The following is a 58,091-nucleotide window of genomic DNA, read 5'->3' on the forward strand; positions in this document are numbered from 1 at the left end:
CTTTATCACTCCAAGGCATGGCTACATGGTCCTCCTACCTTGCTGGAAGCACAGGTTTGCTGGTAAAAGAGTGGTTTACTTTTTGTGACTTTCTCTTTCTTTCCAGATTCTTTGAAATTTGTACCTAGGCATTGCCTTTAGGATAGACATCATCAGTGACTTCACTGCCAGCATCTAAATAGTGATTCCCATACAGAGATACACATGGCAGACCCAAAACACTTAAGATTGAAATGAGAATAGATGTTGAAAGAAAGAATGGGGAAAGGGGAGGATGAACTGGGAAGAGCACAGCACACAGGCTTAGCTCAACAGCAGCAAGCTGGGTGACTGCAGGAGATCAAAGAATGACCAAAACAGAAACAAATTAATAGTGGGTGTGTAGAGTGGAGAGAAAGGCCTTGGATCACTTTGTTGAAATTAGAGAAGTCTGAAATTGCAAAGGGACCTGTGTTTGTCAACAGGAAAATTTGGGAACTCTCTTTTACTTTTCTCCAGAGAGAGCTCCTAGAGTCTGATTTCAGTAGACTTCTCTAAGTAGATCTTGATAGCACTGCTGGTTAGCACAATAGATTGAAAATTTAAGCTGAAACCTCTACAAAAGAGAGGTCAAAAGTAAATAAATTGGGAGACATGAACTTTAACCTTTCCCTAGGAGGGGCCTGGTCTTGCAACCAATGTTTGTCCAGCTGCAATGTGCCTCATGCCACAAGAATCCACTGAAATTAAAGAGGATTTACTATGATACCTTAAATAAACTGACAGGTGGAATATGTCTGGGATTTTCAATGATTGTTGGAGTAAATCTTACCAGTTTCTAAATATTCTTTAAAACATCACTGGTAGGAATGACAAGACCAAAAAGGTAAAAATGCAACTCTTTTGTGAAAGGAGTGGGAACAAATTAAAATGAGAAGAGGGTAATTCCCTATGTCAGATCTAAGCAAGCTATCCAGGATAAAACATAGCACTTGGGGGGAAAAAAAAAGAAAAGAGAGAGAGAGAGAAAAAGCACCTATTTTAGAATTGCTATCTCCTTGGCTTGTCACTATTGAGAATATGTAATCTGTTTGCCAAACCCCAAACTGTATTCTTAGTCTATCCATCTGCTTTATTTTTGAGGTACCTGTCACTTATTTACCATATTTGAATCTGATGCTGCAGAATAGTTCCTGCCAGCCCAGCTCTGCCACTGCCTGGCTTTCCATTGACCTTTGTTGGACAAGGCATACAGTTCAAGTTAAAAATGTGCTTAAAAAGCTTGCTTAACCAGGGTTTCTGTTTACTTTGCTATTTTTAACAAATTCTCCTGTATTCTAAGGTAGCATTGCAGCATGCATTATATGGGCTTGTAACTCATAAAACATATTCATAGTTAAGGACTGCAGTTCCTCCTATGATGTCCAGCCAGACAAATTCTCTACCAGATGCTCTCAATAGAGCCAGAATTGGCTTTATAACTAACATGTACTCATTGGAAATCTGGGTTAAGTATTTTACAATTTGTTACCTGTGTATTAACCCTAGTACCTTTCACCAAGTATCAATTTTTATTAAAAGTAAAATAATTGATGATCCTATTTCCCCTAACAAAGGCAAAGATTATGTGAGATTATGCTGATTTACACCCATGCAGTTCTGATTCTTATCCATTATTGGTAGGAAAAAAAGCATTTTACCAGCACTTATTTTTGGTCAAATGTTATAAAAATAATGACTTGATCCCCTTGTCTCCTAACCTGTACTGCACAAATGGCTTCATTCATAACCTCATGAAGAACCTTTATCCTTTGTATTCTCCTGTGCTTTCCACATCAAAATACATTGAGGAATGGAGTGAAAACCTGAATCCTGGAATTTGAACACTTTTTTTTTAAGAGTATATAAAAAATAATCTTTAAAAATTAGCACTCCGTGAAACTTTAAGAGGAAAGTTTCAAAGTTTCTTTTTCAAGTGCGTTGCTTTTTCGATTTAGCTGGAGTATCATTCCTTCTGGGGCTTCCAGTTAAAAAGGACTGAGCATTTGTTTGCTTCTCTGAACTTCACATATGAATTATTGTTTAATTGCTACCATTGCTGATTATTTAAAAGTATGTATAATGCCATTATCAAAGATGTATGTTACATCTTTGTGATTAACCCCCGCTGATTTGGCAAACACAAAGTTTGCTTTGGTTGTAACCCTAAGTGTGTTTTCATTTCAAATGCAGTCTGGAGCAATGTATTGATTTCACCTTATTTTTAGAAGTTTGTTAGTTTTGTTGTTTCCGTAGCTATGGAGCCTAAGTAAGGAAGCCATGGCCTTCCATTACCCAGCTGTTGGATTAAACCTCTCCTGGAATCCCCATTATGTCCAGCTGTTAGGGTCAGATAATTTCAGAAGCAAGTGTCTTGCTGCCATGCCAGGGGGTATCCATGAAGACACATATCACTTCTGAAGGAGCAATGTGGGTCTCAGAGGCTCTGTTTGATTTAAGTTTCAAGGGATGTTGTCAAAGCTGTGGACGCCCCACCATTGCCCTTACAGGTTGGTTGTCCCACTCTGAAAAACCAGATTTCAGTAGTGAGGATGGGCACATGATTTTCCTCAATAAGCTGTGCCAGCGCTTGAATAAATAAAGCAAAAGACACGAATCAGCGTCTCTGTGAGACATGATGGATTTATGTTAAACATTTTACTTGAAAGAGAAGCACACCTGGTGGTGTTGGCCAGATATTTGGCAGTAGCCAGATTATCTTTTTCAATTGGAAACTATTTTGTGTTACGCTTTTTTAAAAGTGATCACTATTTTCATATGCCAAAGGGCCCTGTTTTGCAGGCACCCATTCAGAAGATTCTTGGATTTGATGAAATTGAGAGGCGGTAAGCCTTGCAGGGGGATTGCTGACATCAGACACAGATCTTACAGGTACAAATTGCATTATCTAGAACCTTTTTATTCTGATTTTGGGTTGTAAAGTCATGGGCAGGTGTGGCAGACTGTTGAAGCAAATTAGGCTGCAAAGTTGAGGTTGTCACCTTGTTGATATCTCAATTCTCTACAAGCGAAATAGTGATGAATAGAAATATTTCTTTGTGCCACTCTTTGTCCTCCTATATTTAGAGTGTCAGATCACTGCAGGAGAAGACTGCCTCTTTCAAGGTGTGTGAATACTTAGCTCTGGTCTTATTTTTGTTTTATATGACACAAATAGCAACTAGTAATTACAAATATAAAAGCTTGTCTCCCTTTTGTTCCTAAAACAGTAGTGGAGGTATCAAAGACTGTCTGCAACATGCAGTGTGCAGACTTTGAGAGTGGATACTGAGGTAAGTATTGACACTGTAGGGGGTTCCTAGGTCTTACCTCTCCTCTGGGCAGAGGACTTGGACAGGCACCTCCAGCATGTGATGCATCCTGCTTGGGCTCTATACCACTCTCGGGAGATACTTCTGTCTCCTGATTAGAGAGGGAGCCCAGGACAAGTAGGTGTCCTACTTATGTTATTGCTTCATATGTGAAAGTGAGTAAAATGGTTCCTCTTGCCCCTGTCAACACCGTTCCTTCCCCAATGAGAGGCTTTCCCAACCCAGAAAGTAACAGACAAGAAACAAGACCGAAAACAGCTTTGTCACACTGTATTTTTACCTGTTTTATTTATGCTTTGACTAGAAATGTATCAGCATTTTCAGGAAAGACAACATGCAGACTGTTTCATCCCATTGACAGTTTGATTTTTGCAGATTTCTGCACTCTTTTTTTTTTTACAACACAAAAAAATTTGGATTTTTTTCTTAATCTTGTAATAAATTTTTTTTTTGTGACAATCTGTGAATTTTTCCTGTCTGCTTTTCGTTTGGTTTTGGGGTTTTTTTTAAAACAATTGTTCCTGGCTTTTTAGTTTACTTTTTTGTGACCAGCACTCGCCCGCCTTGTCCTATAAAAATTAAATCAGATAGATCATGTCAGAGATCAGCTGAGCCGGGATGAGGTATATTCTTTCTTAATCTGCAAGGCTGATGTAAATATAAAACTTTTTTTTCACAGTTCCTGTGAAGACACAACTTGAAGCGTCTAAGTAATTTTAATCAGAGGACTTGTATGAGTAGTGATTACTTTTTTGCATTGAAATACAACATACCTAGAAGAAAATGTTTTGGCTCGGCACAGGCTTTGCTAGACTGTGCATTCAAAATGTACTTCTTTCAAGACATTTCCTTCATCATAGTTCAGAATTGCCTTAGTGGGTGCTCATTTTTTTGGAAAAACATCTGCCTTGATTACACAGAGGGACACAACTTTTTAGGAGGTAACCTTGAAGAGCAACCAATGTTGGCTTAACTCTGCTCCTGGTGATAACTACAGAAACGATACCATTGATTTCAGTGGGAACAGAATTAAGGCAACTGTAAGTACTTCTGAAAACATTACCCCACATCATTAATCAATTGTATTTAACTACAGCAGTTAATAAAAAAACTCCAAAAGATAAATAATAATAATCAAACTCTGACTGCTTAAAAAAATGCAAAATCCTTTAAAATCATGTAAAATAAAACCTGCTTTTTTTGAAAACAGGCAATACTGAGTAAGCAGGAGTTCGTGGTCCCATTTAGATGTTAATTGTACTTGAATATTTGAATGGGCATTGGTCATAGGCCTAAAACACCTAAATACTTTAAAATATATTCATAAATAATCATTCTTTATACATCATAATTGTTCTTACTGAATGTCAAAAACATGGACTTCTGTATTCCCCAAGAAAGAAAAATGAAGGATTATTTTTGCTTTTGGCACCAAAAAAAGTAAAAATAAAGAAAAAGCACCCCCCTTAAGGAAGTGCATGGAATGCTACCAAATTGGGCTTTATTTGTCTTATGGTTTTTTTTTTACAAAATTTTAAATATAGGTTAACATGTAAACACTGTGCACGCACTGAGAGCTTGATCCTGGCCCATTGAAATCAATGGCAGATTTCCCATTAACTGCAGTAGTGCAAGATCAAGCTCCACGTTAGTATGGTACGTACAAGCCTAAGTCATTGAGGGGGCCATGGATTCAGGAAAGCAAAAGCTCAGGTTCTTCTTTTCAAAACCAGCCACCGGAGGAATCAGACTTTGCGCCGAAAACCTTCCTGCACATGTTGGAGTTTTCTTGATGGAGCGGGTGCTCGTTACCTGCCAGCATTACTGCTTTCCCTCTCCTTGCAGTGTACCGCCTGCCAGATGGCAGACTTTCATACTTAGTCACATGACTCCTGTAAAGACACAACACAGCGGTCTGGCATTAGCAAATTCATGCCAAATTTGCACCCTGTTCCAAACACTTTACATACAGATGAGATTACACTTCCACAATGTGTAGATATAATCAGAAGGGGTTTTAGTATCTGCAAAATAACAGATACTGTGTTCTCAAGATTTCCTGAAGATCCTCAAGTTTCTTAATTTTTTTCTGGTTTTTAACATGTTTTGGATGAGAAAAGCCTGAATTGATATCTGGTACAGGCTCTGCGAAAAATGTTACCCTCCTGAGGTCTCAGTAAATAGGAATCAGGAGGGAGTAGTAAACCCCCTAAACCCAATTCCATTACTATTCTTTGGCTACTGGAAAGTATCTTTTGAAACTTATTGCACAGTTGTTTAGTTTTCAGGAAAACTGGTGCCTTAATAAAATATGATAGAACACAATGGATGCAAGAGCTTAACACGCCAAGTACTTTTGTTGACACTAGTAAACAGCAGATGATGAAGAAAACTTTCCACTTCAGCTAGTTTATAGCTATGCACTTTCTATCTCAACAGTGGAATAGAGAAATACTGCTGGCAAAGTTTCAGGTCACCATCAGAACTGATTGTACATGAGAGAACCAGTGTCCTTCCACTTCAGTTACTTCACTCGCAAAGCCAGATTAAAAAATTTACTAAAGTGCACATTCAGAGCAAATTGTGATCTTCAAAAAGGTTCTCTCTGAATCTCAGGGGTGAGGGACAGGGAAGAATGGGTTAGCAGAAAGGTTGGTGTGTGTAACAGCCTACACTGCACCTGGTCATGTTAGGCTGAAATTTGGCCACAGTTGTTAATCTCTTATTGCTGTGAAAACCAAAATGTCCTGGTTCAGCAGCTGACTGGAAGGACACCTCAGAAATTATGTGCTCTTAGTTCTTACCTGAATGGAGACTCGATTCTGTCCATCTGCATGCAGACTAAAAATGGGTACTGTGAAAACTGCACCGTGGAGATGAAGTCTAATGCTGTTTCTACTTCCAAAGTGGTTTCCATGCCAGTTTTTACAAAGAAGGAATCCACCTCGGTGTTACCAGCTAGAAACACGGCTACCCTACAAATAAATTCAGGCATTACAATTATTTCAAAACACAAAAAGAAAGAGGAAATTAAATTACAAACAGTGCTACAATACTTATATAAAAAGTGCCCTCAAAGGAGCCTGTTCTTCAGGTAAAGATATATAAATTCACATCAGATCAGTGGGAACTGGTATTATCCAGGTTGAAAGAAAAAAAGAAGATCAAATGTTCTCCCATGCACATAGCTATTTAATTCTATTTATTTAATTATTTAATTCTAATTCATCTGCAAGGTCTTTTATATTTAAATCTTTTTCACTGGGACTACCAAGTCTCAGGAGCCTGAGCTGTCTACAACTATAGCACATGCTGGGAGTGTCTCACCGGTTCTTGACGTTGGTTTTGGATTCCCTGTACCACAGGCTGAACTCCATCCCTCCTGAGATGTCAATGGCCAGTCCACCCAGGAACTCTGCACTGGCTGTCGGCCCAGCCTGCAGCTGAATCTCCTGGAGCCATCAGAAAGCACAGGTTACTGACTGCAGACCTCAGAGGTCTGCAATCACACCACTTGTCATTTTTCAGGAACAGAAAGGAATAGAGGGCTTTTCTATAAGGGTGGACAAAACATCCTGATGTACCTCACTCCCTCAAAATGGGATGAAGTTACGGCAAGGTGTTTTGCATCCTTTCCTGCTCCCCTGTGTGCCAACTGGCATAATTTCTGCAAGGAGTATCACTGAAAGGAGTATCATGTCTCCAAGAGCTACCACACAAGCCTCACAGAGGCTCTGATGGCAGCCCAGCTTAATCAGATTGAACTCCTCACTAGAACCCCAGTAACAATGCGGTGCAGTGTGATTTCTTGAGCTCACCTGAAGGCAGCCCTGTATTGGCAGTAGAATGCAAAGTGCTGTCACCAATTGTGCCATGTGCAGTGGCTCCAAATCCACCACACGACAGTAATTATGCCTTCAGTGGCTGGGTGGCCAAATCCATAAGCTAATGCACCTTAATCACCATTGTGAATTTGCATTTAATGCATTTTCCATCAACCATCAAGTGTGCTCATGGCTTCACGAAACCTCTGCAGATGGACTAGAAACACATCACATGGAAGTCCATTTCGGAAGTGATAATATAGCTCAGGGTTATGTCAGTTCATTACTTTTAAGTTTTGACATACAGCCAAGATTTTAAGGTTCACTCAGCTTGGCAATCTAACTCACTTTATACAGTTGTTCTGCTTCCCTAAGAACTAGTGTATTAACTCACCATTTTAAAAGAAACATTAACTTGGGAAAGTTTATTTTGATCATGTGCCTCATTTACAGGGCACCTCCTCCTGTCTCACAGCTAGTTTTCTCCCTCCTCCCAGGTTTCTGTGCCTGTGGTATTCTCAGCACCTGTAATGCTGCAGGCATTTGTAGGACATGTGAATACTCAATAGCAAGGAGCAACACTGGGGAAGGTTTTTATTCAGAGCATTAGAGTTTTCCTGCTGTAATCAAGGACTTGGATAATTACAGTGGCTCTGCATGTTTACCTAACCTTTTAGGGTAAATTAAATATCTTTAAAATTATTTCCTTGAAAGAATCAACTTGGCAGAACCAATTTGTCCGTCAGTTGCTGCTAAAGTGGGCTTGAGATTTAAAGAATGCAGTGGGCTGGCTATGGCTTATAAATCCAGCACGCCCTCAGCAAGCGTGGTCATATGATGGTCTGATTTCTTACATTCACCCAAATAACAATCATTTGATTGCTGAAATCAAAGGGAATTTTTCTACTGACTGCAATGGAGCATAAAATACTTCCCTTTTCGGTCAGTTTAGGTGTGGAAATAAAGTTTGTTTTACTTTATTTTACTTTGCTTTTAATTGGGACTGAATTGGTGGATAGCTGCTAGTGAGTGAGGAGGTAACACTATACATGCTGGCAGAGACATATACACACAACCAGAGGAGCAGATATTTTTAGATGTATTGTCAAATTGCACCCAATAACATTAAAGTAGGCTGCACAGTTTAAGGCTTAAATGCTACCTCGAATTAAGTCGTATTTGTCACTGAAACCAGCAGAGAAGCCAAGGAGTGCTTGTCTTATGTTTTACTAGCTCACCTATTTCCTTATTTAGAGTTCAGGCCTGTCCTTCGTCTCATGTGCAAATCCAATCCAGACTGATGGGAGGTGTAAATCACAGAGACCCAGCCTCCTCAGGAGAAGTATTTTCCTTTCCCTTCCTATTTTAAGCTTTGTGTCTCATTTGCAGCGGAAAATGTGATCCAAAAGATCAGAATTGGTCGTCTGTTACTGTTTAAAATGATCAAACATGCTATGTTTCAACTAAAAAAAATGCTTTATGTACTGCACTGTAATGCAACACAGAGACAGCTGAAACAGGCACTTCTTTGGGAACTGGCTATCTTCCACTGGGGTCTAGCTTTCAAACGGTTTCTCTGACCTATTAATATAGTATTTAATTTCTCTGTGCTTCTGGCAGATCTGTTGCCTAGGAGAACTATTAACACTACTGAACTTTAATGCAGGTGACTTAGGAGTCTCAAAAACAGTTTTATGAGAGCTGTTTATTTCATAGAGAGAGTATAACTTCTGGACAGTTATTCTTAGACCTCAAACAACACAGCAATGGCTGGAAAATACACTCTGATTTCAGTTTGTGCAGTCATGTGAGTAAATATGTCACAGATGATGGGCAGGAGTGTAAGCTTTAGAAGCAATATTATTAACTTGGAAATTACCTTTCCTAAATGAGCCTATTGTGATTACTGCTTGTTATAAGGTCAATGAAAGGAAGCTATTTTTGGGGGGTAGGTGGTCTTATTTGGTAGATTTTACAGCACTTTGAATACAACACAGTTTTGATCTTTCTATGCAAAATGATCCTTATAAGCAGCAATAGGGGAGCAGAACTTTTCTAGTATTTAAAAATAATTTCTCTCAAAATCAGGCTGTACCAATGCACAAACTGGAACCCAAATATTACATTATTTCTTTTATGACAATTCAATTGCCCCATTTTTAAGCTCCAGTCTTGACTTCCAAGCTGTCCTTTTGATATTTGATTTCATCTGTGCTGTCTGTGTCTAACATTTTGGTTTAGTTTTCACCTGTTCTGAAATCAGTGTGGCCAGCTGTGGCACACTGAGTTTTGGTATCATAGAATGAGCACTGTTTCCCATGCCTAGTTTTCTTCGCTGAAAGAAGATAAACCCACGTTTGACTTGGTTGTCTACAGTATGAATTTGTAAAGGGGCTTATGTTCTGGGCAAGGCCTGTTCGTGCTGGCCAGGGAAAGTGGAGGTAGTACTTAACTATCAAGAAGCTATATTAATTATGGCTCTCTTGCACTGTCTTTTCCCCAGTTTCAGTGTTAGGCCATTCGCACTTCCATTCTGACAGTGTTTTCTGGTACAGATGTAACACTGTTAGAGAATTTGCAGGTGAAAGTGTTTCTAATGAGGCTTAACTTGGCCATGTGGAAGTCCTGAAACCATGCTGATGTGCTGTTGACCTGTGCCCCAGACTTTTGTGAGGTTCTCCAAAGGCAAGGAGTGGAGAATTTGCTGGCTGCCCCAGCTCTAGGGGTGCCCGGCCAACTGATTCAGCCAGAGTATGTATGGAGCTTGGTGCATGCACAGCAGTTGGAAATATTTAGTTCTCTAAATGCTCCTGTGCTCAGGACTGGACATGATTATCTTTCTCACCTCTGTGGTCTGTTTGCTAAATAGGTCACAGCAAAGTTTTTGCCCATAATCTGTGTGTGAACTGTAAAGCATTGTTGGAATGAGCTTAGTTAGTCAATCTGTGCCCTACCTGGGAAGCCCTCTGGACTTATAATATCATTATAAAGGGCCTGAGCTGGGTTCCAGATGGGGAAAGCTGTCATGTGCAGAGGGTGTTTCTGTGTAATTTTGATCAGAGTGGATTGTCTCATCATCTGCTTTTGGCATTTTCTTTTGACAAAAATTAAAGGGGAAAAGTAAAAAGTAAAGTTCGAGACTGCAGATGTTTCATAAGCTGAGTACAGTTGTTAAATCCAGGGTTCTAAAGAGATCCCTGGTTGGGAAGAGCAAAAATATCAAACCAAGTGCTGCACTTTGATAGAGATGTCTAAATTCTTGTCCTCCAATAATACATTATGTAGCCAGTTATATTTTTGTGTCAATCTATTTAAGCATAAAATTAGCAGACCTTTTGGGGTGACGATTGCATAAAAACTGTGTAACCCTCATTTTGTTTCCTTATTTTTCTTAGTAATAAATATTTGAAATTTGGACCTCTTAGCACTGTTCTTTGAATGTTAGTTATTTGGGAAAGTTTGAGTACCAGTGATTCATTGACCTGACAGTTATTGACTAAGTGGACATAAGGTCCCTGGACAACTTGTGAAAAGGAAAACTTAGGTGGTCACATGGGACAATACTGTATTACAAGAAACTGTGGGAGGGGAGGTCATAGCTAATAGCATATGAGTTTTCAACAGGAAACTCAGTTGGATCTGCTTTTATTCAGTGTTACTTTGTTTTCTAGAATATGTGTTCTCACCTTTGTTCTAAATTGCTTTTAATGTAATTTAATTCTGTTCTTTAATACCCATGACTTTCCTATAGCTCCCACAGTAAGAGCAGCCTGTGTAACATTGGTCAGGTTTATCAGCATTGAAAGGAAGAAAATAAGATGTCCTACAATAATAATGTGAGAGAGGGAGCATCTGCACTTAAAAGACAGAAAAAGAAGCAAATAGTGTACTTTTAGTACCTGTGAGTAATCTGTCAGCAGGATAAGTCCTTTCACCACGTTCATGGGATCTCCAGTTGCTGAGAGCATTTTAGACATTAAATCACCATACCCTTGGAAAAACGTAACTGGCCTGAGCTGGACATCAAACAGAATGGCTGACATGCCAGCAAAGGAGTCCAGGTTTTCCTCGCCTTCATCAGGAGTTGCAGCTATTATGGACTCCAGACCCTGAGCTTCGAGCACCACCTACAATGCAACAATGATACAGAATAAGTGAAAAAAATTCTACCTGACTCAAACTATTAACAACCCTACATATTTTCTTAATGTCTAAGAGCCTAACTCTAATTTGTGTAGCTGCAGATGAAAAAGTATGAGGTGAAGACTTAATGGAATGAGGTTGAGCAGCAAGAAAAACAGAAAATAAAATAATTTCATGGCATGCTTTTAGGTGCAGGCAGGATTTTCCCATATGCAGATCACAATCCTGAGACTACTTCTCTTTCAAACAAATTTCCCTTCAATCATATGACTATTTTCTTTGGACAGTCTGGAGGAAAACCCAGAGATGTCCCACTGCACAATTTTTGTCCTGCATAGATTTAATAGCATTATAATATTGAAAGTTCTTGCCAACTTTAAGAGAAATCTAAAACACAGGCATATCATTAAAATCTGTTTGATTTGTACATTTGATCTGCTCCTTGTTTTTCCATTCTATGACATACTAGAAATAGGACTTAGTTTTACAAACTCACAAAGCTTTTACTGATTACATCAAATAAACAGCATAGGCTTTAAACAGACACAGAATTTGATCCAGAACGAAACACCTGTCTTTTTGTTCAGGGCAAACACTTTGGGGTTTTTCCCATTGTTGGCTTGCTCTCTGCCCAGTGCAGCAAACCTTATGGTCTTAGGCATTAGCTGAACTGATTTAGAAGCTGTAAGAAAAGGACCACATACTGGCTTAGTTTTTGTATACAGTGTGGCAGTTACCTGGCTGGCATGAAGTTCAGCGTTTCTATCAAAAATATGGATGTTCATGTTACTTCTCCTTAAAATGCCAGAGCCTGAATAGAGGATGTCAAGGCTGTATGTGGATGATATATCAGGACCACCTTAATTAAAAAAGAAAGAAGGTACCTGTGACTAAACTAGTGGATGAATCAAATGTTTGGGAATACAAACAGGGTCAAAAGGCAATTTCATGGTTACATACGTGTAATATAGCCAGAGTAGGCAGAGGAAGAGCCCATCTTGGAGAAGCGGTCATAGTTATGAGTACGCATGTCCTTCAGAACTTTTCGAACTGTTTTGCTGTAGGACAAACAATCAAAACAATCAGAACAAACAGAACAATCAGAACAAACAATCAAAACCACTGAGATACAAAAATTTTACAGTACCAAATATATTATTTTTCTGTAGAAACATCAAATTTCAGAGAGGGTGAATTTCCCAGTATGAAAGAGGGTCTTCAAAACCATTACCTTTTCCTATTAAAAATCTGCCCTAACCCAGAGTCTCTTTTCCAATTTCAGGTACTCCCTGCAGTCATAGGAAGAAAGGCAAGCAAAGTTCTTGCTTGAAAATTAATGATTTTGAAAAAAAAGAGAGATTTTTATTATTTTCCTTCTCATGCTGAGATGTTTAAAATTTTTTTTAAAGTTCATTGGTTCTTAAAATATAAAAACAAGTGACCCACTGAGAGAGTTAAGACCAACAGATGACATTTTTCACAGTAATGCAAGCTAGATGCCTAATTCTTATTTGTACCTGTGAAAATGTGAGTATTAAAAGAATGCCAATTAAATTTATTCTGAATTAACAATACCTAAAACTGATATGAAAATCAGGCATCCTTTTATACTTTCCTCAAATTTTAGTAATTCATTAGAATCTGTGTGTTCTTAGGGTCTCTGCAAAGAAATAAGGAAGGGCTGTGTTTACTTATACTGAACTTAATGTACCTTGAAGGCATTTCAAAGTGAATTATGTCTTGGATCATGGAGAGCATGTACTTGTTCATTTCCATAGGCAGTTCACCAATGGAGAGCAGGATGTTTTTCACTTCCATGTAGGATGGGTTACTGTTTAAGATGATAGCAGCTGCAGTGGTTCGCACCGTCTTTTCATGGACTTTGCGATTCTGGTGGTATATCCTGTTCATTGTTTCCTTCACCTGGTCAGGAAACACATTATTCACTCAATGCTCATGCAGATGACTGGGCAAAGCACAGGTTGGAATCTCGTTTATAATATCAGCTTAAGTTAGCTTAAGTTAGCTCCATAGCTAAGGCTAATACATAAGGATATATTTTCAGCACCCTGTTTTTCATGGTCCTTTTGGAATGTACGAGACATGTATAGCTCAGTGACCACAAGGACAAGTGGGACATCTGTTATGTTCTCTCAAGCCACAGACCAAATACAGCCTTCCACACTGGTTTTCACAGTGGGGCTGTAAATAAGCAGCAGGACTAAGATCAAATTAATGTGGCAGTGGTAAGATCAAGAGAGATTTCCTTGACAGTTAAGGAAATACTTTTAAAAAATAAAGAATCTTGTGGTTTAATTTTATAGATAGCGCCTGTGATGGCTTCATGTCCCTGAGAAGATTGTGACACATCTTTTTTACAGGTAAATCCACGGAAAGCCATGTAGCCTCATTGACAGAATGCCCTCCAGCATGTTAATTGCAGAACAGCACCCTGACAACCTTGGTTCTGGTGGCCAGCAGTAGGTATGAAATGAGATGCAGGGTAAAGCAGCAGAGGCAGGACCTTATATTCTGCTATTTTGTATGTCTTCTCTTACTCTTGGAGGCTGCAGGGTAAGATGCAGCTATTTTATCCTTGTCTTACTTTGTGTATTCTTCCTGGCTTTGTGAAAGCACAAGAAAGAACAGGGGTTGCACAGGTGTCCAAGTGTTCCATCTTGGGAAGGGAGCCCAGTTTTCCCTGCAAACTGCATGCCATCTTTGACAGCCCCCACCTTTGTGGGACTCTGGAGCCAAAGGCTGAGTAGCACATGTCCACAAGACCATCCCTGCCCTTCAGCATGTTGACTGCACCACACAGCTTGGTGTCATCAGCAAACTTACTGAGATTGCACTCAATCCCACTGTTTAATACAGTCTCTTGCACTTCTTTCCTTGGGCAGGATATTTTCTTACCTCTTTGGTGAGAAAAGAAGGATCATATCTCTGCAAGGCAGTGGCAGCAAGACTGCTAATGTGCCCTTCTTCTGACTCAGCGTACTTCAGGAGCAGTGGAATTGCTTCGGGAAGGAGTGCATTCTTCAGTGCCAGCAGGTACATCCTCACATTGTCATCTTTCTTAGCCTTCTCCAATCTATTTAGAATCAGCCTTTTGGCCTCCACAACAAACTAAAGAAAATCAACAGCACATTTAAATGGTGATCATAAACCTATTTCTTTCCCTCTGCAGAAGTATGAGGGGCAGGGCTGGGTTCTAGCATGTTTTTGTTTGAAAGTATCATTGCACAGGGTTACCAGAGGTATCATTTGTAAACTCTATGTTGATGGCTTCCTTCAAGCATAACCAAAGTGACTGTACATACAGTGATACCTGGTCCTGTAGTCCAGGTAAACCTGGTAGTTTTATCACTTGCTAGCTGCTCCTGCCCCGATTCAGGGGCTTCACAGGTCTTCCTTGTGGGGCCAGCATCTCCCCACAAAAAAAGACAAGGGAAGCGTTCTTTAGTGCCTCAAAATATGTTATAAGAGTGCTTGGCAGTTAACAAGGGAAATTAAGAGGTATTCCTAGGGCCTGTTCAGGTGCTCTGTGTCATTTTGGCAGTGTGCTGCAGTCCTCAATAGCACAGATCCAGCAGGCAGCAATGCCTTATCTGATCATCTTCATCCTCTAACATCAACATCTATTCAGTCCATGCTCAAGGGTCTTCCTCCTGGGTTGTTCTATGCATGTTTGGTATACAGTTGAGTATTTGAATCAATGAATTTTCTTCACAGAGGTGAAATTAGTTAAGGTGATTGCAAACATTAAATAGACCTTGAGTTTGCCAGTGTTTCTCTGATGACATGCAAAGCTTTTGGACAAGGGAGCACAAGGACTGCTTCTACTGACAGACTAGGCAGTGAGAAAAAAGTTCTGTCAGACAAAGGACAACTAGAGAAATCAAAAGAAATGGGAAGAGACCAGATTAAAGCCTAAATCTGACAAAGTAGATGTCATTATTTAAAAAAGTATTCCTCTCTCTATCAAACATAGGACTTTATGAGCTTATTTTAAAGTGGGAGAATATGATTCCCATGTCTCTCATGCTCTCCCAGTAATGTCAGCAGGGATCATTCATGTGTGTTGCAGACCAGAATTTAGCCAGCAGTGCACAGCAGATACTCACTGGGAGCTTGCAGCCTCCTCTGTCACACAGCTTCCTGATGAGTGCTCCCATGACAATGACCAGAGTTTCTCTTATTTCTTCATTTGCGATATCACCCTTGAACTTATCCTGTTATGCAAAAGCAATGCTGTTAGTCTCTTGGTCTAAATATGATGAACCACAGTCTGTAGTGTGTTGAATACACTCCCTCATTTCCTGCAAGCATTAGTGCAGTGCAAAGGCAGTGGTTACCACAATGGCCTGGGCTCAGGCTTAGCAGAGCACAGCTCTATCACTACATAGAATAACTGACTGCCATTTTCCCCTTGTGTTACATTCAGTGTCTCAAATAGTATATTCATTTTGGAGCTATGTTAAAAAAAAAAAAGAAGAGAGTATTTAAATGGTCACAGGACTGTGATAAGGCAACAATCAAACAATGCTCAAATTGTTTTCCAAACATTCAGTATTATGTTTCTTTTCCAAGTAGTAGATATTGATAACATTTTACAAAATTTCATCCTGGACCTACAAATGTTTGTTGTTTGCAGGCTCTTATGTTACTGGCACGCTTAAAGGAAACCCTGGAAGGCATAAGGAAAGGAAAAGTGGAAAAAGCAACAGTCATTTCTACTTCCCTTTCCCTTTGACTGGGATGAAGCTTAAGAATATTAACTCTGTTGTATTTATTTTGTCCCTTGACTTACAGTTAAAGATTTCAGGAGCGTTTCACTGGGGTGAGAAGCGAATCCACAGGCATACAGGAATCGTTCCTGCAGGACAGAAGTGCTTGCGTCCTTAAAGTCAAGAAATTCCAGCATGGCCTCCAGTGATTCTGGTGTCTGAGCAGAGGTTACGGCATCCACGACCTGTGGACTATAAAAAAGTGGAAATTAAATGAACTTATCATTGTAACCAGCTAGACAATACCAAAAAGGCTTTTCTGCATACTGAAAGAAAGAACATAATGTACTGAAAGATCTCTTCATTGCAAGTAAAAGAATCTTTTACTCTTGTTGGAAAAAAATGTGTCCCTCAATTGCTTCATGAACTCCAGAAATTAATCATATCCATGGGTAATATTTGAATTTATGCAAATAGGGGACCAAAGTAAGTATTAAAAAACTAAACTATCCCGAAGGTATTAAAGTTTACAGGACAAAGTTGTAAATGTAGAAAAGTGGTTTAGTACTGCACGCCCAATGGCATGTAAAGAAAAGGCTTCTATGCTACCTGAGTTACTCTCAAGTTATCTCTACTGCTAACAACTGCTACGATTTGTTTGAAAGAGCCTGACCATATGACTCAGAAATCCTTTTCAACTCTCAAGTCTTGGTGCACATACTGTATACAATCAAACTCTAATATTAGGACAATATCCAGGCATGAACCTTTCCCTTTTTGCTCTATTTCTGATTGAAGGAAACAAATGGGCAAGTCAAGAACAAGTTATAGAATGTTTCAGGACAAGCAGGTGGGATAAGAACCTTTGGCTAAACTACAAACCATGTTAGCCTTGCACTGTAGATATGATCCTGTTGGCTGAACGGTGTGCTGAAAATATATTATACTACAAGAATAAACACAGCTGCTTTAAAAAAAATCCTCTTCCTGTAGTCAGTACTGACCACTGGGTTTGCATTGCTAGGACATCACCAGTAGAACTCAATCCCTTTGCATGTAATTTGCCCTTCTGCAGTTTCAAGTAACTTAAACCTTTTGAAAGCTCGTTCATGATAACTTACAGAAGTTCTTTATTTTCACTTCTAACAACTTGCAGTATCTCCTCTTTCGTGGCTTTTCTGATGCTCTTAATGAAGGACAAAAAGCTTTTTGCAGCTTCAGCTTTGGAAAGTTTTTCAGGATGCATATGTTCTCTGATGCTCTTCCAGTGTTCAGAAAGCTGCAAACCAATTCACATTATGTCAAATCTCTCAGATTATAGCTTCAATTCTCAAAATCAGACTTAGAAAATGCAAGTATGTGGGCCACCTATTGCTCCAATTAGCTGAAATCCAATAGACTGATGATCTTTTAGCTAAGTATTACTTAATTTATGATATCCCAGAACAAATATCTTTGAAACATTCCTATAGTTGTCTCTTTTCTAACACTTCAGTATTTCCCTGCAATCTATTTTGGAACAAAACAAGTTTATTTATATGGTAAATGGAATAAAGTGAATTCTCTTCTCTTGGAAATTTACTGTGCTTTCTGGTGAATCTGCTGTTTTCTCTCTGTTCCCATTTTCTCCTAAGTAATTATTTTTTAAGTGGGAGGTGCAAAATCCCCAATTCACAAATTAATCATATTTTCTAAGGAGATGGTAATTTTTAAGTGGTTAGTGTAGGGCAGGAGTAAATGTTCAATAAGTAATTCCCATTTTTCATTCATAAACCTGCATACAGATGGATTTATAGATATAGTACAAAATGACAGGTAATATGGTATTAGAACAGGTATTGGCTTCTTGATACATTGCTGCTGTATTTATTCCCACATCACGTTTTACCCGAATGAGCCAACATGGTACCAAAGCACCCATATCTGTCCTTCCAGAGATACACTCCCACAAGAAACTGGTGCTGGTATTTTGACCTTTCCTCTCACACTTGCCTTCGCCTCTGTTATCTCAAATTATTGAGAACATTCCTTGGTGAAAACTCAGCTGTTCTTTGCAGCAGTGTTTACTGCCGTTTTCCCGAGTGGGAAATAATGCTAGCACCCATTTGAACTTTACTAAAATACTTCCCTTCTTTGTGGATTTTGTATTGGGCAATAGCACTTGAACCTGCTGGCAATTAGAAGTATCATTCATCAGTACAGAGTGCAACTTCTATCGACTGTAACAAACAATAATTAGGCAACAATGATTGAGACATCGGATATTTCCTGAGAATTAATGACCAGCTGGGAGGAACTCATGTTCTGAGGCACAGATGGGTCTTTTAGCCTCAAGTGGTGATTAGTGCTTAGCACCAAGGTCAGTGTTGCTATTATAAGCTGAAATTGAGTAATCATATGGGGCACTTTCTATTCCCCCTGTTGAAATTGCACCATAGTCCAGCAAAAATCTCTAACCTCATTAATCTCATATTTTCTCCTGTGCAGAGCCCAGTGGTGTGGACTGCTCTTAGCCAGTTTAGCCCACACCCTGGAGAAGAGCAAGGTGGGAGATGAAAGCTGGAGCAATCTCAAGCAAAAGAGAGTGGAGACCAAGTCTTCCTCTTTGTAGGGTGCTCTAACCATTCAACTGCTGCAGTCACCATGGCATTAAAAACATCGTTCAATATTGGCTTTTGCAGGGGCTCTCATTCTCCTGATGTGAATGTCAGGCAGTTTGGATTGAATAACCCAAAGAGTCAGGCACAAGATGCACGCACTTCCACACGGCAACTTAGCAAGCTTAGTCAAGCTTCCCTAACAGGAAGATCAGACCAGAAGTCTTGTGGGCACCCTAGGAAAACTCCAGCCAAACCAAGAGGTTCTAAACTGAAGAGCTGGTTTTGAATGTCAGTGCCTGACAGCTGTTTACCAACCCACAAAGGCTGGCTGCACGAGACAGAACAAATCCACCTCAGTTTCAAAAGGGGCAAGAATCTATTCTTGTAGGAACCATGAGCATAAAAAAGTGTAAGATGCATGAGCTCTTCTGCAAAGAACATGCTTTCTGGTGTCTAAACACAGAAATCTAGGCCTGAATTTAAATGTAAACAACTGCCATAACCTCAGAGAAGCTAGTGCTGACATCTATGAAATGAGGATAGTAGTGGTTATTATACCAAATTCATAAAGGTAGAGAGACCTGTTATGATTTATAAAGGGCTTTGAAAATGAAAACTCCAAGGCACAGCATGTCAGCAGGGCATTAATGTATACTATGATATATAAGTACCATATGTTATGTTGCTGCTTTGGATACAGTGTTCTGTTTATAGACCACATCTTTTCATAGCAGTTACTGAAAAATACAGTGAGAAAGCAGGAGTTCATTCTCATCGTGCCACTAAGTTTATAATGACTTGGCTCAGTCCCCAGGCAGTGCACTGGAATTATACCCCGTGTTTGTTATCTTGGTCTGGAAATTTTAACTGTTATGACAAACTCAGTTGCAAGTGACAAATTGGTCAACACAAACCCCGATGGGCAGAATCAGGGAAAAAACACCTGTCCCTGCTCTGTTTAAGATCCCTTGATGTTCCCTGTTCAGAACTGCTCCAGCACACAAGCAGCATCATTTCTATATCACTTCCCCAAACATATTTTTTTCGTCTCCTTTGTGGTTCAACAAGTACTAAACAAGATAAGTTATTATAGTGTAATGCTGCTTCCAAATAATAAGCACAAATTCCAATATAGGAAAGTATTTGTGCTCATAAGGAGTATCTTTAGAGAATTAAAATTATGTGTGCTGCGTAGAAGCTGTATTTTGTTTTTAAAAAACAAGAGATAAATGATCTTTACATTAATGTTCACATTCACTGCTAAATTTATTCCACAATGGCAATAGCTGGAATACTGTTTGCTAACAGTCACTGTAGTAACTTACATTAGTTTATGATGCACTTACAGTACCCAGTAGTCTTCAAATATCTTAAATACAAAAAAACAAGGACATTTTTTTCCCAGAGAAAAATGAGAACAGTATTGGACTTCCCAAGAATACCAGAGCCCCATTTTATACTGATAAAATACCTATAGAGTCTTTTAAGTAAAAGAATTCCTCAGGGTCAGGCAATAAGAAGAAGCTTAATATACTGTCAACAAATGTTTAGCCTGCCTAAGGAATGGCTAATGAACTTTAATTTTTAGGAACAGTTCAGTTCCTCCATGGTAGAATTATTTATAAACACCAGCCAACCATCTTAAAAGTCATTTCCCACTCCATTACCCAGAGGAAGTAAGCCTCTGCCAACTTATGGTCGGCAAAAGTGAGTTAAAACCAAAAGGTTGTTGTATTTTCTAGTGGTCTTGAGAAGTATTGCACTCAATCTTTGAAGGAGAGCAAAAACATTGGTACTTTCAGTGGTAAATCTTAAAACACTCTTGTGGAGTGGAGCACTCAATTGCATCACTTCTGTACTCCCCACTCCAGGGAGTGTTTTATATCGCTGCGTTACACCTCTCCTAGTGGGCTGCTTGGAAAGAAACTTCTTCTCGCACTTGTTCTGCTCAGCCAACCGACCTGACGTCCAATGAACCCGTGTTTACTTACTGAAGGACACTTCTTGCATTCGGATTTCACTGGCTCCGCTTCTAGTGGGACGGCAACATAGCTGGAGTCCAAGGTCTTGATCACACCAGCGACTTGCTTCCCAGCGATCAGCCCAGGGCCAGCCTGCACTGACTTCAGTTCCAGTCTCTGCCTGTGTATCCATACAGTGAACCATTAGAGCTCAACAGGTAGTGCAGAAATGCAGAAATCACAGCAAGAAAAAACAAAAAAAACCCCTCCACAGGCAAAAAATATAGAACACAGGCTTATTGAAGTCTTCTTTTAAAATGTTCAGAACATGGCTAGCCTATGGGTTTTTTAAGGTAACAGAAATATCTTATACCAGCAGAATTACCACTAGAGTTATGTGGAATAAAATACTGAAATAAGGGACTCTCTAAAGCATGGATTTATTGCTCCTGATAAACAACATTCAGTAACCATATGCATTCTGAAATGTTTCATATATTTATTCTTACGAGGATCTGGAAAGTGAGATTTTGAATGTTCTTTTTTTTTTTTCTTTTAATATCTAATACTACTGAGATGCCCAAATCGTTTATCTTGCATGAGTATCTCCAGACTTGCAGTGCTTTGGAGTCTGGAGTCTAACACTGATCTAGTTTCACTGGTATTTCCTTTCTATGCAGTAGATTTTGTTTTCTATACTTTCACATACTAGAAATGGAGATCCATCAGAAGTATTTCTTAAGAAATGAGAAGGCACAGGAACAGAATACCTATAGCACTAATGGGGAGCTTAAAATGTTTTGGATAATTCCATTGTTTTCAGATAATTTTTTATGAATGCCATTATTTATTATTTGTAGCATGATTAATCAAAGTTGGACTAGGCACCATATGGATACAAAAGACACCTAACTCCTTACCTGGAGAGTTTACAGCCTTAGATCTCGATTCTATAAGACATACACCTATAACCTGACTTGAACCACTAGTCCTGTCAATGACAGTCAAATTGCCCAACTTACTTTGAAACTATTTTGGCACCTGTTTTTCGTCGGAAATTCAGAAGGAAAACATAATTTTCTTCTGCCTTAATGGATTTTATGAAACTGTCTTCCAGCACATAGATTGTGGCAGATGTGACTTTTTTACTGACATCTAAAATCTGAAAATAACAAAAAAATAGAACAGAAAGAGGGCTATTCAATAAACAACAAAATAGGAAAAAAGCTCAGAGTTCCAAATCAGGGCAAGACTTGTAATGAAATAGGGTCATATGAGGAAGGTGCATGTGGGCTGACATCTCAAGCTAAGCCTATAAACCAGGTTCTCAAGAAGACTCTCTGCAATAAGAAGCCATGCACTTCTGCACCATGTGTTTCAAATTCAGTACATACTACGGGGAAAAAACAGAGGGAGCATGGGAGGAAGTTATGGAGCAGGTGGCAATTGAGAAAATGCCCAGTACTACATTTAATTTAAAATACTCTTTAAATAAGATGAGAAGCGTTTCCAGAGAAATGTCTTGTAAACGAGATTGTCATGTTCACACTCAGGAAGCAAAGTCAGATACCTGGCTTGACCTGTTTCGTAAACAAGATGAAGTCTTTGCGGTAAGTGTGAAAATCGGGAATTCAGTCATAGGGTTAAGGCCAATTATTAAGAGAGTGTGTGGTGCTTTTGTACTTCTCTGAGCTGCAAAAAGTCAGTTTCTGATGTGGAGAATCCCATTGTCTTCAGCGTGTGCCCTTAGTAGTAACTACTTAGAAAGACCTTTACTAGTAGTGGAGGACCATTAGGGCCGTAGTAGGGCTTCAGTTATCTCTGAGGCACATCTCCTGTATTACACCTATGCATTAGGGAAGCTTGACCAGGCTCCATTCAGGAATCACCATCTTGCCTGGAATCTACAGCAGGTGTGGAAAAGGTTACTGTTATCACTATGACTGTGTCTGTATCTAGGATTTTCCTTCAAAAAAAAAAAAGAAGTCTCACATCATTTAAAACTTCAGTACAGCCAGGACAAAAGTGCTGTAAATCTGTATAGAAATTAAAATATGTTATAATGAGATTAAAAAACTATGCAAATTAGTATGCTGTATTCAATGCCAGCTGAGTCAAGGTGGTTTATACAAGAGGAGAATCCATTCCCTGTTCTCCCCAGAGAAACTACATATGAAGCTCAGGTTAGTAAAACTACATGTAGAAAATTTACATGTAGACTTTGCTTTCTCTAACGCAAGAAGGATTTTTGAGAAGTTGACTAATAGCTGCTGGAAATATATTTTAAATAGGAAGAATAGATTTTATTTTGTTAAAGAAATCATACCGGGTTGTGGCTGGTAAATCCTTGCTTTGTTATTTCACAGGAGTCCAGGTCTTTTATTTTAGTCACTTGATCTTGCCGCACATGATAAGTAGTATTACATTTCCCAGAAACATCCACCTTGAAAAAAAGAGTTATATTGGCACAGTTTCTTGAATTTTAATTTGGGACCCCAGAGCACCTTCCAAAGATGAAGCATTTTCTCCACTGCTGGAATTCTGTACCTGAGATGCTGCACTCTTTGGGTTAATATACCAGTTTTAAGGATATCCGTGTTTCTAACTATCTCCTTTGGATTGGCAGGGGTACTATTCAATAGATGGCTGAGAAGAAAAGTAACAATGTTTGTTTAAAAAAAAAATGTAGGAAGCACTTGGCAGCTTACACTATACTCAGAAATTTGAGTTAAATTCCAGTTTTGCTTAAGTGGACAGTTGTAGAAATTTAACAATGGAACACAACTGAAATGGATGCAGGTAAACCACTGCAAATTTTGTGTGGATACTCTGATTTAAAGTGGCCTCATCCACTGAATTAAATTTAGTAATCAACCAACTTTAAACATCAGTATAATCTCTTTTATAGTGATGTGGTTTAAGTTGGTTTATTACCAAATTCAGCTAAATCTAAATCGATAAAGGCATTTTAAATCAAATGGATTTCACCACTTCTTTACATTACTTGCAGCAACTTGACTTGTGTCACCAATGTCCCCAACCTCAAACGTGATCAAAAGGCAGATTTCTGTCACAGTTCACTCCTTCTGAAGTGAACTTCTTCAGCAGGAGCCACAGGTCTGCCTTCCACAGCAGATCAGACTCTGCCTGTTTCTCTGATGATAATCATCTTGCCTGATACAGCACCATACCTCACGGGTAGAACCAGAGTGCAGCTGTAGCTGGAAAAGGCTAGCCAGACCTCTCTTGATGTTTTGAGTAAAAGCAGGTTCATTTTGATACGAGTAAAAGGTTTTGACCTGTAGGAATAAAAAAAAAAGTATATAAAAAAGCATTCAAAAGAGTATAACAAATCTAGTTAAATGAGAAAGGAATAGTGAGGATCTGCTCTAGGTCTATCTTTACTTTTTTCTGATTAGGAAGCTGAATTGGGATCTATTTCCCTTATTTAAGCAAACTACAGGGGCGGCAGGGCCTGATAAGAACAGTATAAGCATGTTTTGGTCTTCAGCTAAACCTAACTACAGTTTCAGTGGAGCATCTTTCCTCCTGTAAGTAGAATTTAGAAGGGAAATGGGACGTTGCACATAATTTCACAAGCAACTAATTTTTCTACACAATCTTCAGACAATCTCTCCCCATAGGGGCATAATACCTCTTGCACTTTAATCACAGGTTACAAAAACCCAGAATGAATCATAGATAAATCACAGATAGAATGACTTAAACTACGTGTCAAATGTATCAGAACCTTTGCACTTCATGGGTCAACTGTTGTGCTTGAGCCTCTCCTCTGGTAACAAGACTTTGCACTTCCACTTTGCATTCAAGGTGCGTTAAAAGTGCACTTTTCTTCAGGAACTGTAAGTACAATCAGTGTGTTATCTCGGGGCAATCCTGGAAAGCGAAATCACTGTGCCAGGGGTGAAAGTATGACACCACAAAGAAATTATAAAAGGAGCCTACTACCTGAGAAAAAGCCCAAGTTTTTAATACTACATCTCAGCCTGAGCATGTGAAAGTGCATAATGTATTAGGAGCAGACACATTCTGACTGTACTCTTCTGATACCTCTGTTCTCATTTAGGGATGTGTACAGTTCAAAGCCAGTGCCACCCTGTTTCTTTTTATGTTGTGTAAAACTGATGACAAGGCTGAGTCTGAAAGTTACTGAGCAGGTCTGATAGCAGCTGCAATTCAGCAGGCTGAGCTGGCGGCCAGGGTATGTGCTCAGTGCCTATTTAAAGCAGGAGGTAAAGATCCTGCTGGGATAGAGTGTCACAGCCCTCACTCTACTCTGCAGAAGAGAAAAGGGAGTGTGACCTTCAACCTTCCTCCTTTCTCACAGCCCCTCTGCCCATGCCCCCACTGCTGAGCATTGCTCGAGCTGCAGAGGGGAGAGGGGGGCTCTTGGCCTAATGCAACAAGCAACTGGAGGGAGGACCATGGACAGGAGGCAGGAGCAGCCGTGGCTCAAGCCTTGCCACTCCCTGGTCAGAACAGTAAGCTGAGTGCAAGGGGACACATGAGCAGCTCTGCAGGAAAAAAGAGGGTGAGACAGATGTACTTGGATCCCCTTCTCAGCAGAACTGTGACTCTCAAAGCTGCAAATGGACATTGGTGCTCCTGCCATGGGACAGCGCTTTGGTGCTCTCTCAAGGCAGGTTATAAAACCCAGGCACATGCTGATACACCCACTCCTTGACCCTTCTCTTCTGATTTTTGGAGAGAGTTTCCCAGTGGGGGAAAAACATGTAAGCCTGTAGGTCTTTCAGCATCAAGCTCATTAACTTAAGACCATTGAAACTGCAGGTGAGACAGAAGTATAAATAAGCAATATAGAGACCTGGAAAAAGCAATCATGCTAAAATATTTGATAAGGGTTTAAAGTGATTAACACTGTTCCTCACAGACTTGGTATAACATCCGTCATGACAAACTGTATCTCCTTTACTGCCTTCAGACCTTGGACACAGTCCTGGCTTCACTGAAGTCAATAGCACAAATCTTACACAGCAGCAGTGCATAAATCCACGTGTACCTATATATTTGTGGCCAATCTGCTCTATACTTTCACACTGTCTGGTGTTCTCAATGCACAATAGGCTTGGGCTAGAAGGTCCCCTTGTACAGGTAAGTTACAGTCTCTTCTAAACTATTGTATTCCATATAGAAAGACAGAACATGATGGCTTATTAAAAACACTGATATGATAGTGAATTGGTAAATTCTCCAAGTCCCTATGAAAAGATTTGTCTCGGGTTTCCTGAGCGATTGAATTTTAAAATAAAGGGTCTTACTTTTCCACGGACTAGCTCAAGCACTATGGGCCTCTGTAAAGCTTCCAGATATTCTTTCCCGAGGATCTTCTCTGCGCTTTTTCCTTTGAAGATGTTTTTAGCAGCTGGACGTTCATTCACATTTTCAACCTGAACATCTTTTATCTAGTAAAGTAAAAGCAGAGAAAATTCAGGTAGAGAGCAGTCTAGCATTGGCCTGGGATAGGCTGGATAGACTAAGTCACATAATAAATATTTTTTATTTCTTCATTTCTGGTTCTGATCATTATTCCTCCATGTCTATGTCTATGTCTATGTTTACAAAAGAAACCAGTTTTCTCCACTGGGGAAATAAGTGGCAGAAAAACTCACCATAAAGCTAAGTACCAAACCCAATTTGTATTTAGCAAATGTCATGATTTGTAGCTAGAACTGAGAACTTCAGACAACCTGTCGCCCCTTGGGTATGTGCTTGTACACCAGTTGTTTGAAGCTATAGAAGCTGTATGAAGTAATTTCAAAATATAGGAGATACTCTGAAGTTCTGGTTTATGATGTTAGGTACATACTTGTGATATCTCACTCTATAGGAATCAGTTTATCAAAGAAGCTGGGTTTAGTTGATCAGACTAGAGAAAAGATTTAGCTTATGTCCTGAAAGTGAGTTCCCTGATGCTACATTAGCAGCTAGATCAATGCAGGTAAGATTGTGCATGTTTTAAGTTGTCTGATGGCATTAATTACCATAACTTTGATCAACTGGTCATCATCATTGTCAGGATTTCTCCATAAGAGGTTGACATCCACATCAGAAGAAATCCGATATCCTGCACTTTTTTGCAGTGATGCTTTCACGCGATCAACATACACTTCAGCTGAGTAAGCAAACTTATATAGCTTGTCATTATTTAGGCTTGGTCCAGTAGTGTGCCCTGTTTGGAAAGCAAAAACAGTGTTTTGAATTGACTAAATCACATAATCTATCATTTTCTCTAAAAAACATCTATAGAAAAATTAAAAATTTAATTACCAACAAGAGATATATGGGACTGATCCCACTACCCTTGATTACAGAGGCTGTCCCACTGGAGCAGCTGGGGGGGCTTTGTGATTAAGTTGACATTGATTTTACATATTTAACACAAGAATGGTCACAAAATCCTTTGTTCTAGCTCTACACTTATATAAATAAAAGACCGCCATATTCTTTTCTTTGGATATGTTAGCAGCACAAATTATTCCAAAATTATTTTCAACTCAAAATACTGTAATTAATCATGGAATTTGTGTGCTTAGTAATGTGAAATGTGCTGATGAAATTTGTTGAAGCCAACAGAAATTGTTCTCTGGATCTCTTGCACATTTGTGAATCTTTCCATTTAGAGTCTGGCCCAAGGGTGACGTGACTGTAATGAAAACATTAAGAACATATTTTTTAGATTAAATAATTAAGCTCTTGTTCTTTAAACTAAATAATTGTCACCATAGCCGTGTCTCCGCTGTTAACTGATGTATTTTAAGGGATATAAAAGCCAATTTCTAGTATAAATGCAACATGCATGCCCAATTTATGGTGCCATTTCCATCTGCATTAATAACTCTGGTGGACTTTCCCTATGGATTCAGTTGCACTCTTGTTTGTGTAAACTGAATCTGTACTATATAAATTACTTTTATTTTTCTTTTATAAAACTACTTAATACCACACCCTTTCCTATCTTCTCCTTCTCTTCTGTCATGTATGGCCAGGTAGGGAATGTGTGGCAGCAGAGTCTCAACTCTCTACCCAGCCTCAGGAATCCAATTGTGCCCCTAAAATCTGTGATCAAGGAAAATAAATCTCTTTCTGAATACCCTTCAAACATTTTGTTGCACAGGTTATACATAATATCCCTTTTCATTGCTTTCAAGGGCTTTCCTCTTCTGGTATGGATCACTACAAAGTTCTCATCTGCACAAGAAACACTGATGAAGGGAAGGGAAGGGAAGGGAAGGGAAGGGAAGGGAAGGGAAGGGAAGGGAAGGGAAGGGAAGGGAAGGGAAGGGAAGGGAAGGGAAGGGAAGGGAAGGGAAGGGAAGGGAAGGGAAGGGAAGGGAAGGGAAGGGAAGGGAAGGGAAGGGAAGGGAAGGGAAGGGAAGGGAAGGGAAGGGAAGGGAAGGGAAGGGAAGGGAAGGGAAGGGAAGGGAAGGGAAGGGAAAAGCTTACACAAAGGGCTCTTAAGATTCATACAGCAAATACAAATTCAGTGACCTCAGGTGCTATCTGTAAGCAGCCCCGCCCAAGCCTCTCAGACCCAAATACTGCACCACTGAATCCACTGGGAATTTCTTCATGGAGTTCAGCGAGTACAGAGGAGAGACAAAAAGTTCACAACACAGTTAATCTAAGCAAAACAAAGTGCTGTCCTCAGGGACGTGCATCTCAGTCTTAAAACAAGTGCGGGGGGGGGGGGGAAGAAGAAAAATCTATCAAAACATCTCAGACAAATTCTTAAGTATGCTGTAATGCAATCAGTGTGTTCAAAGTCCCTTGCAGAGAATCACCAGGCTATCTTGATTTGTGTTATGTCCCTCTGTTTTATGTGACTCACCTGAATAAATGTCAAATCACAGTACTGGCAAAAAGGAAAAACAGTCTTGTTTCACTCATATTTTAAATCCCAATTTAGGTGCACAGCATAGTTCCATCATGGCTAGATGGATATATTCTGCAGTCCTCAAACAGTCCAAAACCCCCATTTTGTTAAGATTTTTCTTACTTCCTTCCACTGCTCACTTAGATGCCATAGCAGCAGCTTGAGGTCAGCTTCAAAGAGCTTTCCCTGAGCAAAACATCCACTCCACCAAGTTCGGTCTCCAAGTTGTGTAAATCGGCAAAGATACACAGAACTAAACTGACTTATACTTTACGCCAGCTAAAGATGTGGTGCAGTAAATTTGGTAATCGGAGGGGGAGCAGCCTGTTTGTGAGAGGCCAAAGCTGTAAGTATCGATTTTTTTTTTCATGGAGGCTAAAGGATTAATGTTGGCACAATGGGGCTCTTCTGGTTTTGCATGTCTGGTGTGTCTGGTTCAAAACAAAATGATCAAGGGGCATACAACCCTTCCTTCAGGTTTACTGTGAATTTCCTAGCCACTTCCCCAATTCCACTCACTCCTACCAACTCTGAAGCTACCTTGCCCTCGAGAGCAGAGGGTACTCAGTGCCTGCCCAGAGATAGCTGTGCCTTTCATGGACAACCCTGGTTCCTTGCAGTACCTTGGAGCTAGTTGCTTCCTGGTTCAAAATGCCCTTCATTTGCAGCAGAAACAGCAGTGTAAATGACCTAGTATTGGCTGAGATTTTATGAACACTGCCCACTAGGTGCACTTTAAACACAGAGGGTGACACAGTCCCATCTACAGATAAAAAGTGAGGGAAGAAAAATTATCTGGGTGCTGAGAAACAAGTGTCTTATTAAGTTAAGGTGGGTGTTGTGGATTTACTTGCTCTCTGTTTTCAGTTAAAAGCACCTTTCACCTGTTCTCTTCCTTTCCCCACAACTGAACCCATAAATCTTTTTTTCTTTTCTTTTGCAAGAGTTCCTTTGCTCTTCCTCCCTTTTAGCATTTGCTTGTCCCCACATACAAATGAGCTGTTCCCTCCTAAAGGAAACAGACAGGAAAATGGTGCAGCAGCTTCTTGCCAGTGTCATGGAAGAAATTAATAATCGCAAAGTATTGCTGGGAGCTAGAAGAATATTAGTTTCTGAAAGCTTTCACCATTTTGTACACGGAAAACATTGCAAGAGCCAGCACAGAAGACACCTTTAGTTGCAAGACTGGTGTCACTGATGGGAAAAGGTAAGCCAGCAGTGGATACTGATAAGAGAAGCAGCAAGGATGAGGCAGTATTGAAAGCAGCCCCAAGGAGTTAGCACTTACTCCAGTAGAAATGGGGAAGCCAAGAGAGATAACTGAATAGCATGGTCAGGTTGAGAGGCAATGGTAGATGAGAGACAGAGACACAGCTTCACTGACCAGAACCAGTATTCAAAACAGTGTAAGTAAATTTTCATGCCATCTGTCACAAAGAAAACACAGGTACTATTTTAAGAGGAATATTCCTACACATTTCTGATTGAAACTTTTCTTAGTAAAAAACCCCCCCTTTAGAAGATCTTCCCTTTGTATTCAGCACAGCACTGGAATCCTTGCTGCCTGTACAGCCATTGACATTTCAGCTGATGCCAAGTGTCCCACCAGCTGAGAGGGGAGGAGAGACGGACATACAGATTGCAATCGGCCATGGTCTCTTGGGGTCAGAAGTGCTTGCTTTCAAGGTGGAGTGCATAACACATAGTTTGACTAGTAATGTTAAGTGTCTGTCATTAAGGGTAACATGCCAAGTCTATAATTAAATCATGATACTGTATAATACAGAAGGTTATACTGCATGAGTAGAGACAGCTGTCAAGTCCTGTGCCTTTTATTAATACATATGGCATGCACAGCATGTGTGTCTCTAACTACTTGCTAGCTCTACCCTCATAAATCATATTTGCCACTGTCTCTGATACTGGATAGCTTTAAAAAGCAAACCCCATCTGCTTCTTTGAAAACGCTTTGCAAGTGGAACTGCAGTAGGAAGGTTTCATGTGTGCTGATCTACCTGACTTGAAAAGAATAATGCTTCAGTATTTCCAAAAGGCAGCATTGTCTGGTTGAAAGGGAGAACACATCCAAATACCAGCTCTGTTACTGAGACCCTAAGTGGCCTTTGGGCCAGTAATTTAGCTCTCAATCTCTCCGCATAGAGAGAGAAGAGACCTGGCAGAGCTGAAGGGTGATAACTAATTAAAGAGAAAATGCTTGCTTAGTACCCTGGGGATGTAAACCAAATACTACTTCACATCAAGAAGCTTTGCTTAATTGACATGAAGGAGAAGCTGGAAACACCAAACACCAGAAATGTGGCACACTGATATCTAGCCATAAATGGTACTTGGCAGTCTCATGAAACAGACTCACAGGTAGAGGCACTGCCTGCAAATCTCTCCACTTCATAACTCCTGTTGAAAGAGGGTATAGAGGCAGGGAGGAAGGTTGCTGCTCCATGCTTACACAGATACAGGGTCCTGGATCCCCTGCAGGGAGCAGGAGGTGGCACCGCTGAGAGCACCTCTACAGCCTTTTCAACAGCTTAACCTAGGATGTCCCCCCTGCTCCTCATCAGGATGAGGACATCTAAAAAGTAAAAACTCAGCTCATGTTTTAAGGTTGCTGTTCCTCTAAATTTAATGTGAGGTTGTACATGAAGAATCACTACTATAGACACCTTTCCTTGCCTGGCATTGCTGAAGTGAGCAGTCTAAGATTCCATACCCTTGACTTTGACAGGACACTTGAATAAAGCCTTGCTCACAGGGGTTCTGCAAACATCCAGATTTTCAAGACTTACCACAGAGCAAGCTTCTCATGAAATTAACAGGATGCTTGTTACTGACTTTCAGTGGTAGCTGAATCAACTGCCCAGAAGCTGAAACCAGGAGAGCCCTGAGCACTTCCTGGCTCTGCGCCACCAGAGCACTCTGTGTGTTTAACTTTTGAGCGTGTGAACAGTCCCTTTCAAGTTGGTGCCCCCACAACATGTCCTGATTAAGCAAGGTTAAGATCCCTGGTCTCCTGGCTCACACTGCTGGCCCCGTGCACCTGAATACATTGTCTCCTTCATCACTTCTGCTGAGATGAATGCCACAAGTGCTTAAACCTAACTACTAAATGCATTTCACATCACTCAAGGATGGCTGAGTAAAGTTGATAATTTTTGATGCAAAACAGACCTGCATACACACACTTTGCTGAGGCAAAAGCTGAATCAAGCCCAGTACAGACCTACCTTTAACAGAGGCTGAGTAGGTGGAAATGATGCAAAGGAATAGCACAGTAAGAAGAATCATGCTGGACTCTGCCGAGCTCCTGACTGCAGCATGAAGTGTGAGAGCCTCCAGGAACTGAGCTGCTGAGTGGAGGGGAGCTTGCAGAGAGAGCCACCAACTCGGCCACACTGTTTATCTAGATGTAGTAAAGGTCAGATTCCAAATTCCACACTCAGGTACTAAGTTCATGAAAGGACTTCCAGTTAATTATTAAGAACTAAGGTAACTGGCGGTTTCTACCCCATTTTATCGATCACCTCGGCTTTCATTTTTGGATACTGAGCCGACACAGACACACTTCTAAGTAGGGGAGCCCACCTCCAGTCCTGGAAGAACCAGCAGATTCTGCCACCACTCCTCTCCCTGAACGAAAGGGCATTTTGTCACTTCTCAGTGATGAGTACTCGCTTGGCAGGGTCTGAGAGCAGGGCAAACCAAGCCATGCTTCACACCCCTATTTTCCTCTTTTCTTATGCTCACTTCACCACCTCCCCTGATATGCCTCTGGCTGACTAACCCACATTGCTTCCCTGCTTCCTCTGAGGGTAAATCCCATGCCATCTTGCACTAAGCCCCATGGCCACAGGGCTCACTAAAGGATCTCTTTTAGGTGTCACTGGGGCAAGTGTCCCATGGGCCAAACCCCCATGTTTCTTGGCACAGCATGGGTGTCACATCCTGTGAGGGGGGCACGCCTCTCTCCCAGCATATGAAGCCTCCTCAGCTCTGCGAGAAGGGAGGATCTGCTCCTACTTATAGAGCCATCACCACACCCTTCCACTCCACTTCCACAGGCTACTTTAGCAAGACTTCAATCTACAAACACTCCAAATGGAAAAGTGCCACCCCAGGCTGCATTTAGCTGCTCCCAATGGGCCACTTCTGCCACCAGATCCTCTGTATTAATAAGGGATCATGGTAAAAGAGAAGTTGAACACCATGTATGTCAATCATCGCCCAGCAGTGGGAAACAACTGGTCCATGCCAATGCTTCTCCCTCGTGTTCATCTCTCTGCACCTTGTGGAAGTTCCCCCTGGAAATATTCCTGTGTTTTGTGTGTGCGTGTGCACATGAGAAGGAGATTAGGAAACCCTAGGGTCTGCTACTGCTTATTCACCATTTGTGGTTATTTACGCTGCTTCCCCAGCGCAGGCTGTGACACACTCCTGAATTCAAAGGACTGAGGCAGAGGACTTCAGCTAATCCTTTTGTTGCATTTAGTAAACAATGAGCTTGCCACACTTTCAGTGCTTTCTTGAAAAAAATAAGGACCCAATCTTACTGCAAAACCAGCTCTGGTTAGAGGGAGACTAAAGGTATGGATCCAGATTTGGAAATGCAGCATTGACACTTCTCCAAAGGAGGAGTTGATGTTGGTCTGAAATCTGGACAAGAGAAACTGTCCTCTTCTTATGCTCTCGGAACACAGGAAATTTATTTCTTCCTTGAAAGAAAGTAATTTTTAAAAAAGGCTCTCTTAGACACTAGAATATCAGAGACAGATCCCCTGCTGATGTAAATCGCCATATCTTTTTGGACACCACTGTAGTGGTGCCAATTACAGAACTAAGGATACAAGCATCATATAGAGAAATAGAGTACATACATTGTCACACGCATAAATGTTTATACACCCATATGCATTTCCACAACACAGACTTGGAATGTTCTTCAAATGTCTTAAGAAAAGACATTTAACTGAGCCTCGCCTCAGTTACGGCTGGAGTTAATCAGCAGTGACTTCCTTTAAGTGAGATTACACCAGTGAAACAAGTGTTGCGCCCACCAAAGTCCACACCACGCAGAGGTTGCAGGATCAGCCCCCAATGTACGTTTCACGCCATGCTGGCATATGTGCTGGGGTCAAAGTGTTTCTTTTGCTGCACATTTTCCAGAGTCCAAACTATATCTTTATACAACCTAATAAAACTAATGAGGTTTCCTCCCAAGTTCTGAGGCCAACAAAATGTTTCTGTCTTCTCTTCACAAGCGACAGCATCAAGATCTTGGTTTTCAACTCAAACCTTCGGATATGTGCACCAAAGTACCCGTGTTCATCTTCACCCTTCAGCTGGTGCCTGTGTGCCCCAGCTCCCAGTGTTTGGCTGAATAAGACTGCCCCATTTCTGCTATAATGTGGGGTTGGAGATGCCCAGCCATGTCACTGGCCAAAGGTGGGTTATGACTGTCACTTGCACCCTAAGCCCCTCCTCAAGAGTGCGGCAGTCAGACCTGGCCCACAGAGAATAATGTCTGTGTCCACACCTGAGCCTCCTGAGTATCTTTTTTCTTCTCTCCATTCTCTGCCCCTTGACCTGCAGTTTTAAGCTTTGGGGTGTTCAGTTCTTTCTGTTGCTGGGGGGGACAGTGACTCACCATTTCGATGAGCATCCTGAAAAAGTCATGTTAAGGCTCTATCAAAGTAATGAAATTCAGACAGACAGCTCTTTCTCAATATTTGCAACTGCTCAGGTCTTCATTTGGCTTTGTCACCACTTGGCACTTGGCAGACTTCAGAAAACATTGCATTACCCTGTGTCAGTGTCTGAGGGCATTGGGGTCTGGATTAGCGGCACTGACGCTTTGCAAAGTGCAGTATGAGAAAAGCAAAATGCGTAAGCAGTTTCTTCATTCTAAGAAAAAGCACACTTATTATGTGAATTTGTCAGATGTCTTTAGCTTTTTTTTAAAAAAGCAAGCAAGCAAATGAGTTTATATTGGTAACTCATATGCAGCCTTTCAACGACCAGAAGAGAATGAAGGATTATCCATGACAGTGGAGCATTTGGACTTGTGTGATGCTGGCGTGTCAAGATAGATATTAATAGTAACACGAGTGAGGTTTTAAATAGACCCTAGCAAATGCAAATCTAGCTATTTTTAAAGTCATGTACAGAATAGGAATCACAAATTAAATCAAGTATTACAGCAAATACTGCATTCCAACAGCAGTTAAAAGGTCAGTGTCTTACTATAGTGACACCGTACAATTTTGTGACTTCAACACAGCTGTAGTAAACCTGAAACCAGCACTAAAACTGTAAGAGTGTGTATATCTGGAACCAATGAAACCTGAGACAAACACTGATGCAGATGAAAAGGGTATTATGGTAGTGCACACTCGTGTGTTTGCTAACTTTGTGTGCCTCGTTAACCAGGGGCAAACAGATATCCACATACTTGGGCTGCCCAAAATATATTGTTCTCATAGAACACAATCCCAGTCTCCAGAACTGACTCCTCTAATAGGGCAGCATTCTTCCATGGAGTTATGTGGAGGCAAAAGCACGCTGCCCTTCGCTGGGTATTGACACTGGAGTTTAAAAAGCTCATTGTCGGTGGCCTTTAAAAACAGGAAGCCCGGAAGCGAGCACCCTTTTTCAGGGGCCTGGGAGAACGCGGCACTGCCGGGGGGACCCCTGGGGCTCGAAATCCGCCCTGAGGAATGCCACCGGTTAAAAATACTCGGCTGGCCCCTGCGTGAACTCAGCGTGACCATCAAAACCATCGGACAAAACCGAGGTTTTCCTGCTTTTCGCTGCCCGGATCCCCTCGGAGCATCCCCTCACGGACGCACGCAGCAGCAGCGCCAGCCCCCGCCGCCAGGGGCGCCCCGCCCGCCGCGCTCACGTGACCGCCGCCCGGCGCCCGCCGGGACCCGGAGGCGTGGCGGGCGCGCACGCGCCTGCGCGTGAGGGGGCTGCGGCTCCGCCCCCTCCCCGCGCCCGGGCGTGCGCGGGGCGGCTCGCGGGTACGTTGCGGCCCCTCGGGGGAGCGCGGGGGGAGCAGGGAACATGGCGGCCCCCAGGGGCCCGCGCGGCGCGGCGCGGGTACGGCTCACCGCCGCCTGTCGGGGGGGGACACGGCCCTCCCGGGCGCTGTGGCCGGCCCTGTGCAGCTATGAGGGACTTACTGCGTGTCTAGATACAGATACACGTGTGTGCATATGCCTGTGTCTGTGCGCCTGTGTACGCGCACACAGGTGTACGCGCAGCGCTCGGCGTCCGCACGCCCTCAGACGGGGAAGTCGGAGTGTGTCAGCGGAAACGCCGCTGGTTCTGTGGTGCTTTGTGTGTCTCCTGGCTCTGCTGTCCCTGCAGGAGCCGGAGGGTTGCTGTTTTCTGCCGGATGTAGGTGCGGCGTTCTGCGGCGAAGTGGTTACCTTTGGAGAGTTATGTGGGTGTCGAGCGCAGGGGAGCTGCTAGGATGGAAAAGTAATGCTTGCCATTGTAATTGTAATTGGTTTGATCACAGAATGTTTTGCTGAGTAACAGTCTGTCCCCTTGCTGTGTTTGTCCAGTGACAGTGGCAAGCCTCTGTCACTGTGCAGTGTCTTCGGTTTTCAAAAGAAATAAAAATTAATTTTGAAGGAGTACAGCACGTTCACACTTTTTTCCCCAAAAAGAATGGCTTCGGTGCCTTAAAAATTACATTTCTCTAAGATGCTGCCATAGTTACATCGTAAGATACCTCTTTAATTTTTTTCTGTTTGTGAATTTGAGAACAGTTTGTGTACACGTACTGGTACTGCTATTTTTTTTTCTTTTACATTAGATTCAGTTTGATTCCCTACTTTTATGCAGTTGTGTTTTCACAAAATTTTTACTTGGAAACTATTGACTAGTTGCAGATGTGGCAGGCAGAGTTTTAGACTATCTGAATGCAGGTCATAATCTCTGTAGTATTTTCTATGTTGCTGTTTGCAGAGGAACTAACATAGCTTTAAACAAACAAAAAAGGCCTCTTATTATTTTTCTTTATTCAGGTTTATGGTAGGTGTTGAATGATACTTGTTCTAATTGACCTCGTTAATAACACTCATACAATTGTTTTGTTTCCTAGAGAATTGGTGAGCAGAAAGCTTTCTTTTAGTGAAATATTTAGCTCATGCTGAGAAACAAGTCAGAAAACCCGGCCAAAAGCTAATGTCATCCGAAACACCAACACACAGTCCAGAGGTGCCAATGGAAAATACCCTTTTCCCTGAAGTTCCTGATGTGGAAGGAAAGGTGAAGTCAAATGACAGTCCAGTAGAGAGACAGGAGGCAGGCTTAGAAAAGGAAGAGTGCTCTGAGCCCATGTCCAAAAGACAAAGGAAGAAGTTATTGAAGCAGAAACAGTGGGAGGAACAAAAAGATCTACGGAGGTATGGTTTGCAAAATAGCTTTCCTAGGTTCACATGTAATGTTTAGTGCTAATAATAATGATGTGTCATCAGAATTTTCTGGTAAATGGCTTTAGCAAATCAAGGCAGTTGAACCAGTTTTCTCCCACACCAGGTTTAAAGCAGTAGCCGCAGGCTACTCCATCAACACTTGAAGAGGCTGTAAAGGTAAGCATCCCCTCTTCTTATTAGAAGTGTTCCTCAGCTTGGAGATGTCAGGAGGTATTCAAACATGCACGGTTTTGATTTGTCAGAGGGGAGAGATAACCTGTGCCCTTGTTCCCTTCTGCGTGGGCTGCACCCTCTTTCCCAGGTGGTGTCACACTTGGTGAATCTTACTAAGACAGTGAACAAAAGCAAATACTTTTGACATGTGAAATGCAGTCCTGTAAGTTATGTTGATTTACAGTCTGTTAGAATAGTTTCGAAAGATGATCTGCTGTTCTGTTGTGTTGAGAGAAAGTGTATCTGCCAATGAGCTGATGGTGGTTTATCCTTGTCCTGCTGACTGCAAGGTGTTCCTTCCCAAGGCAGCGGCTGTTGCTGTCTTTGAAATGTGATCTCCCAACTGCCCACTCCCATCAGGAGACTGGGAAGGAACAATTGCTTCAGAAGCTTTTTGGAAAACTGTTCAGTGAAAGAGGATGTAAATTGCCTTCCACATTCTGATTCCGATACTGTGATTTTTGTCAATCTTTTTGTTAATTCTTTTATGAGACTTGACTCAGAGCATGGACTCCTTAAATCCATGAGACTCCCAGTAGTGAGTTCATTGAATTTGTGTCAGATGCCTGTCTTTGTAGGTACATACAGAACTTCACAAAGATGGGGGTGTGTTTCGTGCTGGTCTCAGCCTAATACAAACGCAGGCAACATTTAACAAGTTTAAACTACTGCAGTCACAGGACAACCACCTTGGTCTTAGAAGTCTGCATTTGTGTGCATAACATGCACCTCAGCACATTTGGCAGCACTTTTTGAGGATTGATTTGTTTGTTTGTTTATTTAGGCAGAAACGAAAAGAAAAACGCCAGAAGAGAAAACTGGAACGTCAGTCAAAATTGGATTCCAGTAATGAAGGGAATGACAGAAAGTGCATGCGCAGGGAAGTTGTTCCTAGCACACTTCGCCTCATTGTGGACTGCAGCTTTGATGACCTGATGGTGTTAAAGGTAAAAGGAACTTACCCATCACTGAGAGGTTCTCCAGTGACAGTTCTGATGCAATGTCAGAGCGCAAAAACTGGAGAGCTGCTTGCAGGGCACAGTTAGCAGGCTTCACATTGTGGTGGCTCCCAGACCTGCTTATGTCAGTTGCAGAATTTTTTAGGCTTTGGGCCATACTTTATGTAAGTTTGCCAGAGATTCTGTTTGCCTACATGGGGATGCAGTAAATTGATTTGATTCCAAAAGCAGAAATATAGAAAGAGTTTATGCCAGGTGTTCACCATGACATTGGATGCGCTTCTACCTCAAAATGGTTTTGCTAAAAGGGACTGCAAATGCCACATGCAGTTGCTTTCTCTTTCAAAGTGGTCATGAGGATCCCAACCCTCTTAGTAAGTGTCTGTGGAAATTAAGATTTTGACTATTGTGACGATAGTGGGCTTGTTCTCACAGTCACACAAGAGGTAATTGGGACAGGAGGACACTCTTCAGCCCATCTCTAAAGTTATCTTAGATAAGGATGAAAGAACAGGTGCAATGATCAGCAGGATAGATAAATATGGGGAAGATCAGTGGGATACCCAGCCACAGGTCAAGATGCTTGGTGTGGTGTTTTGAGAAGAAAGCACCTCTAACTATACTAGGAAAGTTAACCTGCAGCCTCCTGTAAGAGTGCAGCCTTTGGTGTCTGAGGCAGACATCATGACTCCCTGTGCCCGAGCCCTTCTGCTGCCGCCAGGACTTCACTGCCCTGTAAGAGCTTGAATTCCAGCTTTTGCACAGCCTGTCTGGCTGCTTGGGGAGTGTAATGCAGAGCATGTGTAGCACTAATGGAGCCTAGTGCCACTCACCACAGAATTTTGGGGAAGCTCCAGTTGGCTTTTTGGAACTTTGTTCCCTGAGGAGCCTTTCAGCAGTGCCCCAGAAGAGAGCAGAGGACCCCCTTGATAGTTTCAGAGATGCTGACCAGATGTTTCCTGCTGACTTCATCCTTTGTGAAACACATTTCCTTCCTTAGGCAGAGCTCCATTAGGCCTGATATAAAAACTGGCACCTCTGCAGATGTTAAGGAAGGGTGAAGTGCACTGTAGGTGACAATGGTTGTGGTCTTTATCAGTAAGGTAAATTAGAGGCTTTCTCTAGTGTCTGTAAAACTTATGTTGCAATATTTTCACAGGTCTAGTTTATTTGAAATCCTTTGAAGATAAAAAATATCAAAGCATTATAATGATGTTTCTTTCTAAAATAGGAATTGATTATATTTATAAAACGCTACTTTTGAGACACTGAGAATAAAACTGTGTAATGTACCTTACAAAAGCCATAATTGGCTCAAAAATAAGTCTGCTGCATTTTAAATAGTAATAGTTTAGCTGTTGTCCTAGGACATCCAATTTGTCAGTCAAAATACTGGAACCAGACACTAGGTTATTTGTATTGTTCTGGGGTTCTTCAGGTTAATTATGCATAATTAATTTTCTTAAATATAAACTGTATGTTCTCAAGATTTTCCCATGGGTTAAAGACTGAGTATTGTCACAGCGATAGATCTGTTTGATTCCTCAGATTAATTTTGTCTGTTATAACATATAATTAAATATCTGTAATGTTTGTTTTGGGCTTTTTTCCTAGAATAATGCAAATCACATATACAGAGGTGTCTAAGTACACTTGTATGGGAAGATGTGTGTGTTTTCTTGCCAACATAATCCCTGCACAGTGACTGTTTCTTCTGTCAGGATTTGATGTCCGCACTCTCTCAGTAGTCACTTTTGCCAGTTAAAAGCTTCCTTTTTCTCTCTTTAGCTTCTGACTGGCTCATGGTAAAGCATTTTGTGATGGTCTGTATGAAGGACTAAGTAAAAACAAATTATGTTGTGTACAGGATGTTAAGAAGCTTCACAAGCAGATTCAGAGATGTTATGCAGAAAACCGCAAGGCATTTCATCCTGTGCAGGTATGTTTAAACAAACTGACTGCTGCCATTTACCAAACATATGAGAAGGGGTGAGAACTGTAGTAGAAAAAAAATATTTGAGCTGCCTCTTTTTAATAAGAAAATTACTTCTATTTTAACAGATTAAATTCCAACCCATGTAAATAAAAATCCCCATATATATGAATAAGTATGTGTGTGCAGGTGAAGATACTGGAGTGTGCCTCTAAGGTCTTGTTGATACTCAGTTTTATCTGTGTCAGATTAAAAAAAAAAAGTGAGTTCAAATGCATACTTGTCTTTTAAATGTATCACTAACTGTATGAATATGGTCCTAGTATCAATTCCATCTAAAAAATATTAAAAGATTTAGCTAATAGTTAAGGGTAGAAAAAGTCTTATATAGTTAAGGGTAGACAGAGAGACATAGATTGTGGCATATTAACATTTTTGTATTTTGTACCTCTTTTTTGTTCTGTTTGAAGTTTTACTTGACCAGCCATGGTGGACAGCTGAAGAGCAACATGAATGAAAATGACAAAGGATGGGTGAACTGGAAGGTGAATAATTGAGTATTTCTGTAAAAAAGGAAAACAAAATCTTGATTGTAGTTGCTAACTAGATTGTTAGTTGTGAAGAGCGTTTGCTTTTTCCATGTGGGTTTTTCTAACACATAAGAGCAATGGCATATTGGAAATAGTGTAGCTCTTTCTGCTTTTTAATTGATTTAACTTGCATAAGCCAAAGACTGCTTATCTTGACTCTATATTTGATTTTTGCTTGGAAAACTACACACATATCTGTTTTCACCTGCTTTTATTGAACAAATTTCATTCCCTGATAGACAAAGCAAGGCTGCTTGATTTAGGCAGTTCTGACAGTCATCTGTCTTGACAGTGCTCTTTTTTTCTTGGCCAAAATAATACTTTGAATATCAGGATGCTTTCATCACATTGCCTCTCAGTATTGAAGTGTTCTTTAGAGAGGAAGCTTGTCTAATGGTCAAACTCACGTTGGTTTTCCTTGTAATTCCCTGTTAAACCACTGCTTCAACAACATCAAAGGAAGAGCACTCTGCATAAATAAAACCAGACCTATTTTCAGCATTTCTTGTGCAATAGCTGCTTTGCAGCAGCATAGCATAAACCTCTCTTAGCGAACAGTTAACGTGAACTAAGGATTTACTTCTGATTTCACTTTTTTTGGAAAGGTGAACTGGAAAATTACTTGGATCCTTAGGAGAAATATGCTCACATTTGAAGGGAATCGCAGGAACTTTAAGGATTTGTAAGGTTCTTTGGAGGTTTCAGAAAATTTCCTGTTGATTTTCACAAGTCAGTGCCATAGGGACTGGATTGTTTTTGCAGAAATCAATGTGCAGTGTGATACACCCTTAAACATGAATGAGGGACGTGGAATGACCACAATTCTATTGGATTTATTTTTGCTGGTCCCATTTAGGTCTGTAAAGCTTGGCCAGCAGTTTATCTGTTGAATGTAACTTCTTTTAACTACCTTTTTTTGAGGACATCCAAATTAGAACAGAGCACTACAGTGAGCTAATAAAGAAAGAAGACCTAGTATATCTTACCTCAGATTCCCCAGATGTTCTCAAAGAGCTTGATGAGAAGAAAGCCTATGTGATTGGAGGACTGGTGGATCACAATCACCACAAGGTAAACCGTGGATCTGTTTCTTTATAGCTTTTTTCTGTTTTAGCACCTTGTTGGACATAAACACTGTTGTTTCTACACTAACAAAATAAATAATAAGAAAACTTCTTGAAAAAAAGACTTAAAAAAATTTTAGAAGAAATTTGAAAAAAAGCTTTTGTGGTAGCAGTGGCTTGTGTTCCAGAATGCAGGCATGCTGGGCTTTTTTGGACTTTATCTTTTCATTTTAAATATAGGAATGGAATTAATAACACTGCTCAGCTTACTGAGAGCCATAGTTTCAGACAGAAGGGTTTGGTTTCCATTAATGCACTTGCAAGTGTACGTGCATGCTTGGATGCCCACATGCCCAAATATAGATGAACAGCAGCACTTGCATCTTGGGTGTCTTTTTTTAATAAGTTTGCTTCTCAGGAGAACTTGGCTGAGTAATACACATGCCTCAGAGATCTAGTTCCATACCTGTACATGGGATCGTGCTGTGGGGACCTGGAATATCATAGAGAATGCAGCTGGGAAACTGCTGTTACTACTTTAATATTTTGGTGGGGTGCTAAAAAAAGGGATGTCTCTTCGACAGCGCTTAGTCCAGTGAAAGGCTGGGAGGGAGCTGAAGCAGATCCTTTACATAGACTTTGTGATATAGAGTGTTTACACAATTCTAAAGACTTTTTTTGCCCACCTTGGGCACAGGAGTTTTCAGGTATAAGAAAGCAAGCAAAATTTCTTTATCCTTTACTCTTCCTCTGCAAAAATACACAGTGACTGCAATGTGAGTAACGTTGTACTTAAGCATAAGCTCACCTTTAAAACAGTCCGTGGCTGACTTGTTCTAGAGCTGCAGCTGCATGAAGTTTTATTTACAATCCTTTAGACCATTGGTCACAGTGTGACGTATGCAGAAAGTAGTGAGTTTTCCAAAAGGTAGCCCTTTTGAGGCAGATAACCAGGTAAATTTCTTTTTGCAACTGTCTTCTAAAGCAAGATCATGGCAGCACCAGTAAAACTCTTGTCAGAAAATTATACTTGTAATAAATCTGCATGGGCTGATCCAGAATGGTGATTCTGAATGCACTCATTTAGGTGTCTTTCCCACAGGGAATAACTTACAAAAAAGCTGTAGAGCAAGGCATTGGTCATGCACAGCTCCCACTCAGAAACTTTGTCAAGATGAACAGTCGGAAAGTGTTAGCCGTCAATCATGGTAAGTTTTAAATCATAAAATAATGACATTGTTGTAGAATATACCTGTGATATTTACAGTTTGAACCCTTAAACTGTGCACTGCAGTGCAGGTACCTCAACCTTGTTTTATTATGTTGATATTGCCTTTGGGATACAATAATTGCCCTGACCTTAATTTAACTATATTATAGAAATAGTTAAATGTAAATGATGGTGTCTTAGCCACTCAGGAGTGCACCTCCTATCCTGTTGGCTTTTCTCATGAATACTTGTGGCATTCTTATCATCCTGGTCTTGTTTCCAGGCTTAATGTATAAGTGTTGGAAATTATTCCATGTATTTCATGTCAGGGGAGAATACATGTTTGTAATGTTTTCACCTCCTTAGACAGCTTTGTTCAGCAGCAACTGCCTCGGTACCTGTAGACTCACCACAGCTGGTATCACTGGTACTCAGTCTGCTGAGCTTTCATAACTTATTTTTACCTGATTTGCTGGTTCTGATTGAAGCATTCGATTGCTTAACCAAGTCTTGAATTCCACTCCTTTTAAACTTCCAGTTTTATTACTAGATCATTTTTCAGTGTCAATAAACAAAAATACATGTAAAATGGAACCTGCTCAGATCTTTATGGAAATTTTTGACATGGTGTCAAAGGCTTTTTTGTGTCCCACTGCACATTATTTTATTTTATCTTACCTTGCTTTTTTCCAAGTTGTATTTTTTTTATGTAACACATTGCTCAATGATACCTTTGTTTTCTTAAAGTGCTGTTGATTGGTGAGGTGTATTTTTCCATGATAATAAAGAGTACTTAAACATAGAGGAGACTATAGTATGTCACTGGACTTAAAAATTACCAAACCCCATATATTTGTAAGATTTTACATGTTTCTAAAACTTGATCTTAAACTGTTGCTTTATATAGAAAGAAAAAAGCTAATGATAGGAGTTTTTAGGAAGACTTTGGGCTGTCTGTGTGTTAGGGAGGGGTCAAAATCTTTCTTAAAGTGTATCCACAGCAGTATTCCTGTCAAACATGGGGAAGCATTGGTGCCTGTATACAAGGCACTGGTGAGACCTGAAGTATTGAGGGGGAGCATTTCTCTGTCTCTGAAAGAAATGGCTTGAAAATTGGAGCTACTGCAGAAAAGCAGTGCTGTGGGTACTGTCACACAACTGGAGACTCAGATCGCACTTGGCTTTAGGCTGCAGCAGTAGCAGAATTGCCTTGTCTGCCCCTGGCTGCACTTCATCAGCTCCACTGGGAAGATGCCACAACAGGATGCACCTGAGCCTCTGGATGGGATGGATTTGGGGGTGTGTTCCTATCAGCAGTTCATTTATCTCCCTGTAAGAGAGCTGATGGGTTTTCTTGATGTTGCAGTGTTTGAGATCATCCTTGCCTACCTGGAGAAGAGAGACTGGAAGGAGGCCTTTTTCAGTGTCCTACCACAGAGGAAAGGGGCTGTTCCTCTGGGAGAAGCCAATGATTCATCCAAACATGCTCTGTCTGGAAAAGAAGATGAAGACAATGACTCGGACAGTGACTAGGCTTTAGAAGGAGATAATGGGAAAGATGCAACACACAATTCATGGGATAAATCTGGGACGTGAAGGAGTTACACTCCAAAGACCATCTGCTGTCTTTGTAATACTGAATTGTCTCAGTGCTCGGTAGTTCCATAGTTTGCCTAAAGCTGTTTGTGTACATGAAGGGTAAAGTTAAATGCAGTTTTTTACCCTGAAACTTCAATATTGTTAGCTTTAAGAAAAAAAAAGAAATGAATGGCAAATGTAGCATTTCTTTTTCCCAAGGGAGCTGTTTAATTTAATTTTTTAATATTACTTTTTTATACATACAAATTTGGGTGTAATAGCCAAGAGCATTAGTAGTTACTATTTTAATGTATGCATTCTTCTCCATTTCTACTCTAAATTTGCTTAAAAGCAATTAATGACAAGCGTTCCTGTGACCCCAAAACCTGCACCACTAGTGCCTGTTGCAAAGTGTGCACGAACACTCAAAACAAACAAACAAACAAACATTGTAATTTTCTTGAACTTCTCAACACACAGTTGCAATCAACTGAACTGCCCAGTTTGTATATTGTGTTTAGTTAGGTGGGGTCAATAGATGAAATATGAGTGTGGGGTTAAGGCAGTGCTTACACTTGAGCTTGAGTGGGATGGGTGTCAGCACAGATGCCAGTCATGTGCCTTGGTTGGCACATATTTTAGGCCAACTAACGCATACACAATAAACAGAGACAAATCACTATACTGTTTTATAGTACGAAAAGACAAGGAATTAGTTTTTGATAACAGGAATAAATATTTACATGGAATGCTCTCAGACATCTCTTAAAGAAATGTCCTTCTTTGAACCAGCTTCAGCTGCACAGTTAACAAAAGTGTAGAAAAACATGGAGGGAAGTTCTCTGCTTCACTGTGCTCTCCTCAAGGAAGATCAGCTCTGACATGCTTGTCTAACCAGGCCTCTCAGACCTCTGAGGTGATGGTGCCACACCATCTCCAAGCAATTTTTGCTCTCTGTGCCCAGAGAAATTTTTTTTTGAAGTGTAATTTGAATCTGCTTTGTTTCAGCTTAGGTAGATTTGTTCCCTGGCCATGATGGATTTGAGGAATAGGACATGACAAAAGAAGCTGCACAGAAGCTCTAGAAGAACGTGATCCCTGTGTTTTCCCACCAGGTGTCATTGCTGTGCTTAGGAAAGCTCTGGTTTTCATCACTAAGCTTTGTGAAGTTCCAGTATTGCCTGGACTATTGCTTAACAATCCTGAGCAGCTTCTGAACAGCAGAATACAGCCGGAGATCTTTATACCTGTCTAGTGAAACATTAGAAAGGCAATAAAGAAGGTATGGTTCAATGAATCTGAAAAGAAAATGTCGGAAAATATGAAAGGGGTATGGCAGAAAGTCAAACGTTCAGGCACAAACGGGCAAACTTCTTTTAGTGGCATGCAGTGGGGAGGTCACAAGAAGATGCCATAAGAAAGCCTGTTGTCTTGTTCCACTGAGCCTCAACGCCCCTGGTTATGGTGGGATATGACAGAGAGAACAGATTTCTGAAGTCGTGCAGCATTCATCTGCATCTGTGTTGTGGCAATTTCCCAAACACTGCATTACTGCAGGTTAGTGTACTGTCCCCCTGCTTGTCCTTTTCCTGGATTCAGGTGAATTTGTCTGTGATTTGGTTTCCACATGTCCCATGTTGTACATGCTCGTTGACTCCTTGCTTGCTTATGGAGCAGTAGTGTTTGATTCTAGACACGACTCTGCAGGAGGGCACCTGAATGTTTTGAGTGGAAAAAAGCCTCTCTGAATGCCCCCATCTTAGAGGTTTTGGTCAAGAAGTTGACCACTGACGGTGCTTTTTGCAGTGCAAGCTGGCATACTGCACAGGGGTGCAGCTGCTGAGGGGATCCACAGTGACCAGTTATTCTGAAAAACCGTATCATCACCTGGGCTCAGGGTAGCTGCAGGAGTGGCATTCCTAAAGTCCTTAGAGCTTGAGGATAAGCTCAAGGACATTTGAAGAGTTCCAGCGTTTCTTTGACTTAAACAGAACTTTAGATTGCTTGGGCTGTGTTGTAGATCACACTGAAGATCATGGGTTCACCACACAGTTATTGGTGCTGGTTCATATTATGGTAAAGTATCCATTTACTCTGCAGGAGGTTTTAAAATAAGGTTTGAGTAAGCCCATATTCTTCTTGTCATAAGTTACTCTGAAAAGCAGAGATGGAGTTCCATGTAACTTCCAAATCTAAAGCTGAATAAACTTTGGCCCATCTTTGAAATGTGTAGCTTAATTGTCTCTCTCCAAGAAGGTGGCTGTATTAGCTGAGACAACAGCATCTACTACTGACAATCCTAAAGCCAAATAATAAAATGTTTGATTCATATTCATTCCCTTTTGCTCCATTTTTACTTCAAGTAGTGTAAGATGTGGGTTTTTTTCTTCTTGTTTGCCTTGTCTGGCTATTTTCAGAAACCTAAAAGGAAGAAAAGGCATTATTTTTAAAAGGGGTGTTCATACTTGATTCAGTAGATATTATTTTTTTCTTCAAAATAATACTTGCTCTAAACTCACACTTTCAGAACCATTGTTTAGCTAATTTGCAGCTTCCACCTTTGGCTTTTGTTCTTCAGCTTATTAAAATGAATAAGACATTGTCCCATGAGCATATGACTTAATTTCTGTGTGTTCTGGAAAGGTGTTCATATCTGGATGTCTTTGTTTACATTCTCACAAAACTGGATGCCATCATCCCATATGTGTTTAATTTAACTCCATTGCCTTGACATGCATATTTGTATAATGTCAGATATGACCCCTAAGCTTTTTGAAGAGCTTAACCTGCCTTGCCTGCAAGCTCTGAATCCTACCTGCTGCTCAGTTTTATCTCTGCTCTTCAATACAAATGAGCACCTGCAGTGTTTTGCGTACCTAATCTTCTGGACAACCTTAAATGTGCAGGTGGAAGAATACAGAAGGGTTGGAGCAGTCACAGCTTCTGTACTATGTAGAGTGAGACTTCAGAGATGTTGTTGGTTTTTTTCCTACCTACTACTGCCATGTGGATCCCAGAGCTGAATCCTTTGTGTTACCAAGCTCTGAACAAGAGACTCATAAAGAGTAACGTGAAAATTGCTATCACACAGTAGGAAAAAATGCTGAATTTTCAATTTCAACAGAATCGCTGTCTGAAAAGAAACATGCATCTACCTTGGTAAGCTTAAAAATTAGCAATGTAGATAAGGAGAAAGTAACCTAGTTTTAAAACTGCTTAAGTTTTAGCTAAAGCTAATATGTATTTTATAATCTGTAGGGCAGAGTGTATAGTTGCCACTAAAATCTATGATGCATAACTGCCCTTAAAGCTTCTTTTCTCTAAAGAGTTAAGTCACTTGAGCTGTGGTTCAAGTATTCTCCTGTTAAACTGAGTCAGGTTTGGTGCAGAAGAATTAATTTTATGTTAAAAGGAGGCTGTTTCTGAAACCCCTCGCTCTCTTACCTAGAGTCAACATCATGCATTGCTTCAGGAAAGCAAGCAGTGCAAGGCTGCTCAGCCCTGGTAGGAGTGAGGAGTGGGAAGCAGGTTGTAGTGCCTGTGAAGTGTCAGTAAACAAGAACCACCTTCCACTACAAGCACCTTGTAGTCAGAAACTGCAGCTCTGGCTACGATCTGCTGAGCATGGCCAATGCTTCGTGTCATTTGCCCAGGTTACAGTCCCCAAGTAAAGACGGCCTGGAGTTGCATGAACAGGTCTTTGTCCACTGCTTCTAACTTTTGTGTGCAAGCTCACCAGCCATGAACACCTCCAAAATGTTCTTTCTCTTCTGCCTCTGGCACAACATTTCACTGGATTCTGCTGAGGTTAGTAAACCACTGGAGGGAGAGTATTAGTCCATCATGTTCAGTTGGATAAAGTGAGATAAAAAGCTGATAAAGGAATTTTGAATCATATATCCAGAGAAACATAGGATATTTTGAGTTGGAATGGACCTGCATCAAAGTCCAACTCCTGGCCCTGCACAGGACAGCCCCAGAGTCCCACCATGTGCCTGAGAGTGTTCTCCAAATGCTTCTTGAACTCTCTCAGGCTTGGTGCTGTGACCACTTCCCTGGAGACCCTGTTCCAGTGCCCAACCACCCTCTGGGTGAAAAACCTTTTCCTAATATTCATCCTAAACCTCCCCTGACACAGCTTCATGCCATTCCCTCAGGTCCTGTCAGTGCTCACCAGAAAGAAGGGATTTTAATTGCATAAGAAGGATGTAGATAAGCATAAAGAAAAGTTCCCTTCATAGGAACCTGCCCTAAAAGGGGAGAGGATGGGTCTAGGGATCAGTTAAGTATCATTTGGAAAGTATTAGCGCAAAGGGTTGAGCCAGTGGGCCTAGGCCAGCAAGTCACAAAGGGGCGGCACTGTAGGTTATCTGCATGTAAGGGTCATTGTACACTTCAAGCTGCAGCCTCACCCTGTTTTTAGGAGTTGGGCAGAGCAAGGCAAATAAAGCAGCTTTTGCAATACAGTTACGTAAGTCGACTCACGCTTCTCTGGCACCGTGTGCAGTCCTTTTTTCCTACAGACCTTGCCACCTACCTTTGGGCAGGCTGCAGACAGGATCCACTGTCCAGCGTTCTCAGTTGAAGGCACTCACTCTGGCCAAAGGACATCGTTTCCAGATGGCCTCATCTCCACTCCCTGAAAAAAAAAGTCATGGCTTTGATATGCATATAGCTAAAGAGATGAGGAAAATTTTGAGGGGAACTCAGAAGGATTACAAGGGTGTTGTGAGCTTTTACAGGGAGAAAATTAGAAGGGCTAAAGCCCAAATAGAACTTCATCTGGCCGCTGCCATACACAACAATAAAAAATGTTTCTATAAATGCATTAACAGAAGTAGAGCCCCATCATGTGTAACAGTGACTTAGGAAGACAAATGCCATCACTCCAAATGTCCCCACCTTCCTCCTTCTTCCCCCAGTTTATATACTGAACATGATGCCATATGGTCTGGAATACCCCATTGGTCAGTTTGGGTCACCTGTCCTGGCTGTGTCTCTTCCCAACCTCCAATGCACCTCCAACTTCCTCGCCACCTTGGCAGTATGAAAAACAGAAAAGGCCTTGGCTCTGTGTAAGCCCTGCTCAGCAATAACAAAATCACCTCTATATTATCAACACTGTGTTCAGCACAACTCCAAAACACAGTCCCATACCAGGCACTGGGAAGAAAATTAACCCTACCCCAGCCAAAACAAGCCCAGAGGTTCAACAAGGCCAAGTGCTGGGTCCTGCTCTTTGGTCACAACCACCCCATGCAGCGCTACAGGCTGGGGGCAGAGTGACTGGAAAGCGGCCTGAAGGAAAAGGACCTGGGGGTGCTGTTTGACAACTGGCTGAACATGAGCCAGCAGTGTGCCCAAGTGGGCAAGAAGGCCAATGGCATCCTGGCCTGTATCAGGAACAGTGCCGCCAGCAGGACTGGTCAGATTATATGCAGCATTTTATCTCTTTTTTCTTGTTTCTGAAGGAAAAAGCTTGATTTCAAAATGCTGGGCATAATTTGAAAAGAAGCCCACAGCAAAGGCATGCAGTGCTGACCTCCACCCAATCCCTTGCACCAGCACGTTGTGCCAGGAGAGGCTGTGTGGGCATATGAGCAGTGATGGGGCCTGTGCTTGTGGGTGTTGATGGAACCGATGGGTCAGGCACTGGCAAATTGAGCAGGGTCTTGTGTCTGGTCAGATACATGCATTCTGTCCCAGCTGTTCTTGCTGACTTACCGATTTTTGTTTTCCAATCAGCACAACTGGCACGTTGCCTTTGGACACTATGAAGTGAAAACCATTCCAACAGATTAATCAGTAGCCGGACTGGAAAACTAAGAATTTAGGAGCTGGTACAGCTGCAGCCAGACAGTGAGTGTATGTTTCTTAAGAAGCTTGCACAATCACATGTTTTAATATGTCAGTTGGACTCTTATGAGTGTCACCAAAGTTCATCAGCAAAGCCTTCATGTTCTCACTGTGTCTCTGTCACTGTGAATTCAAGAGCCACTCCCCCCTTTTCTCTTTGCATATACAGTGCTACTGAGAGTTGTGGGTTTGGAGAGCACTTCCCAGAGAGGTGGAAAGAGGGGAAAAGCTTTCAGCCAGGGCTTTTGCTTTCTTCCCGTGATGCTGAGAGAAACCAGAAGAGGGATGCAAGAAAGGGTAGGGAAGTGTGGGACAAAGAAATCAGGAAGACGGAAGCAATGTAGAGAGTGAGGTTTCATCAGATAAGTGGTTTATTTTCATTCTAGCATTTTTCCTGTTTAAGGGGTGGGACTCTGAGCTGGGAGGCTTGGCTAAAAGCTCGGAGCTCCACTTTCAGGAGCACTTTGTAAGACCAGCTTCCAGTGTGTTGGAGAGGACTTGTGGTGCCAGCAACCCGACTGCTTTGAGGCTCAGTGAAGTCTTAGTGGCAAGATTTGAAACAGACACACCAGTCAACATGAGCACAGCAGGAAAAGTAAGCAAAAGTTTGTATTAGAATTGATTCTTTGCTGCAGCTGAGTAATGCATTTTTAAATGCAAATTCTTTCCAGGGACACCGTGAGTCCTGGTGGTACAGCACCAGATGAGATTTTAGAATGAAGCTGGTACAGGAGAACTGTCTTTATTTGCAGGCCACTGTACTCTCCTAGAAGATGGTTGTTAACTCTTCAAGGCAATAGTTTATTTGAGGCAACATGAGGTAACAGCACCAGAACAAGAATAACTTCCTCTCTGGGTTAGCAAACTTTTTTTAATCTTTGATTGGATAGTTTAAAATAGGATAGAATGTAGGAAGTGTTCAGATCAATGTATTTATCTGCTCTATCAGTTTCCATTAGGAGATCCCCCAGTGGTTTAAACTATTTTTATCTTATTTATGGATCATATCAGCTTGTTTTCTAAAACAAGGACCTAGCTAATATGTGTTAAATTTTGGGGTGTAATTGTGCTGACATTAGGACAGTCATTAAATTTGAATATGTATATAACAAGTCTCAAACTTAAGTTAATGAAGACCAAAAGTAAGTTTCATATGCAATGCAGTGCTGAGCTGGGACTAAAATGAGTAGGTACATTTTTGCTAGAAAATAAGTGATGAGAAATGGAGGTTAATACCAATACCCGTTGCTTCTTGCACTACTGCCGAGGTGCTCACATACACCCAGGGACCTGCAAGAAAGGTTGATGGACAAGGAACCTAGAAATAGAAAACAACTGAAAGGATGTACCTTGCTGTAATGTGCCTCAAGAAAGCACCAGGATCGTTTGCTGTTACTGCTGGCTGTCTTCTTGATTCTAAAACCAACTAAAACAAGAGAAAGGCAAAAAAAAATAAATGCTCTCTTTAACTCTGAATTACTGCAACTGCAAAATTAATTGTAGCTCACTTGTGGATAGATTCACCAAGTTCAGTTCTCTACCCAGCCTTGGGCTAAGCATAGTAAGTGAAGTGTTGTAATGTAACTTAAGTGCCTTGATTTCACCATGTTTATCTTGGAATGATGTGGGAGCTACCATGCATTTTATGTAACCAAGCAGCATAATCCTCATGCCCTGTAAAAGGGTGTGTTTCTGCACCTACCCTCCCCCTCTCCCACCACAGTAACTTGCAGGGCTGGTAGAACACACAGAAAAAACCTGACTCCAGCCAGTCCTTGTCTTGACAGATGAAGTGGGTGATAGTGTGCTGGTGGTGCATCTGTGGGATTCTGTCGTAATCCGTAAACGTTCTCAGGGACAAAACCACCAGAACAATACACAGTTAACCAATGTCTTATAGGAGAGATTTGTTTGTTCTCAGCAATCCACAGTTGCTGGCTACCTTTGTTCTAGGAAACACTACATGTTCTTTGCATGTGCAAGTCATAAAATCATCATTGTGCTATGTGTGATACAATAGAAATACATAAATCACCATTTTTTGTCGTTTTTTAAATAGGTTTCCTGGAAAATATAGCCCTTTAGAATGTGATCTTTGGTCTCACTTGTGAATATTTTATTAATCACGCATTTGACACATGAAATGTTACATTTAGTGTTAATGTCTCCTGAGGCAGTTTTTTTCAAAGCATTGGGCCCATCCCACTTTGTGTCTAGCTGATAGTGTGCTACTTTATTTTATATGTTTAGTATTTCCTTGTAATTATTTCCTTTGTTACCAGTTTACAGTTCATGGAGAACTAGACATTATTTCTACTTCTACTTCAAAAGCTTTGATACGAAAAATTTGTTTGTTTTCCCCTGTGAATTTTGCAGCACACTGGAGATAAGTTGGCCCAGTGATGCAGGATGCTCATGCATGTGCTAAACTTTCTTCATCATGGACTCAATTCCCCTCCATTTCCCGCTCAAGATAATACCACCCGAACACTTGCAGTCAGTAGACTTAATAGAGTGACTGAGGGTACTGTGGCACTCATAAGGTTGTCATAGAAAGTCATATTCCAGGAACTAGGATGGGCTGAGACCAACAAGGAAGGACAGGAATAGATATAGGGACAGAGAGGCTGTGCTGCTTTTGAATACACTAGGATTGAGACTGCAGGGAGGAAACCTTCTGTTTGAGAGCCTGGGAGAGAACAATGCTCCTCTCTCTTCTGAGTGTATTATTCTCTCAGTGGCAGATGGTCAGAGGAACCCTAAGAGCTGTCAGTACCTGGACAAAACCTGAAGAACTAATGGACAAACTTTAACCTAACAGACAAGGGAAAAAAACCACTGTTTTGGGTAGTAACCCCATCTGAGCTAAATGTCCCTTCTGAGAAGGAAGGTACCTAAGCATGGATAATATTGTGCTGAAAGTTCTATTCAGGATTACCTCTGCGTGCTGCTGCACCATTTAGCATAGGTGTCCTTTCAGCCATCACCTCATGGCTCAATTTGGGCTCTACTAAAACATTTATAAACCTGTATTAGGCTCCGAATTCCATTTTTAGCAATTTTGTCAGTTCTCAACACAGGCAGTTCTAGGCAACACAGACTTTATCACCACTGATACATGGCATCATTTAGTGTGCCATCTCCCAGAAGACACAGTTATACACAAATAATCAGCAACATGGCAAAAAAAAAAATCCTCCAAGGAAGTTAGAGAAGGACCAATGAGTATGAACAAGGTATCCAGTTGTCCTGGAGACTATTATACATGCTGCCAAAAACATGATGTGACAGAAATATGAGCAAATTACACGAGTTTCTGCTTTCCTACAACTGCACCTGTCAGTACCGGCAGTAGGTAATGCCTTTCTCCTCTGTCCATCCCACCAGCTCAGGAATGAGATACTGAATTGTACTGCTCTGAAAAACACCCTCCTGCTCAATCCCACTCTCTGCTCCTGCTTTGGCAGGAAATAGAGCTCTTCCATCTTGCAGCCACTCATCTCCTGCATTCAGCCTTGTCCACAGCGATATTATTTTCAAGCTTCAATCTCCATTTTGCTGATGTCAGAGCAGTTTGGGGTTGATTGGGGCAGGATTGCCAGCCAGACATGGACCGTTTCCCAATCCCTCTTAGTTACCTTCAGCCCACTGAAACTCAAAGTACTGTTCTTCGTGCTTAAGCTGCAGAAGCGCCTGTGTTGCTGTCACATCTGTCTAGTACACCAGAGTCTTTTCCCTTCAGGGATCTTCTCCATGTCGCCTACCAAAAGCCAGTTTGGAACTCACTTGATGTTTACATGGCAAACATGAGAGGGGCCAGAGCTATCCTCAGCTTCTCCTTAGCTCAGACCAGTCCAAGGCCAGGCAGATATCAGCACTCAGTGCTGTTGGAAGGGTCCACAGCCTCTCTGGTGCCACAGCAGCTCAGCCCTGCTGCCCTGCTGTCATCCACAGAGCCCTGTCCTGCAGACACAAGGCAGGTGGATTCTATTCAGTTTCCAGGGAAAACACAACCCTTACTCTCTATGGACTGGTCACTTTGTCTTTGCATTTCACTCTTCACACTATGCCAGTGTTTACTGAACATCACTTGGTTTCATGGACAGCTGAGCACTCACATGTTCCTGCTCTCCCACCACATCCCACTCACCCAGCAAGTCCCCCAGGAAACAGCACAGGACAGTTGTGTAGCTCCATGAGTGCACTGCAGTGTGCAGAGACACGTGATGGGCAGCTGTAGTTTTGGTGATTGTAGGACAACTGTCCCCAGCCGTTTGCCAAAGGTGAACATTCCCATACAGCCTAATCCTTGGTTGCTTCCAGGTTATCAGATGCAGAGCTGCTGTTGCCTGGGCCGTGGGCAAAGAACTCTCTGTCGAGGAGGTGGAGGTTGCGCCTCCAAAGGCAGGTGAAGTCCGGATCAAGGTAAAAAGACATTTCAATAATTTTTTTCTCCATTGCAGGTACTGCACTTCTTGTGGCTATAATTTGGATATAACCAAATGATAGCCACAAGACTATAACCCATATAATAAGGCTTGGGGTCTGCCCATAGGCCTTAACTGTCCAGAGAAGTCCTGTGGAAAATCATTCCACAAATTCAGTTAAACAAAGGCTGGGCTATTTCTATAGTTCATCATCTACTCTTTCCCCTCCAAACAGATTGTGGCCACCGGCATCTGTCACACAGATGAACACGTTTTGAAAGGTTGCTTTCCTAATGTGGAATTCCCAGTTATCCTAGGCCATGAAGGAGCTGGGATTGTGGAAAGTGTTGGAGAAGGAGTGACCTCTGTGAAACCAGGTAATCAATGCACACCCAAACACATGCGCACAAGTCAGCCCTCAAAATGGGTGAGGCTAACAACAGCTCAGAAACTTCTCCCCGTTCCTGAGTCAGTGGCTCAACATCTGAGTGCACACTCATTGCACTGTCACATACACTTTCCTGGTCTGTTCCTCATGTACATGAGTGGGGCTTGGAACATTTCATCCTGACAGAGGAAGGGAAGGGTTTGTGGTGGGTTGCTGCAATTGGAAAGCTCAGCAGAGGTGCTCCAGCACCCTCAGGGCCTGCTTAGCAAGAGGTACCAAAAAGGGATCCACTTTGTTGCAGGAGACAAAGTCATTCCCCTTTGCGTCCCTCAGTGTGGGGAATGCAGCTTCTGCCTGAATCCTGAATCCAATTACTGCCTGAAATGCCAGTGAGTTTGCTTCACCATCCCCTACACCTACATGGGGTTGGCTGTCTGACAACAAGTCTGACACCCCCATCAGTGCTTTAGTCAATGAAATACAAAAGATTTCTCCTCTCCACAGTCTCTCTGAACCACAAAACCTGCTGCCTGACAAAACCACCCGGTTCACTTGCAAAGGGAAGCAGATCCACCACTTCCTGTGGGTCAGCACCTTTGCAGAATACACCGTGGTTCCAGAGTACGCCGTTGCCAAGATAGATCCTGCAGCACCTCTGGACAAAGTCTGCTTGCTTGGCTGTGGGTTTTCCACAGGCTATGGGGCTACCATCAACACTGCCAAGGTTGGTGTTCAGGCGTGTCGAGCACCCCAAGGCTGCCCTCACACCCTCACCAACCCCTCTCCTCCTCCTCCTCCTCCTCCCGCTGGAGACTCATAGGGCCCTGTGCTGTGCAGGTAAAGCCAGGCTCCACCTGTGCCGTCTTCGGCCTCGGAGGAGTTGGCCTCTCTGTTGTCATGGGCTGCAAGGCAGCTGGAGCTTCCCGCATCATTGCCGTGGATATCAACAAGGACAAGTTTGCCAAGGCCAAGCAGCTGGGAGCCACCGACTGCATCAACCCTCGAGACTGCCAGAAGCCCATCCAGGAGGTGCTCACTGAGATGACAGGACAGGGTGTGGACTACTCCTTTGAGGCCATTGGCCTCCAAGAAACCATGGTAGGTGGCATTTTGGCATGTGTCTTCCCTCCCAGATCAGTCACAGGCTGCCATCAGGGAAAAATTCACACAGGTGGGAAGTTCCTCACCTGCTGCCTGCACTGCTGGGCACACCTTTGTGAGAGAAAGCTGTGTACAGGTCCTAAAAGAGGCCTTGAACTCTCAGTGTCTCCTGCACAAGGGAGGATGTGTTTTCAGATGAGCAGATGACAGCTCAGAAAGAACACTTTCCTTACCAGCCTGCCAGTGCTTTCTCTAACTCACCTCTCTGTCCCATCAGATTGCTGCCCTGGCCTCCTGCAATATGAGCACTGGCATCTGTGTGATGATTGGGGTACTGGATTCGCCTTCAGGGATTTCCCTTGATCCTATGCTTTTGCTGACTGGGCGTACATGGAAGGGGTCAGCGTTTGGAGGTATGAAAGTTAAGAAAACATTTTAGAAATTTCAGCTTTTCCTTTCATGGCAGCTTACAAATCCTAGTAAAAGAGGATTTTCAAGAAGTGAACTTAAGAGGAGCACTGCATTAAAGAGTAGCATTAAAAATGCTAATAAAAATGCTAATAAATGTGTATAGTTCATACAGTATAACACATACAACTGTCTCTGCTATCCCACCCATTCCAAAGAGGGGAAATTACCACACAAGAGAGTGGCACCAGTACTGGTCCCTCAGTCCTGACCCTCACAGTAACACTCCCTTCCCAGAACTGCATTTCTCCCATCATTCACTGTAGCTGCTTGCTCTTCTTTCTAGGCTGGAAGACGAGAGATTGTATGCCCAAACTAGTTTCCAGCTATTTGGAGAAGAAATTCAATTCAGACTTGCTGATCACGCACACGCTGCCCTTCGCTAAAGTGAACGAGGGATTTGAGTTGTTACGGGCAGGAAAAAGGTGAGACCCTGACTAGCAGGAGCGAGGCACAGCAAACAGCACCTCCTCCTAAAAGTCAAACAGCCCAAATGCTCTGGCAGGCAGAGCACACAACACTGTCTTCTCAAAAAGCACCTGAGTCTTTTGAGGAAGCAGGGCCCAGAGCCCAGTGGGGGGACAATCTGCCATAACGCAGAGGGAAGAGCCCACGTTCAGCACAGGGAACCCTGCAGCTCATGGTTCAGCTCAACTGAGATCCTGTGGCCTTATCACCTGAGGGGTTCCCTTCAGCAGAGATTTGAAGGCTCCCCCACTGCTGCACGTCTCATGCAGCTGAGTGAGGAAGAGGCTGGAGGGAAAGAAGGCAGCTGGTCCCCAGGCACACCTGCCGACCCCGCTGCCTGCTCCTGAACCGCAGCACCAGTAAACCCTCCCTTCCCTTCCACTTTTCAGTATTCGCAGCGTCCTGCTCTTCTGAGGGACACAGCCATGGAAAGCTGAGAGGAGGCACCAGCCCAGCAGATGCTCTCCTGGCCCAGCCCCTTCTCAACCAGCCCCTCACCTGGTGGGGCACAGGGAGATGAGATTAAGGAATCGCCTATGCTGGTGTTGCTGCTGGTCCTCCTGTGCCCAGGCAAGACCCAGAAGCATCCCTCTTCTGACAAAATGCTTTTACGAATAAAGGGGTTCAGTCAAACTCGTCCCACACAGTGCACTCAATCAACAGAGGTCCCACGGGGCACGAGGAGCTCCTCCTCATCCCGCAGGCCCTTCCACCACACCTCACAGCTGCAGTGAGCAGCTGCCTTTGCCCCTCCACTGCCACTGCCTCCCACCTTCACCCACCTCAGACAGCTCTGTCCCCAGCTCTGGCACACCTCTCTGTCCCCATCTCAGCTGGGTGAATGCTGCAGTCTC

The 58,091-nt window shown here is 41.8% G+C and overlaps 3 protein-coding genes across 7 annotated transcripts; 2 read left to right on the top strand and 1 right to left on the bottom strand.

Moving 5' to 3' along the window:
• Nucleotides 1–3,609: 3,609 nt before the first annotated feature.
• On the bottom strand, nucleotides 3,610–31,951 carry MTTP (microsomal triglyceride transfer protein). The gene is made up of 18 exons (XM_051789726.1): nucleotides 31,766–31,951; nucleotides 26,632–26,819; nucleotides 25,909–26,052; nucleotides 23,800–23,907; nucleotides 22,935–23,051; nucleotides 21,631–21,770; nucleotides 20,639–20,789; nucleotides 17,169–17,326; nucleotides 16,131–16,299; nucleotides 15,445–15,552; nucleotides 14,234–14,446; nucleotides 13,029–13,240; nucleotides 12,278–12,375; nucleotides 12,055–12,176; nucleotides 11,074–11,301; nucleotides 6,678–6,802; nucleotides 6,155–6,325; nucleotides 3,610–5,242 (listed from the first exon to the last, which is right to left on the bottom strand). Exons 1-18 carry the CDS (start codon nucleotides 31,824–31,826, stop codon nucleotides 5,074–5,076), a joined length of 2,682 nt encoding a protein of 893 aa, XP_051645686.1. The 5' UTR covers nucleotides 31,827–31,951; the 3' UTR covers nucleotides 3,610–5,073.
• Nucleotides 31,952–35,460: 3,509 nt separating this feature from the next.
• On the top strand, nucleotides 35,461–46,755 carry TRMT10A (tRNA methyltransferase 10A). Of its 5 annotated transcripts, none has more exons than XM_051789794.1 (8): nucleotides 35,461–35,557; nucleotides 36,649–36,952; nucleotides 37,980–38,142; nucleotides 40,022–40,093; nucleotides 40,558–40,632; nucleotides 41,599–41,748; nucleotides 42,844–42,949; nucleotides 44,318–46,755. In XM_051789794.1, exons 2-8 carry the CDS (start codon nucleotides 36,732–36,734, stop codon nucleotides 44,482–44,484), a joined length of 954 nt encoding a protein of 317 aa, XP_051645754.1. In that variant the 5' UTR covers nucleotides 35,461–35,557; nucleotides 36,649–36,731; the 3' UTR covers nucleotides 44,485–46,755. The 5 variants fall into 5 exon arrangements, with proteins under 5 accessions (XP_051645754.1, XP_051645756.1, XP_051645753.1 ...); XM_051789796.1 differs by lacking the exon at nucleotides 35,461–35,557 and adding an exon at nucleotides 35,567–35,636; XM_051789793.1 differs by lacking the exon at nucleotides 35,461–35,557 and adding an exon at nucleotides 35,670–36,020.
• Nucleotides 46,756–50,782: 4,027 nt separating this feature from the next.
• LOC127472101 (alcohol dehydrogenase 1-like) lies at nucleotides 50,783–57,826 on the top strand. Its single transcript, XM_051789790.1, has 9 exons — nucleotides 50,783–50,980; nucleotides 54,709–54,810; nucleotides 55,048–55,189; nucleotides 55,502–55,589; nucleotides 55,705–55,924; nucleotides 56,038–56,298; nucleotides 56,579–56,714; nucleotides 57,056–57,194; nucleotides 57,627–57,826. The coding sequence occupies exons 1-9, from the start codon at nucleotides 50,963–50,965 to the stop codon at nucleotides 57,649–57,651; spliced, it is 1,131 nt and encodes a 376-aa protein (XP_051645750.1). The 5' UTR covers nucleotides 50,783–50,962; the 3' UTR covers nucleotides 57,652–57,826.
• The last annotated feature ends 265 nt before the right edge of the window (nucleotides 57,827–58,091 follow it).

The sequence above is a fragment of the Manacus candei genome, unplaced genomic scaffold, assembly GCF_025592945.1.
Source record: "Manacus candei isolate 608988 ecotype Guabito, Panama unplaced genomic scaffold, ASM2559294v1 h1tg000028l, whole genome shotgun sequence".
Lineage (NCBI taxonomy): Eukaryota > Metazoa > Chordata > Aves > Passeriformes > Pipridae > Manacus > Manacus candei.

Coding starts and splice junctions, on each gene's coding strand:
- TRMT10A (XM_051789794.1), top strand. CDS start 36,732: ATGTCATCCGAAACACCAACACACAGTCCAGAGGTGCCAATGGAAAAT. Junction 36,953..37,979: donor GAACAAAAAGATCTACGGAG/GTATGGTTTGCA, acceptor TTGTTTATTTAG/GCAGAAACGAAAAGAAAAAC. Junction 38,143..40,021: donor ATGACCTGATGGTGTTAAAG/GTAAAAGGAACT, acceptor TGTTGTGTACAG/GATGTTAAGAAGCTTCACAA.
- LOC127472101 (XM_051789790.1), top strand. Junction 56,299..56,578: donor TTGGCCTCCAAGAAACCATG/GTAGGTGGCATT, acceptor CTGTCCCATCAG/ATTGCTGCCCTGGCCTCCTG. Junction 56,715..57,055: donor GAAGGGGTCAGCGTTTGGAG/GTATGAAAGTTA, acceptor TCTTCTTTCTAG/GCTGGAAGACGAGAGATTGT.
- MTTP (XM_051789726.1), bottom strand. CDS start 31,826: ATGATTCTTCTTACTGTGCTATTCCTTTGCATCATTTCCACCTACTCA. Junction 26,053..26,631: donor ACCAGTTGATCAAAGTTATG/GTAATTAATGCC, acceptor TTACTTTACTAG/ATAAAAGATGTTCAGGTTGA. Junction 23,052..23,799: donor ACTCTGGTTCTACCCGTGAG/GTATGGTGCTGT, acceptor CTTTTTTTCAAG/GTGGATGTTTCTGGGAAATG.